Below are 60,948 nucleotides of genomic sequence, written 5' to 3'. Positions count from 1 at the left end.
TGCTATCCCTTACCAAAAATGCCACCCCCCCCCCCCCCCCCCCCTCCTCTCTTGCCTCCCTTTCTATCCTCCCTGTAGCATTTGTATCCTGGAACATTAAGCTGCCAGTCCTGCCCATCCCTGAGCCATGTTTCTGTAATTGCTTTGATATCCCAGTCCCATGTTCCTAACCATGCCCTGAGTTCATCTGCCTTCCCTGTTAGGCCCCTTGCATTGAAATAAATGCAGTTTAATTTATTAGTCCTGCCTTGTCCCTGCCTGCCCGGACTGTTTGACTCGCTTCTGTTCTCAACTGTACAAGTCTCAGATTGATCTCTTTCCTCATTATCTCCCTGGGTCCCAACCCCCCCCCCCCCCCATCTTACTAGTTTCAATCCTCCTGAGCAGCTATAGCAAATTTCCCTGCCAGTATATTAGTCCCCTTCCAATTTAGGTGCAATCCGTCTTTCTTGTACAGGTCACTTCTACCTCAAAAGAGATTCCAATGATCCAAAATGTGAATCCTTCTCCCGTACACCAGCTCCTCATCCATGCATTCATCTGCTCTATCCTCCTATTCCTGCCTTCACTCGCTCATTGCTGCGTGAGTAATCCAGATATTACTACTCTCGAGGACCTCCTTTTTAAATTTCTGCCTAGCTCTCTGTAATCTCCCTTCAGAATCTCAACCATTTCCCTTCCAATGTTGTTGATTTCAATGTGGACAATGACCTCTTGCTGGCCCCTCTCCCCCATGAGAACATTCTGCACCCTCTCTGAGACATCCTTGATCCTGACACCAGGGAAGCAAAACACCATTCTGCTTTTTTGCTGCTGGCCACAGAAACTTCTGTCTGTACCTCGGACTGGAGAGTCCCCTAACACAATTGATCTCTTGGAACCTGACAAGTCTCAATACCAGAAGGGGAGGTTAGTGTGAAGGCCCTTGATATGAAATCCATATTTGACCGAACGTGACAAAGTGCTAGCAAAACTGGAAATGAATGGGATTCAGGGGAAAACTCTCCATTTGCTGGAGTATTATCTGGCACATAGGAAGATGGTTGTGGTTGTTGAAGGTCAATCATCTCAGTGCCAGGACATCTGTGCAGGAGTTGCACGGGGAGTGTCATACACCGAACCATCTTCCATCTATCATAAGGTCAGAAGTACGAATGTTCATTGATGATTGCACAGTGTTCAGAACCATTCATGACTCCTCAGATACTGAAGCAGTTCATTTGAAATGCAACAAGAAAAGAATATCAATGATTGATCTGAAAAGTAGCAAGTTAACATTCATGCCACACAAATACCAAGCAAAGACTATTACCAATAAGAGACAATGAGGGATGCGCAATAAATGCTGAATGGCCAGCCTCACCCACACACACACACCCCAAGAATTAACTTTAAAAATTGACCAATCAAGAGCATTGCCTTCACTGAATTCCAACCTTACCCTTTCCAAACAGCTCAGGAAACACTGTATAAATAAAGTAGTTATAACATCAAACCAGAAACTAGGATTAATACAGTGAGTAATTCACCTCCTGACTCCTCAAACCTTGTCCACCATCTACAAACCACAAGTTACCAATGTGATGCGGAGTACTCTCAACTGCCTGAATGAGAGTAGCCAGCCAGGACACAGCAGTTAATTTTATTGGCACCACATCCACTCCCTCCACCACAGACACTCAGTAGCAGCAGTGTGTGCTATCTATAAGATGCACTGCAGAAATTCGCCAAAGAGCATTACACAGCACCTTCCAAACACATGACCAATTCCAATGGGAAGGATAATGGCAGCAGGTGCATGGCAACAGCAATACCGGCAAGTTTTCTTACAAACCAATCACAATCCTGACTTGGAAATACCTTGCTGTTCCTTCAGAGTCAGTGGGTAAAAATCCTGGAACTCCCTCCCTAAAGGCATTGTCAGTACGCGAGACTCTGTCAAGGCGGCAGCTCACCACCATCTTTTCTTTTATAGAATAGAATCCGTACAGTTTGGAAACAGGCTCGTCAACCCAACAAGTCCACACCGACCCTCCGAAGAGTAACCCACCTAGACCATTTCCCTACCCTACATTTACCCCTGACTAATGCACCTAACCTAGGCATTCCTGAACACTGTGGGCAATTTAGCATGGCCAATCCACCTAAACTGCACATCTTTTCAACTACAATTAGGAGCTGGCAATAAACGCTAGTCCAGCCAGCAACACCTATGTTCCACGAGGGAATAAAAGAAAGGGAAAACAGTTTCAAGCCTATCAGCAAAGGAACAGTCAGCTAACTAAACTTGGAACACTTGAAATCAATGAGGTAACAAATTTTCACAAATCACAAGACTTTTAGGAAAGAGCCCCTTCAGCTTTTCGTAATTGGACATGGGACCTCCAGCTTCAGGCTATGGGGTAGCTATCAGATAAGGAAAAACATGGCAGACACTTTTGTAAAGAACATTGCATCAATTACTAAATTTCAATCCAAGATCAAGATCTGGGAAGCAGTAAGAGGGCATAGTAAAATGTGAAAGAAACAAATTAGCCGTGACTTGATTAATCTCAAAGATGTATTTCGGGTGATGGTTTTTTGTGGGTCATTGATTTTGAAGCTTTTGCTCCTGTGTTTCCTTTTGCCAGTACTGTGACATCGAGAAAATCAATCATTTCCACGTGTACCCTGGCTTCATGTTTAATTGGAGTCAAGAACTGTCAGGTACATCAAAATTGCCGTCACTAAGATGAAAATCAGGTGTCATGAGATAAGTTGGATAGACTGTAGCCTGCATAACATGGCTTTGCAATATAATCAACAGGCATCAGGCTTATCTACTAACTAGAAGTTCTCGGACCCTCCCACCGCCACCAGGCAGTATGTGTTGGTGAGTTTGATGAAGCAGCTGACCTCATCGTTGTTCTCGAAAGATGCTCTGACCGCCATCACCCGAGGTCAAGGGTCACACTAAAAAACACATTATTTTGAAAGATGCATTCATATACTATTCTGTATAACAACACTGATGTGATTAACAGTTGAACTTTGAAACTTAGAGCTCTTCATCAAAACTGGATGTAGGGTTGTTAAATGCTTTGCAGAAACAGGTTTTAAATGTCTCTGATAGATCATTTAATACTAACAATCCTGTCTCTGGGTGATTTGACCTCTCCTGACCACTAGGCCTGTTCTGAACTGAATGAAAAAAAAAGTATTAATGAGGTTACCATAATGCATGTAGCAATTCCACAAACATAAACAGGGAGGCAAAGGCTGAATGGTATTATTGCTGAATTGTTAATCTAGAAACTCAGGTGATATTCTGGGTTCAAATCCAATACAGCAGATAATGAAATTTGATTTTTTTTTAAATTCTGAAATTAGGAGTCCAATGACTACCATGAATAAGTTGTTGATTGTCTGATAAATCTATGTGGTTCACTAATGCCCTTTACAGAATGAAACTGCCACCCTTACCCTAGTGTGGCCTACATATGCCTCCAGACCCACAGCAATGTGGTTGACTCTTAACTGTTCTCTGGGCAATTAGAGATGGGCAATAAATGCTGATCTAGCTAGAGTTGCCCTCATTCTGTGAATGAATATAAAAAAATTAAGAAGTTCAAAATAATTAGGTTATTAGAAATTGAAACAATAAAATTATTTGATGGGTTTAAAACACATGACTTTGTCAGGACAGTAAAATCAATAGATTAAAACAAGGTGATAAAAAGGCAGAGAATGGATCACAAATCAGTGAGCAACAAAAGACACTTTTCTACTAATTCCATTGATCCATTTACTTTTATTGCAAATGATTTAATGTATAAATTGATCCATTTATTTCAGTCTAATAAAACAAGGCATGACTTGAAGGTTACAGACATAATATAACATGCACCAGCATAAAGGCAGGAGCTGAATTGATTCTGCTACCTCAGTTTGCATTTGTATATTCCTTTCATCTCTTAATGATCTCCTGTGTTGAATGTCAGTAGTTTGAATACATAGAGCTCAAAATGCCCGGTGTAAAGTTTGGTCAGGGAGGTTGATGTGAATGCATTGCTGCAACAGTCTATTTCAGCAACACATAGTCTTGCTCCCATATAGAGTTGCGTTTTTAAAAGGCAGTCACATTCGACCTTGTAAAGCCAAGTGACAGGAAACCCCAGAAGAATCACTAATGATGGAAGAGACATAAGTGGAGTAGAATGAAGGGCAACATTTGGAATATCAGTCCTGAGAGGGAAATTGAATCTTAAGTAAAATCTGAATACAAATCAATCCGTGACTGCAGACATAAAAGGGATGCATGATGTTTATACAAGATGAACATCGAATTATTTAAGGAATTTATATATGGAGTCTGCTCTTAATAATTCAGCGTTGCTTTATATACTAAAGCATTTTTTTTCCAATAATTTTAAGTAAGTAGTGCAAATAAAGAACTAAAACAGTTATTGGAATTTTAATTAAGACCAGACTTCATTTGTCTAAGTTCTGGATGAAGTTTATCACCTGCTTTGAGTTGCATTCAGAAGCAACCCAACTCTAAGACACCGAGCTGAATAAGATGCAAGTCACAGGTCTCAGGTACATGCAGTAAGCAATTATAATCATCTCAGTGTGACAACTGATTTCTTTATATCACAACATTAGCTACTTTTACTGAAAATTAGTTATTTTCATAGCACCCTGGGGTTTTACATATCTATTTATATAAAGTATGCTGGAGATCTTCTATCAAACACATTAAAGCAGTTGATTAAATCCAAATTATGTACATATCTATTTCAAGCCAATTTAGGCTATTATAATATTTTCTCAAATGGTAGGAGGGTGGGTCTGGGTGAGATACTCCTCAGAAGGTCGATGTGGTCTGGATGGGCTGAATGGTAGAGATTCTATGATCTGGGATCTTCTAAAGCTGGTTAGATATTATATTTGAATATCTTCATGCCCAGATATTTAGTCTCGGCGGAGGGGGAGGGGGGGTTGAAGGTATAAACTATGTGCAACTAAAAGAAGAAGACATGATTGTCTATTGATAGGTGTGTTATCAATGAAATATCACTGGTGTTTATAAGTAAAGGAAAATGATATATACCTTTAGAACATGCTTATGCTAAGTGAGATTCATCTTCCTTCAACTGTAGAGGTGGGTCTAATTGATTCCAGATCAAAAATTCACCCACAACCCACCTGGTGGCTCAAGAAATATTAATCTTCACTTCATTTTGCCTGCAAGAGGTGAGAGGCTTTGGAAGGGTTAATGAACAGGTAAAGACATTTGTCAGCAAAGAAAGTTCTTATAGGATAGGGAAATGAGGCGGGGACAGCCTTCCTACATGCCCAGGGTCAGTTTGTCTTAATCAAATAAGCCACTTTGTTGCATGAAAGCCTGAAAATAAAACAATATCATTTACGCACAAGCTGGGGAGAAGGTCATCCACAGCTGGAGCATGCCAGGAGGATTTTTTAAATGAATGTATTAATACCTCATTGTACATATTTAATATTTACATAGTTCTTTAGGTAATCAAAATTGATTATAATGATTAATTGCATTAAATTATAAATCTACTGTCATTATTAGAAAGAAATGTATTTAAAACATAAGGGTGCACATATTAAAGGACTGGAATATCTGCATTAATGCTTCTCATCCAACAGCACGTGCCAGATCATAAGAGCTTGCAGTGTGAAGGGCGTATTAAAATGGGAAGATGTTGTTTAACATATTCCAACAGTCATTCACAACAGAAATTGCATCCTGCCACCTGCACTGAACTTTGGGATGTTCTGCATTCGCCAAGTAGTTAATGGCAGAAGAAAACCATCCCTTAACTTTTTGCAAAATATTTTGTTTGGTTTTATTATCAAAGACGAAATGAACAATTTCACCTAATTTATATCTAGTTTCAGCTAAATAAAAATGATTTTTAAAAATTTCCTTCAATAAACTTGTATCACAGAAAGTAACAACTGCAAGTTATGATGTGCATCAATACTTCAGAATATTATCACAGCACAGTCAGTCATCTGCAAACTTGTGCAATTCTCTCTCCACGTATGTTAAATACACCCCTTTGCAAGTAAGGCATAAATCTATAAAAATCGAATGTTCAGGAACACTTCATAATTTATAACGGTTTGTTGTATTTGGCCTATTTCATTTAAAATAATGAAAGACCTAACCAAAATAATATAGAATTTTAGTGCAACATAATGCTTAAAGTGAAAAGTACTGATCACATCAGTCAGGTAAATGAATCGCACTCGTTGATGATTTTCAAATGTTATTACAGTAGAATTACTAAGTGCTGAAAATGACTGGATTGGAGCCTAAAATGAGCTATTTTGACAAATGTGCAGCAGCTGATTCTGGAACTGAAATTAGTTCAGTGATGACAGGATCCTGAAGCCACTTCAGAGCTGGCATAAGGCAGTAAAGTGATAAACTTCCAACAGCTGAGGGCTCTGGAGCTGAATCACAGATTTCCCACTGCCAGTTATATCATGTTCTTCCCCAAAAGGAATTTGAGTATTGGGGAAATTCCGCAGCTCAGCATCTCTCAGAAACGTTTCCATCATCCCTTTCAGCCTGAGCTGTGTCCACCTAGTGAATGCTGAGGGTGAAGTGGAGAGAAAATAAGTCAAGTTCCTTGCAATAAATATCTACACAGCTGAAAACATGGATGAATAACCAATGATCTAATCAGTCAAAAGTGCATGGGTGATATTTGTACTTAAATTTGGATATAAAAGCAAAGAGTAAGACAATTTTAGCTGTCATAGGAACGTTTGCTAAATACATACTGATGAGATTACAATTTAATTATAAGTAATAGCAACATAGTAGAAAGCAAAATATTGTAAGGGATGGAAACCTGAAATAAATGCAGAAATACTCAGTAGATTAGGCAGCATTTGTGGGGTTAACATTTCAGGTCTATGACCTTTCATAAGAACTGAAGAAAAAGAATTACAACAGACATCAGTAAATAGTGAAATACAATAGACATGGGGGTGATATTGTGGGAAGAGAGTTGCATTCAAGAAGAACAAGGATCAAACCAAAATGGACAGGAAGCAGCTGTTTTTGAGAAAATCTACATCAGAACAGTAGTCGTTGTTAAAAGGAAATAATGAAAGTGCAGGGCCAACACGTTCTTGTAAATGGCGAGGAGTGGGAGCTAACATGCTACAGAATCCTGGATATTAAGGATTGTAAAGGATTGGATAAGGAAATTTAAAAAAGCTTAAAAGGCTTAAAACAGTAGATGCCGTAGAAGAGTATTGAACATGCAACGGGTTATTAAAAGAAGTTAGGAAATTGAAGAAGGAGCATTACAAAACACTGGCAACAAAATCCAAATGCATTTTATGAGTATATTAGGGTAAGAATATAACCAGGCAAAGAGTGGGACCCATTTGGAACTTCAGTGGTAAACTGTGGGAGGAGCCAGAATTTATAGGTGATGTTTTAAATGAGTACTTTACTGTATTCACGATAAAGGAGAAGGGTGTAGATACAAAGGAAGAGGACAGTGATGAGCAAATTACAATTAGGAGGGGAAGTATCAGTGGCCTTTAATTTGAAAAGTCCTCAAGCCTGGATGAGATAAATTTCAGGCTGCTGTGGGAGGCAAGGAAGTAAATTGCTAGGGTCCTGACATTACTTTTCAAATCCTCTCAGGACAGAAAAGGGTCCCAGAGGACTGGAAGACAACTAATATGGTCCAATATTCATGGATCTATAGGCCAGTGAGTCCAAACCTCAGTGGTAGGGAAATTATTGGTAAAAAACTCTAAGCGACAGAATTAATCTCCACTTGAAAGTCAAGGATTGTCAGCATGGCTTTGTGAGGAGAAGATCACTGCTAGTACGCTTGATTAACCTTTGAGAGGAGTGACTAAAGGTATGGATGAGAAATATGCCTGGATATTTTACACATGGATTTTGGTAAGGCTGCTGACAAGATCTTGCATGGGAGACTGTAAAGAAAGTAAAAGCCCATGAGATCCACAGCAACTTGGCAAACTGGATCCAAAACTGGATTAATGATTGAAGGTAGGGGATAGTTGAAGGTCATTTTTGTGACAGGGAGATTGTGTAGAGTGGTGCAGCGCAGAGTTTGGTGCTAGGTCCCTTGCTGTTGGTAGTGTATATTAATGATCCAGAATCTAGAAGCAGTGGTTAGCACTGCTGCCTCACAGCGCCAGAGACCCGGGTTCAATTCCCACCTCAGGCGACTGACTGTCTGGAGTTTGCACATTCTCCCCGTGTCTGTGTGGGTTTCCTCTGGGTGCTCCGGTTTCCTCCCACAGTCCAAAAATGTGCAGGTGAGGTGAATTGGCCATGCTAAATTGCCCGTGTTAGGTGCAGGGGTAAATGTAGGGGAATGGGTCTGGGTGGGTTGTGCTTCGGCGGGTCGGTGTGGACTTGTTGGGCCAAAGGGCCTGTTTCCACACTGTAAAGTAATCTAAAGTTCGCAGGTGGCACAAAAGTTGACGGTGTGATAAATAGTGAGGAGGAAAGCCTGAGACTTCAGCACGATATAGACGGGCTAGTCAAATAGACAGAAGAACAGCAAATCGAAATTAATCCTGAAAAATGCATTTTGGGAGGATTAAAGACAATGGAGTACATGATAAATAGAAGAACCCTTAGAAACAACTACTGGTATTTCTAATGAATATCAAAGTTTAAAAATTACTTTGTTCTGATATAAAGTAAATTGGTGCGAGTTGCAATGTTAAATATTCAAAGGGGAAATCACCCCATGTCTCAGGTGATAGCTGAAAAGTAGTCCATGTGGTCCTGTTCATGGTTCTGCCTCAGAAACGTTCCTCAATAAATAAAAGCAACCACTTACTAAACTTATCAGTCCACCAGCATTGCTGTCTGGATTTGGGATCATTTAAAATTAATGAAATGGACTCATTCTGAATAAATCTAGTTTGTTTTGTAAACAGATAAATCATAATTTAGCTGAATGGCAGAAAAGGCATAAGTAGTTGAGGGACTTGCTGTTCCTAAGGTACAAAGCTCTCCAAATAACAAAAGGATTTAACTTATCACAGTTTTTTAGATTAGATTAGATTACTTAGTGTGGAAACAGGCCCTTCGGCCCAACAAGTCCACACCGACCCGCCGAAGCGTAACCCACCCATACCCCTACATTTACCCCTTTACCTAACACTACGGGCAATTTAGCATGGTCAATTCACCTGACTTGCACATATTTGGACTGTGGGAGGAAACCGGAGCCCCCGGAGGAAACCCACGCAGACACGGGGAGAACATGCAAACTCCACACAGTCAGTCGCCTGAGTCGGGAATTGAACCCGGGTCTCTGGCGCTGCGAGGCAGCAGTGCTAACCACTGTGCCACCGTGCCGCCCACGGTGACACGGTGGCACAACGTAAAACACAGGCTACACATTTGCTTAAAATTAAGAATGTATGAAATTTTGTTTGGTTTTCATTTGAACCTAAAGCATAAGATTACTACATAAAAGTATTTCCAGCCAGTTGTGGACCACAACAAATAAAGGCAGTTTGCACAACGTGATTATAGGGTTGCCTTTCTGTCAGGGATTCATGCCAGGAGCTTTTATGATAGATTAAACTGGTTATAACAGTTTAACCACCAGGTGTGAAACTGTCACACGGAAATTCATTATTTTTTTTATCAAGAACTATGCCATTGCAACACAATTACTGTGTTTAGATGTAGTTCTGAAGTTTCAAGGGATTAAACAATTATAATGGTGTTCAGCAGCTGGCCACTTTGGACAGATGAATCCAGCATCATGGGTAGCTTCTCCAAAAGAAAAGAGAGAATATAATAAAACTAACAGATCTCTTTTGGATGTTTACCTGGTTTTTTTCCTTTAGTTTTATGTGGCTTCCCTCTTAAGTTATTAATGCGCTCTTTATAGCACAGATGGGAGGCAATGGCCTAGTTGTGTTACTGCCGGATTGTTAATCCAGAAACAGGTAATGTTCTGGGGATGCACAGCAGATAGTGGAATTTGAATTCAATCACTATCTGGAATTAAAGTCTAATAACCACGAAATAATTGTTGGGGAAAAACCCATCTGGTTCACTAATGCCCTTTAGGGAAGGAAACTATCATCCTTACCTGATGTGTCTTATATGTGACTCCAGACCCACAGCAATGTGGTTGACTCCTAATTGCCCTCAGAGATGGGCAATAAATGCTGGCCCAGCCAGGAATGCCCTCATCCCATGAACTAATTAATAAAAAGATATATTTCACTCCTTGTGATGTATGTTAGCCCACTTATCCCAATGTTTGAAATTCATTTTTAGGCCCTGCACATTAAAATTTATATGCCTTTGCTAAATCTTGTTTAATTCCAGCATTTATATAAATTACTTAACAGCTACTACTAGTGGCCCGACGCACAACACCTACTACAGTTATCAATTTAAATTTTTCGTTTGTGCTATAAAATTTTCACCGTCTGCCTCTTGGTACATCCTCCCTTGTTGGAAATGATTTAATCCATAATTGTTAAAACTTTTCCTTCTTCCTGCTTTTCCTATAGATTTTGTAACCTGATATATATAGTTTGAGTTGTGACATGGTTTTGAAACATATTCACACATGGGTCATGGCTATCACTGGCATTTTCTTGTGGATTCCTATGCACTTGAGAAGGTGGTGGTGATATCACCTTAAACTAGTACTGTCAATATGTTGTATATGTATCAACAGCTATGCTCCCTCTAAATTGCATGGCTATACTTAGGCTCAGAGGTTCTGTGCAATACATTGTTGTGGAATTCTTTGGTTTCTGAGGCAATGGACCTTATAGATCTGTACAGCAGAAAAAAAATAATTGGGGGAAAACGTTGATCCACAATGCTGATAGGAAGGGAGTTCTAGGATTTTGACTCAGCAAAGGTGAAGGCAGAGACATGGTTCCAAGTCAGGATGCTGCAAGGTTTGGAGAGGAACACGTTCCATTACGTCTGTTTATTTTGTATCTCTAGCTGGAAGAGGATGCAGTCTTAGTAGGTGCTATTAAAATTGTGATTACAGCAAGTTATTACAGTGCACCTTGTAGATGATACATACTTCTGCCACAGCATCAGTGGTGGAGGGAACAAACATTTAAGGTGATGGATGGGTTGACAATTGAGTAAGTTGCTTTTTCCTGGATGGCATTGGCAATTAGGAGAGAACTTCATCACAGCCCTAAACTTGTGCCTTGTAGATGGTGATTAAATTTTGGGGAGTCGGGGGTGAGCTACTTCACTTCTCGGTTGATGCGCTGGGCAACTCCCAAATGGACTTGGCAGAAGTTTAGATTGAATCCGCAGGTTCTGGGATCACTTACTCCTCTCTGTTGCATGTTGCTTCCACTGTCTGGCATGCAAGTAGTGCTGCATTGTAACACCAACAGATTGACACCTCATTATTAATTGTGTTCTCAGCATGCCCACTTGCACTCTTCAATGAACCAGATTAATCCTCAGGATGCCCTGTCAGTCTGGAGGTTTATCAAAAACAAACTTATTCATGTCCCATGGGCTTTGTTGGCTCAGCCAGCAATTATTGCATCATTAGCTGAATGGGAGATGGCGTTGGTAGTGAATGGTCTTCTCTAACCGTTGAAATCCATTTGGTATAGGTAAACCCACAATGCTGTTAGGAAGGGAATTCCAGAGTTTTGATTTAGTGACATCGAAGGAACATCGATATATTTCCAAATCAAGATTGAGTGTGGCTTGGAGAGGTATGAAAACACACAAGTTCTACAAATTCATCTGCTACCCTTGGCCTTTGCTTTGGTAGTAGTCATAGGTCTCGAAGGTGCTGTCCAAGAAGCCATGGTGAATTTCCACAGTGCATCTTGTAAATGATACACACTACTACCACTGTGCATCATTGGTGGAGGGAGAAAATATTTGTAGATACAGTACCATTCAAGCAGTTAATCTGACAGCATTCAATTAGATTCCTGACTTGTGCCCTACAGGTGATGTACAGATTTTGGAAGGCAAGTTACTCACTGCAGGGTTCCTAGCATCTGTCCTTCTCTTGTAGCCATAGGATCTACATAGCTAGTCAAATTTGGATCTTGGTCAACGGTAACCCCAGGATAATGACAGTGGAGGATTCAGTGATGGTAAAGCCATTGAATATCATTAGCAATAGTTAGCGTTTTTCTTCTTGAGATGCTAATTGCCTGGTGTGGAGATGCAAATGTTATTCACCACTTATCAGTCCAAGCTTGGTTATTGTCCAGGTCTTGCTGCATGTGGACAAGGACTGCTTCAGTACCTTTGTTGTCACAAACAGTGCTGAAAATTATGCAATTATCATGAGCATCAGACTCAGACCCTATGATGGCAGGAAGGTGATTAATAAAGTAGCTGAAGATGGTTGTGCATAGCACATTATCAAGAGAAACACCTGTAGTAATGCCCTGGAGCTGACAATGATTGGCCTTCAACAACCACATCCATCACCCTTTGTACTGAGCATGACTCCAATCAACTGAATGGTGTCATCAGTCACTGATGATGGGGATATTTGTGGTGCTTCCTCCTCCAAATTGTTTAATTGCTCACTATTATCTATAGAGTCATAGAGATCTGCAACATGGAAAAAGGCCCTTTGGCCTACTGTGTTCATGCCAGTCAAAAACCACCATCTAACTATTCTAATTTCATTTTCCAACACTTTGCCCATAGCTTTGCATACCTTGGCATCATAAATGTAATGACTGGAGATGGCAGGACTGCAAAGCTTAAATCTGAAATGTTGCTGATTGAATCACTTCACCTTGTTCATTACTTGTTTGGCCCTTGAATAGTGTGTGCCTGTATGTTCCAGTTTGCCCAGGCTGACACTTTACTTTAGGCATGTACGGTCTTGTGCTTGGCATGCCCCATCAGTATTTTTCTTTGTATCAAGGTTGATCTATTGGTTTATCAGCAATAGTACACTGGGGTAAATACTAGGCAGAGTGTGTTGCAGTACAACTCTGCTGCTGCTACTAATGGCCCAAAACGTCTCCTGGATATTCAGACTGAGTTGCTAGATCTGTTTGAAATCTACACTATTTAGCATAGTGCAGGTGTCACATGTGACAGAATACTGTCCTCAAATAGGAAGATGGGACTTCGTTTCCACAAAGACTGAGTGACAGCTTCTCTGACCAATACCATCACAGAAAGTTACATCTGTGGCAGGCAGATTGAGGTGAGTGAGAGGAGGTATGTTCTTCCAACTTGTTGGTTCCTTCACCACCTACCACAGACCCAATCCTTTACAACTCAACCAGCTCACTGCTGCTGAACCACTCTTGGCTATGGGCATCAAAAGCATCCACCCAGACCACATTCTGTGCCCTTACCAGCCTCAGTGCTTCCTTCAAGCAGAGTTCAACATGGAAACATGGTAATTGATAGGAGGCAGGAGTTTCCTTGCTCAAGCTTGACTGAGTACCATGATACTTCAAGGAAGGATCTACAGTCAATGTTAAGGACTGTCAGAGCAACTCTGTCCTGACTATATCACTGTGTCGCCACCTTTGGTGCATCTGTCTGACGGAACATACCCAGGGATTATGGTGGTCATGGCTGGTAAGAAGTTATAATTCATACTTTGCAATTCAGGTTGTTGCTTGACTAGTATGTAGGGCAGCTCTCCCAATTTTGGCACAAGTCGCCAGCTGTTAGAAAGGAGACCTTCGCAGAACTCAGTGGTTTGCTAGCCTACCTCAAAAGGCATTTAAGATTTGACCATATTGCTGTGTGTCTGGAGTCAAATGTAGAGAGAAAGCAACAGCAGATTTATTTTTGTAAAGAACTTTTGTGAACCAGATAGAATTTTACAATAATTGGCAATGCTTTCATGGTCATTATGCAATCAATTTGTAATTCCAGATTTATTGTATGAATTTAAACTCTATTAGCTACTTTAGTTAAATCTGAACCACGTACAGCTTATGCTCAAAACGTCGATTCTTCCACTTGTTGGATGCTGCCTGACCTGCTGTGCTTTTCCAGTACCACACTCTCGACCCCCATGTACTAGGTGAATCAATTCTGAATTACTGGTCCACTTACATTGCCTCTACCATCTCCCCCATGTCTTGCAGTCATATCTATAATAGCCACCATGTTAGACTCTTCAAATTAAACTTGGGCCTGGATTTCACTTAAGGGGTTTACTATATTCTACAACGATTTATAAACCTGTTGGACTACACAGCCTAGCTGCCCTTCTGGTTTCAGTTCTGTTTTTCTCTTCTGGTTTAATTACCTTACATTTTATTTCCTCATTTACCTGTGGTATCTAAAGTAAAACTTTTGATTGTTTCTTTACTCTCTTCATCTTTGTCTATTTATCTCTACTAATGTTTCCATTCAGCCCCTTCTCTTCATTTACTGCCTTAAGTTCATCATCTGCTAGGTTCCAGCCTGGTTCAGGTGGAGTCCATCCCAATGGTACAGGTTGATTCTGGAATATCCATCTGCACTTACTCAATGAGCAATGACGCTGGTTATCTGGAACCCCTTGGGTTGTGTTTCTAAGTATAACACTTTTTAGAGGACAGGGAGAATGCTGTATGTTACTAAGATCAGTGGAGACCAAACAGAGCATGCACGTGCCAGGAAAGAGATCGAATTGAAGCGCAATTATCAATAGCCTCTATTTTTTTGAAAAGACACAAAGTGCACGAATCTTTATTCAAATTCCACCACCAGGAAGATAGGAAAACACCCGGGTGGCCAGTGACAAACACTGCCCTACACATCAAAGGGCAGTGATGTGTGATCAAAACAGTGAAGGGGAGGGTAGGGACTAAATCAAAATAGAGTTGGAGGGAGAAATGATGCACTCCACTCCCTGCGGCACCCACCTCTCCCTGAACAACTCCAGGGTGTTGGTGGACACCGTGTGCTCCTTCTCCAAGGACACCCAGGCCCTAACGTATCAATAGCCTCTATCTTTTTGCCTAACTGAAACCATGCAGCTGTTAGTATTTTCACTCAAAAGTCTGGACTTGATTAGTGCAAACAGGAATCAACAGCTCTGCCATTTTCCACACCTGTTAATGTTTTGGATTCTCAGCATCATCTTCTTCATCAGAATCTACAAATTAAACAGAAGCAATAAAGGTCAACCTCTGTGCTTCAGAGACAATGGAAGTGAATTATGCCAACAAGCAGGCAGATACATGTTCAGCCAATGCTACTCACTGTGTTTTCTAGTCTGAAAATGATTAATGAATACAACACATCATTGTAACACAGAAATGGGTGATTCTGTCTAACCTGTTCTGTAGGTGTTACATTTAAATCCCATGTTTGCCTTGCTATTTTCCTTCAAACACTTCTTAACCGATTTTAATAAGTTGGTATGTTCTGTTTCAGTCAGAAGTGATTTCACAGTCTTACAATTTCTCAAGGGATTTCTCCTCCTTCCAAATCTCTTAATTTAATCTTTTATCAATGGACTATATCATGTTGCGGCTGTGTAGGACATTGGTTAGACCACTTTTGGAATATCGTGTGCAATTTTGGTCTCCTTCTTATCGGAAAGATGTTGTGAAACTTGAAAGGGTTCAGAAAAGATATACAAGGATGTTGCCAGGATTGGAGGGTTTGTGCTATGAGGAGAGGTTGAATAGGCTGGTGCTGTTTTCTTGAGAGTATCAGAAGCTGAGGGATGACCTCAGATGTTTATAAAATCATGATGGGCATGGATAGAGTTAATAGACAAGGTCTTTTCCCTGGGGTAGGGTAGTCCAGAACTAGAGGGCAAAGGTTTAGGGTGAGAGGGGAAAGATTTAAAAAGGGACCTAAGGGGAAGCTTTTTCACACAAAAGATGGTGTGTGTCTGGAATGAGCTGGCTGAGGGAGTGGAGAAGGCTGGTACAACTACAACATTTAAAAGACATCTGGAAGAGTATATGAATAGGAAGGGTTTAGAGGGATATGGGCCAAATGCTGGTAAATGGGACTAGATTAATTTAGGATATCTGGTCAGCATAGACAAGGTGGACCAAAGGATCTGTTTCCCTGCTTTACATCTCTATGACCCTATGAACCTTGATCACAGCCTTCACAACTGGAAACACATTCTGCTTCTATCAATCTTGCCTCTCTTCTCATAATCTGTTTCTCTCCCTGATGCTGCCTAACTTGCAGAGTATTTCTAGCATTTTTTCATTGCTATTTCAGATTTCCAGCATCTTCAGAATTTTCCTTGTGTGTTAAACAGACACTCTCCCATTAAAGGGAGTGGAATGGCACTGAAAGCTAGAGCTCCCTTGGTAGCTAATGAAATACAACTTTAATAAAATTAAATAAACATGAAAAAACAAATCAATGGATGTCAGTTCATAATTTAATAGGGAACCAAGGTGAATATGGGAAGTTCAGAGGAAACTGAAAAGAAACGGACAAAGAAAATACGTGAATAGTTTTGCAGATAATGCAACAGAATTAAAAACATTGATTTTAACACAAATTTAAAAAGTACAACCAAAACAGATGTGACTTATTTGGGACCAAACAGATAGCTTGGATGGGGGTGGGTTGGGGGGGTGGTTTGGGAGTTATATTATTGAACTGCTGAGTACATTGGCCACAGCCTGTATCCTAGTGATGATGGCTGTGGTGTAGCAGCAAGGGAGACATGAGGCGCAATACTGGATTGGGTAACATAAAGAGGTAGTTAAAAGGTTTGACAGCAATTAACTGGCACATATAGGTGTAAATCCTAGGTCACCAAAAATGTAAATTGTGGAGGAACTAAGCACAATCTCCCAAATATCCTTAAATAGGGGAGCTCTGAAAGGACACAGAAGGTTTTTTAAAAAAAACCCTCAACTCAAAAGAAAGACGACAGATAAACTGTTATACCTCCAGGATAGCCAACTCAACATTAATGGTGCAAAAATCTTAAAGGCCCAAGATAAAATGAATCGCCATTTGTAAAACATGAGTTAATATGAAACTAATGAAAAAAAAAACACCCAAAAGAACTACAGATGCAAGAAATATGAAACAGAAATGAAATGAAATCAATTTGCTAAATATATTAATTTCATCAAGATGTTTGAACTGGACAGGTTTGATGAAGATGGTGCAGTTTATATTGAGTATATGGATTTTCAGAAAGTCACTAGATAGATGACAATATAATAGAGTTGTTAGAAAAAAAGCTATAGGGAGAGGTTGAATAGGCTAGGGTTGTTTTCCCTGGAGCATCACAGACTGAGGAGTGACCTGATTGAGGTTTATAAAATCATGAGGGGCATGGATAGAGAGAATAACCATGGCCTTTTCCCCAGGGTAGGGAGTCAAAAACTAGACAGCGTAGGTTTAAAGGAGAGAGGGGAAAGAGGCAGAGGGTGGTGTGTGTATGGATTGAGCTTCCAGAGGAACTGGTGGAGACGGGTACAATTACAACATTTAAAAGGCATCTGGATGGGTACATGAATACAAAGGGTTTATATTGGTCAAATGCTGGCAAGTGGGACTAGACTAATTTAGGATATCTGGTCGGCAAAGATGAGTTGGACCGAAGGGTCTGTTTCCATGCTGTATGACTCTAATCGAAGTGCATGGGCTTCAACTCAGTGACACCATCGATACAAAGTTGGCTAAGAGACAAAAAAAAAATCAAGCAGCGTTGAATAGTGGTTTTTCGGTTGCAAGGAAACATATATGCATCCCCCCAGGGACTAGTAATTGTTTTTTAAAAAAGTATACTAGGATGGCCTGGACGCAGGTATATACGGTAAAACTTCAAATTTTGCTGATGATATGAAACGTGGAAATGTAATAAACAATGAGGAAGTTGGAAACAAATTTCATGTCTCAGATTGGTGAAATAGGTAGGTGTATAACAGGTACAATTCAGTGTGCAGTGATGTATCTAGGTATGAAGAATAAGAAATGATATAAACTAAGTTATATAATTTTAGAGAACATACAAAACAGAGACCTGAGGTATTTACATAAATAAGCCTTTGATAAGGCAGGACAAATTGAAATGGCACTGAGTGTCCTACGTATTTTGAGAAATTCTAGGGACCACACTTTAGGAAGGCTGTCAAGCCTTAGAAAGGATGCAGAAGAAATTGACCAGAATGGTACTAGTATGGGAGATGGGCATAGGTAGAGAAACCAAAGATGCAGCTGCTCTCCCTAGAACTGAAGAAGAGATGCTTCCAAATGATAGTGGAGATAGGACACAGACTTGAAATGACATGAGGAATTTTTAAAATTTAAAACACATCAAGTTGCTGTGATCCAGATGAACTGCCTGAAAGATGTAGACACAGATGTAACAGTAATATTCAAAAAAAGAGATTGGAAAGACATTTGAAAAGAAATATTTTTAGACGCTATATGGAAAGAGTAAAGGAGAACTATTTTGATTGCTCTATCGAAGAGCTGGCACAGGCTGAATTAGCCAAATAGCCTCTTTTTGTGCTGCATCATATGCTGCCAGCTACATCAATCTTGGTTCAACACAAACAATTCTAATTTAGATCTTTTTCACATTTCTAACTTCCTGCAGGCAGTGGTCCAGTGTATCTGTCCTGCACATATCCATTGTCTCAACATCTTTCCTATAAATGTAAATGTATATTTATTATAATTGCAAAGGTTACCCCAACTGTTGTTTTACTGTCCCCTGGCAAGGCTTTTTAAGAGATTAACTTATTTTGTTGCGCAGCACAACAAACATTAAAACATTCAAATATTTACTCAGCAGAATATTTAAATGCTACATGGACAATCCTTTCAGTTACAGCTAGCCCGTGCAATTATATCTTTTGGTTCCTCTTAAAGATAAACATTTTTGGAATTTTTTTTTTATTTATAGCAGATTCTGAAGGAGAGAGCCCAAGATAAGTGAAGTGGTGGTTGTCCTGTGGTTAAAAACAGTTAAACGCCCACAACTCACACCTGCAACAACTTAACCCAAACAAAACAGCTGCAATTAACACAATGCAGGAAATACTCACTGCGGTTTAAGGTCATGAGTTGGCTCTAAAGATTTGGGAAACAGGCCCCTGCAGCAGAGAATCAATCCCTCAAAAGAAAAGTTTCAATCCAACTCTATGAAAATAACTGAACAGGGGAGCATGTGGTGGAGAGATGGTGCTCCTACTGTATTGCACATTGTTCAAAGAATTGGCAACTGAAATGGCACAGCCCACAGAAAGGGGGTCTTCTATTGAACATTGGGCTCATTAACCTACAATAAGTTATGCATCCTAGTTTATGGAGAAAATTGAATTATTTCCAAAGCAAAAATAAAAAAAAAATCAGCACTCATGATAGCTTCAATGCAAAATGATCACATTAACCCTGATCAGCCAACCTACAAATAGCAATCAGCATGGTTACACTGCAGGGTAGTCATTGGTTAACACCTGCTTTATGCTTCAGAAAAAGTACTTCTGAGAATCAGCGTCACTTCAACTTCTTCTGTTCTGGTTAGAACTGCATTTACACTTCAAAAGACTGTCCAGAAAACAGAAGACCATGTTTGAAAAATGCTCAGCAATTGCTCATAACACAATACAATTCAAAAATCAAGTTTTGTCCTATGGTGCAGGAAAGCATATTCAAAGAGGAATAACAATAACTATTCAGTAAGCATTTTACTCAGGAATATGAATAGGTTGTAGCTTATTTGAAACATGCAAAAAAACAACAAATGTAAAAGCAAACTGGAAAAACTGCAGTGTTTGTAAAAATGTTACAAAACCTTTGCCAACATTCTGGGTCACAAGCTTATTAGTGAACATGTGAACCAATACAATTCTTATGAGAGCATGTTAACACTTGGATTTTCTGCATGTGCTTCCAGCCAGCATGGCTCTTGGTTCACGGTCAAAGATAAATTGATGACACCTACATCAGTGAAGGGCAAGTATCTTGTAGTACCTCCAATGCTTAACTGTTTAGAACTTGCTTACAGAAGGACTGGTCCCGTTCCGTGCAAGAATGCTCAAATTTCAGAAGCACTTAGGAATATGATATATAATAATGCAGATTATTGTTTTCCTAATTTGTATCTTTATCTGCATTATTATATATCATATTCCTAAGTGCTTCTGAAATTTGAGCATTCTTGCACGGAACGGGACCAGTCCTTCTGATTGCTATTTGTAGGTTGGCTGATCAGGGTTAATGTGATCATTTTGCATTGAAGCTATCATGAGTGCTGATTTTTTTTTTATTTTTGCTGGTTACACAGACACATGATTAGACAAAACACAAAAATAAATATTTGATGAGTGGTCATAATACTTCGTGAAAGAGATGGGTTTAGGAGGAGAAGTGGAAAGTGGAAAGCAGAAGTACAGATGGAAAAAAGTTCAGAAATTATGACCAAGATTATCATTTCCTGGAGGCCAGGGATCAAAGGTTTTATTGATGGTGCAGGTAAGACAGAACTTCATTGGAAGAGGAACTTTCTTCTACCAATGTGGATGCAGCAAGTGGAAGATGGTTGGGACACTTCGGATCTGGAGGGGTGAAATTGCTCCCATTGTATTCCCCCAATGACAGCTGAGTTAGTTAGTGGTGGAAGACTATGGGAGGAATTTGGTTCTAGAAGATGGTGGGTTTCAGTGGCTTGCACCAAGTGTTAAGGATTAAATTGTCTATGATAACAGGTGCTAAGAAAGGGAATCCAGTGCCAGTAAGCACTAGATTCAGAACCATTCACATTTTTTCCACAGACTACAGCGTGCATTACAGCATGCATAATCAGTTTATGGGTGGACATAAATTGTGCAGGGAAGAGGATAAGTTGGAAGTCCAAATTCTCAAGAATGATGTACGTCACAGAGAGAGAAAAAAAGAGACTACTGCTATTATGAGAAGAGTAGATGGAACCAGAGAATAACACGCCCACTCAGTTTCTGAAGTGTCCTGGACAACTGCCATTTCCTGAACATCTCATGGGTGTCCCTTGAGCAGAAATTTCTATGAACGGTCAATTAATGCAGATTTGCAGTCAGGATAGCAATCAGATATTTAAGTGGAAATTAATCAGACCATCCATATTCTTAATATGATTGTACATTTCACACAATGAACACAAATCTGTTACAAATTAACAGCCTATCATTCCATTAATGATTATTGGCAGTTATGAGCCTGTACAGGTTGAAACTTCCCCACAATTTCCATTGCACATCTATGATACTCACCAGCAACAGATTCAGGAGGAGAATAAAACTGTCCATCAGATAGGGGGCCAGGAAGAATAAGAGGTGCATGCTCTGATACATCAGACACTACAAAGACTCCTAGAATAAAAATAATGATACTTGTATTACAGATGCTGGGAAAAAAAAAGTATACAATTTATTAGAGTTTATAAGCCTAAAGCAACAAGTTAGAAGTTATAATTTAATTTACAGACCTGACATGCATTATACTATCCAGTATATAAATAAACCTATTATTGATTTAAATGATCTGACACGAGTAGAATGCTGTTGATTCATGAAGGAGAAAATCAGGACTGAAATTTACCAGAATTCTTTGAGGATGTAACAGCAGGATAGATATAGGAAATACAGTGGAGGTAATTTGATTGGATTTTCAGAATGCATTGATACGGCAACACGTTAGGCTGCTTAATAAGGTAAGAGCAAAAGGCAAGGCTGGTAGGGGTAGGGGAAGCTGAATGATGAGAAAAATTGATGTTTTGGTTAAGAAAGAAAAAGGAAGCATATGCTAGGTATAGACAGCAGAGATTAAGTTAATTCTTAAAAAGAATATAAAGGCAGTAGGAGTATAATTAAGAAGGAAATCAGCAAAAAGGGCAGATGAGATAGCGTTGGCAAATAGGACAGAGGTGGTGGTGCATAAATCCCCAGGACATAATCAAGCGTACAATAGAACTTTGTGGAAATCTAGGAAAGTCATTGCTGGGATCCTTGCTGAGATATTTGTATCATCAATAGTCACAGGTTAGCTGCTGAACACTGGAGGTTGGCCAACGTGGTGCCACTATTTAAGAAAGGTGGTAAGGAAAAGGCAGGGAATTATAGACAGGTAAGCCTGATATTGGTGGTGGGCAAGTTGTTGGAGGGAATTCCGAGGAACAGGATTTACACGCATTTGGAATGGCAAGGACTGATAAGGGATAGACAGCATGGCTTTGTGCGAGGGAAATCATGTCTCACAAACATGGTTGAGTTTTCTGAAGAAGTGGTGAAGAGGTTTGATGAGGACGAAGCAGTGGACATGATCTATATAGACTTTAAGGCATTTAGAGTCATAGAGATGTACAGCATGGAAACAGACCTTTTGGTCCAACCCATCCATGCCGACCAGATATCCCAACCTAATCTAGTCCCACCTGCCAGCACCTGGCCCATATCCCTCCAACCCTTCTTATTCATATACCCATCCAAATGCCTCTTAAATGTTGCAATTGTACCAGCCTCCACCACTTCCTCTGGCAGCTCATTCCATACACGTACCACCCTCTGAGTGAAAAGGTTGCCCCTTCGGTCTCTTTTATATCTTTCCCCTCTCACCCCAAACTTATCTCCTCTAGTTCTGGACTCCCGACCCTAGGGAAAATACTTTGTCTATTTACCATATCCATGCCCCTCATAATTTTGTAAACCTCTATTAGGTCATCTCTCAGCCTCCGACACTCCAGGGAAAACAGCCCCAGCCTGTTCAGCCTGTCCCTATAGCTCAAATCCTCCAACCCTGGCAACATCCTTGTAAATCTTTTCTGAACCCTTTCAAGTTTCACAACATCTTTCCGATAGGAAGAAGGAGACCAGAATTGCACGCAATATTCCAACAGTGGCCGAACCAATGTCCTGTACAGCCGCAACATGACCTTCCAACTCCTGTACTCAATACTCTGACCAATAAAAGAAAGCATACCAAATGCCTTCTTCACTATTGTATCTACCTGCAACTCCACTTTCAAGGAGCTATGAACCTGCACTATAGGTCTCTTTGTTTAGCAACACTCCCGAGGACCTCACCATTAAGTGTATAAGTCCTGCTAAGATTTGCTTTCCCAAAATGCAGCACCTCGCATTTATCTAAATTAAACTCCATCTGCCACTTCTCAGCCCATTGGCCCATCTGGTCAAGATCCTGTTGTAATCTGAGGTAACCCTCTTCGCTGTCCACTACACCTCCAATTTTGGTGTCATTTGACAAGGTCCCTCATGGAAGACTAGTTAGCAAGGTTAGATCTCATGGAATACAAGTTGAACTAGCTATTTGGATACAGAACTGGCACAAAGGAGAAGAGAGGGCAGTGGTGAAGGGTTGTTTTTCAGACTGGAGGCCTGTGACCAGTGGTGTGCCACAAGGATCGATGCTGGGTCCACTGCTTTTTGTCATTTATATAAATGATTTCGATGTGCACGTAAGAGGTATAGTTAGTAAGTTTGCAGATGACACCAAAATTGGAGGTGTAGCAGACAGCAAAGAAGGATACCTCAGTGTACAATGGGTTCTTGATCAGATGGACCAATTGGCATATGGAGTTTAATTTAGATAAATGTGAGGTGCTGCACTTTGGAAAGGCAAATCAGGACAGGACTTATACACTTAATATTAAGGTTCGAGGGAATGTTGCTCAATAAAGAGACTGTGGAGAACAGGTTAATAATTCCTTGAAAGTCGAGTCGCATGTAGATAGGATAGTGAAGAAGGTGTTTGACATGCTTTCCTTTATTGGTCAGAGTATTGAGTACAGGAGTTGGGAGGTCATGCTGTGACTGTACAGGACATTGGTCAGGCCACTGTTGGAATATTATGTGCAATTATTATCTCCCTGTTATCGGAAAGATGTTGTGAAACTTGAAAGGGTTCAGGAAAGATTCACAACAATGTTGCCAGGATTGGAAGATTTGAGCTACACAGAGAGGCTGAATAGGGCTGAGGCATTTTCCCTGGAGTGCTGGAGACTAAGGGATGATCTTATAAGAGGTTTAAAAAATCATGGAGGGGCAAGGATAAGGTAGACAGACCTTATCCTTCCCTGGGGTGGGAGAGCCAGAACTAGAGGGCATAGGTTTTGGGCAAGAGTGAGAAATTTAAAAGGTACCAAAGGGACAACGTTTTCACGCAGAGGTTAGTGCGTGCATGGAATGAGTTGCCAGAGGAAGTGGTGGAGGCTGATACAATTACAACATTTAAAGGGAATCTGGATGGGTATATGAATAGGAAGGGTTCAGAGGAGTAATGGGCCAAATGCTGGCAAATGGGACTAGATTAGGTTTGAATATCTGGCCAGCAGGGATGAGTTGGACTGAAGGGTCTGTTTCCGTGCTGTACATCTCAAGGACTCTATGACTCCTGGTGTTCTAGGTAGTATATTAGCATGAATAGGTGATTGGCTAACTAATAAAAGAGAGTGAGTTGGAGTAAGGAGGCCATTTTCAGGACAGTAATCTGTAATTACTGGTGTGCTACAGAGATCAGTGGTGGGGCCACAATTATTTACGATATATATAGATTACATGGATGAAGATAGTACATTAACTATCTGCAGATGACACAAAAATAGTTGGGAAGGCTAATGGTGAGGGTGTCTGTAGAAGGATATAGACAGATTAACTGAGTAGACAAAACTTGGCACATAGAATATGGTAAAATGTGAGGCAAGGCATTTTGACAGGAAGAAAAGAGTTGATTATTTAAATGAAGAAAGACTGCAGAAAGCTATGGAATAAAGGGATTGGGATCTTTTGTCTATGAATCACAAAAAGTTAGCACCATGTTCAGCAAGTAATAGGAAAGACAAACGGAGTGTCGGCTTTTATTTAGAAGATAACAGTGTGTAAAAAGAGGGAGATTTTGCTAAAACTATACAAGGTACTGGTTAAATCACAGCTGGAATACTTTGAACAGCTTTGGCTCCCTCATGTAAGGAAAGATATTCTGGCATTACAGGCAATGCAAAAAAGGTTCACAAAGCTGACACCATGTACGGAGGGACTGTCTTAAGATGTGACATTGAGTAGGTTAGGTTTCTACTCAATGGAATTTAGAAGGAGAGACAACTTTATTGAACATGTAGCACTTTTAGGGGTTTTGGCAGGGTAGACACGGAAAGATTGTTTCCCCTTATCTAGAACAAGATGGCATAATCTCAGAATAAGGATTCGCACATGAAGACAAAGATGAGGAGGAACTTCTTCTCTCAAATGATAGCAAATCTGTTGGAATTCTTTACCAAAGAACGTTGTTGAAGCTGGGTTGTTAACCATGTTCAAGACTGAGACAGAATTTTAAATAGAAAAGAAATCAAGGGTTATGGGGAAAAGGCAGGAAAGTGGAGTGGAGGATTATCAGATCAGTCATGATCTCATTGAATAGCCTACATCTGCTGTATGTCTTGTGGATAAAATGATGACTTGAACTGGCTTCATGGCAAAATTTGGTGTTACAAATCAAATTATTGTGTACCATCTGCATCACATGCCTATAATTATCTGAGAACAGCCTGTGGGGAATAGATAACACAAAGAAGCAGTAGGTGTACTTACTGTTTTCATCCTTTGCCTCTTGTGGCAACACCTTAAAATCCAGGAACCAAGTCTCAATCCAGGCTAGTATGAAGGAGATGATTGGCAGTAAATAAGCAAAGGCAGTACCTTGGACCAAGAGCTAAATTAAAATGAAAACCATTGACAAATTAAAGATAGTGATGGAAGAAAACTTCAGTTTTTTAATGAATTTATTCTTTCACAAGATATGGATGCTGCTGGCTAAACTCAATTTATTGCCATGCCTAACTGCCCTTGAGAAAGTGATTATGAGCCGCATTCTTGAACTGCTACAATCCTTGGGGTATACCCAGTACAAGAAGGAAGTGAATTCTAGGATTCTGAGCCAGTGACAGTGAATGAACAGCAATATTGTCCCAAATCAGGACAGTGGGTGGTTTGTAGAGGAGCCTCCAGATGGTGGTGTTCGAAGGACCCTTACAATATTCCAGAAACAATGCTTCAGAATGTGTCACACTGTTACAGTATGATTACAATACTGGCATCCACTCAGCAGATATGTCCAGAACTTAATTATTGCCCCATCAGTTCACACTCACTTCTCTGTAAAATGATGGAAGGGATCTTTCACAATGCCATTAATCAGCAGTTACTTGGCAATAACTTACTCACTGACACTTAATCTAAAGTTCTGCTTAGGTTGCTTAGTCCCTGACTTTATTATGGCTTTGACTCAAACATGGACAAAAAGAGCTGAACTCCAGAGTGAAGTGAGAGTTACAGGCTCTTGACATTATGGCTGTATTTGACAGTGTACCATCAAGGAGCTTTTGCAAAACTAGTCAATGGGAACTGTGGCAAAACTCTGTGCTGATTGGAGTCATACTTCGCACCAAAAGATAGATGGTTGCAGTTGTTAAGAGTTTAGACATTTTGGTTTCAGGACATAAGTGCAGACATTTCTCAGAATAGTATCCAAGAGCCAACCATCTTCATTGATGATCTTCTTTCCATCATAAGGGGTCAGAAATGGGAACACTGGCTAATGATTGGACAATATTCAGTAGCATTTATGACTCCTCAGATACTGATGCAGTCTATATCTAAATGCAGCAAGACCTGGACAAGATCCAGGCTTGGACTGACAAGTGACAAATAACATTTACTCTACAAAAGTGGCAAGCAATGACCATATCCTTCAAGTCAGAATCTATCCATTGCCCCATGACATTTGAAGGTATTACCCCTGCTGAATCCTCCACTGTTGACATCCTGGTGGTTACTATTAACCAGAAACTAGCCATATAAATACTGTAGCTACAAAAGCAGGACAGAGGCTAGAAATCCTGCAAAACGTCACTTACCCCACACAGTCTGCCCATCATTTACAAGGCACAAATTAAGAATGTGATGTAATACTTCCTAATTGTCTGAATGCGTGCAGTTGCAACAATGCCCACCAAAACTTGACAACATCCATGACAAAGCAACACAAATATTCAATCTCTCCATCACGAACACACGCTAGCAGTAGTGTGTACCATCTACAAAATGTATTACAGAAATTCACTAAAGTTCCTTAGACAGCACCTTCCAAACCTACTACCACTACAATCTAAGGGGCAGCACGATGGCTCAGTGGTTAGCACTGCTGCACCAGGGTCTCAAGTTCAATTCCAGCCTCGGGCGACTGTCTGCGTGGGTTTCCTCTGGGTGCACCGGTTTCCTCCCACAGTCCAAAGATGTGCAGGTCAGGTGAATTGGCCATGGTAAATTGCCCACAGCGTTAGGTGCATTAGTCAGAGGGAAATGGGTCTGGGCTGGTTACTCTTCGGAGGGTCAGTGTGGATTGGTTGGGCTGAAGGGCCTGTTTCCACACTGTACGGAATCTAATCTAAAAGGACATGGCATCAGATGCACGGGAATATCGACACTTCCAAGTTCCTCTCCTAACTTGGACTACCTCACCTTTCTTACACTGTCATTGGGTCAAAATCCTGGAACTCCCTCCCTAACATACTGTGGATGTACCTGCACACAATGGTTCATGAAAACAGCTCATCACCTCCAAGGGCAAGTAAGGATAGGCAATAAATGCTGGCCCACATCTCCTGATGATTAACAAAAAGAAAACCCAGGGCTCCGTTCCTTCTAGGTGCTAGAGGGCACGTGTTTGGAAGGCGCTATCAAAGAAATCTTGGTGAATTAATGTTGTAGATGGTTCTCACTGCTGGCATTGTGCATTGGTGATGTTGAGTTAGGGGAATGTTGGAGGTTGCACCCATCCAAGAAACTGGAGAACAGTCCACTGCACTCTTGAATTCTTCCTCCTAAATAGTGGGAGACTTTGGGAGTCAGGTGGTGAGGTGCTCACTGTAGAATTCCTAGCCTCTAACCTGTTGTTGCAACTGTAATGGATGGTCAAGTTCAGTTTCTGGTCAATGGTTAGCCAGTTTGTTGATTGTGAGAAATTCATGATGGTAACACCAGTTAAATCAAGGGGAGACACAGATTCTTTCAAGTTTGAGATTGCTGTTATCTGAGTGATTAGTAACATTTATGTGTACATCAGCTCTGAATGTTACCTAGTCCTTGTTGAATAGACAGTCTGCTTCAGTATCTGAGGTCTGGTGTTGAATATCGTACAATCATTAACAAACATGCCCATTTCTGACTGCAGAGTAGATCTTTGAGATAGCTGAAGATGGGTGGTTTAGGACACTATCTTGATAAACATTGCCAGTGGTGGCCTAGGAGTAAGATGACTGACTGCTAACAATCACAACCATCTTCTTTTGGAATATGTACTAGTTCAAAACGTGAAGAGTTTTTCCACCCGATTCCAACACAGCTGACTTCGTGTTTGCTATTTTTCTCTGATGTCATACTCGGTCAAATGCTGCTTTGACTTCCAAGGGCAGTCAGTCTCACCTTAGTGAATATTTTATTCAGCATTTTGATGTAAAGTCAGTACATACCTTGGAAACAATTACTTTTACAATTAGAAAGGCACTGGTGACAGCTGTTGTAATCTGTGAAAGAGAAGAACGGTGAAGACAAGCAGCATTTACAGTAACAGGAGGAGAAATGATAGATTCTGTAATTCACTGCTCAGTACTGATGAAAGATTAATCTAACCTTCTTAAAAGTTGGAGCGGTGGTCGCACTCCTGAAAATGATAATACTTTATCCAAAATTATTCATTCGATCAGACACACACAATAGCAATTAAGTCATCACTACCCAACACCTTATCTGCACTGTCCAGCCCTTACAGGGGTCACCGTTTCTGTATTGTTCAAGAGTATGTGGGACAGTGAAACAACATTTGAAGTAAATTTTTTTTGTGTGCACCAGATCAGCTACTTAAATTAAAGGTTGACAGATCACTCAATGTAAATCGCCAAGTCACTGGATTGAGAAGAGGTCCCTTTTGAAGACTTTGGTTACAGCAAACTGCTGGCCAATTTACAAGAATTTGATTCTACACATTTCTCAAATGGATATGATAATGGCTTCTTTTCACTGCATCGATTGCCCAAGATTCAAGAAAAGGGCAGTTTCGGTCTGACGTTTAGAAGATTTTCAATGTCTTAAGAAAGGGAGCAAGAACAATATTGTCACAGCACTCACCGCAATCATCCACCAGTGGTTTAACCTACACAGAGCGTACGCAATAACCAGCATAAGGAATCGGAATACTGCCAGTAACTGGGAAGGTCAAAGAGGATTAGATTAAAAACTGCAAAGTATTTAAAGCCACATTAAGTAAGAATTTCAAGAGAAAATCTACTCACAAAGATATCAAAGTAAGATTTATGGAAGTCATAGTGAATGACTTCACTTTCTAAACTCTGAATTATGCCACCATCTACCTAGAAAACAAAAAGACACAAATGGAATTATTTTGCTAGCAATGGTTATTGAAACTGGGAGTTAAATAATCAAATATCTAGATATATATTGGCAGTTATTCAGATGTTAAAGATGGATCAGATATACTAAACACTAAGAAATGCCCTCATTATCACCATCAATTAGAGTTGGGCACCAAATGCTGACTTTACATTCCATAAGAAAATAAAATAAAAGCTATCCTAAAAGAATCAATACAGTTTGTAATATTCCAATACATTGCAGTTATTAATCACGTTTCCCATGGGATCACTGCCAGTGTAAGTGTGGTGGTCCATTCCGAAACTCTTCAAAATACTGATTTACCGTGAAAATCTAGAACTAATAACTCATAATGAACATCCAAAAGAAATGGCTTTTTGTTACTCTGGGTGTATTTGTATGGAGTCAGCGAATATCATGAAAAATAAATAAGAGGGCGTAGTCAGGGTGCGGAACTCTATCAGAGAGAGTTGGACATGTTAGGCCAAATGGACTCTTACCACATTGGAAAGTTCTAGGAGTCTATATTATCATTTCATATATTCAAAACAGATCTGAATGATTTACAGACCTCAAACCTGTGTGATCAGCTTAAGTGCGAATGAATGCCAAAAACCCATTAAGTTGACCTTAAGTTAAACTAAACCAAAATAATCAGTTTCAGTTCTGCAAATCCAAGAGCCTCAGAAAAAAATAGGAAAACATGAGACAGAGTGTCTCTCTTTGGAATGTTGTGACATTTTCACCCACTAGTCCAACACATGGTCCCCTTGAAACCCACTCCCTTAATACACATGTCCAAAAAGTACATAGTGTGAAGAGGAAATGGTAATGGGCCAAATATATTCGGACAATGCTTTCTGGGGTAAACTCAAACGTGACAATTGCAAACTGGGTGCGTGGAAGAAATGAAAGATTAGTAGTGTCTATTTTGGCAAAAATCAACACTGTGGTCAATCATTCTGGAAACTAGTTCTTAGCTGGTTGTGCAAGGAATGGGAAACTTAAACTTCTAGGGGCTTGTAATATGGCAGCTGCTGAGTTCAGTTTAGGCAGGCCTTCGGGAATTACTAAAGGATTATATTTTGGTTAAAGCTGAGTGTACAGCAATACTGGAAGCTTAAATGAGGTTCACACAAGGAAAGCTATCAGAAGTCTTTTAAAAAACATAATATGCAGATCTCTGGCAAGATCAAAGTTTTGTGACCCTCCTGAATTTCCCAAGTTAGCGGTAGCGAGAGGCCTTCTCGAACAGAGCAAATTGCTCTGCTATTTCAGAAGGTAGTTTAGAGTCAACCACATTGTTGGGGATCTGAAGTCATGTATGCCACACCAGGCATTCTCCCTTTCCTAAAGGGCATTAGTGAACGAGATGATTGGTCTTTACAACAATCAATGATAGTTTCATGGTCACCACTACTGAGGCTAACTATTAATTCCAGAATTTTATTAAATTAACTATTTAAATTGAAACTAATGAAGGTTTTAAAAATACACGCTGGAATGTCCTCTGACTATTGAAAGAAGGTATGATCAGATCTCTTCAAGACAGCACTGTATGTAGTCTGGTCATCCAATCAATGGAACATTGTTAATGCTATCTAAGGAACAGATGTGAAAATTTAGAGTGGCAAACAGAACTTAAAATATGAGAAAAGCTGGACTAAAGGAGCAAGAAAGAAACTTTGAGGAACAAATCAGCAATTCTCTGCTCAAAAGGAGCAGTTTCCTCGTACTTGTAATTCCGCATCCCCGAAACCATTTTAATAAATCTGTGTCCCCTCAAAAGTGTTCATGCCCGTCCTAAATTAGATTTGGATTCAACGCAACTATTGGCGTCAAATTAGTATTTGATATGAACTAGGTTCATTTTCCTGAATTTTGTACTCAGTCCTTTATTTGGCTTTATAAAGTGCATTATTCAAAATGCTGTATTAACTGCTTTGTTAAACAGTCATGCTTCCATCAAAGATTTGTGCACAAATAACCTCGACTCTGCCTTCTTGCATAGACCAATCGAGTCAAATGGTAACTTTTGTGCCTTACATTGATCGAGAGTGTGCGTAAAGTGAGGTGACACTTTGCCCAAGTGCGGCTAAGTTGTTAAACTTGTGATTAGCAAGGGAGATACCAGCCAAATTTACACTTAGTGATTTAAGAAGAGAGACTCTCACACTGGCAATAAAATAAAACTATTTTAAAATACAAAAAATTATATTTGGTCCTTTGATCTCCAAAAAAGTAGTTAGTCTCATTGACGGATGGTTATAATTATTAACCACATGCTATCCATATTTTATCAAAGCCTCTATCCTCTCTCCATCCATTCCCAGCATGGTTAACTCACCACTTCATCTCAATTCTCTATCTGAGCCTCTCATCTCACTTCTTCTATTTCAAACAATTTGACCAACTTAACCCAGTCTGCACGTGTTGTCAAAGGGTACCAGACGCAACAAGTCATTTGCAGAATATACACAGGGATATATAGAAAGCTATTAACTTGATTGCAGAAGCCTACATTAAAAAGAAGTTTAATACTTACATTTAATTCTATTATCCACAGCAAACCAACAAATAAAAGGTCAAAAGTAACAAATAAGCAGAAAGTCCTCCTGACATCAGAAATAGGTTTCCTGTCACTGTAAGACTCTAATCTAGCTGCAAGTTGAGATGTATGAATGGAATGTGTGGTACTAAGAGAAGCACTGGAATTGAAATGATCAGCTCGAGCTTCGTCCTGGACATTCGGCAATTTGCTCATCCTGCACGGCTCTGCCGCAACTTCAGCATCACCAGAAGCAGCTGCATAAGAACAGAAATATGAGAGCTCAGCAAAGAAATACAGCAGGAGAATGTAAAAATAGAAAGCACATGGTTTGCTTTCCTTGGGTAAGGCCCAGGAAACTTGTATTAATACAACAATCATTCCCAATCTAACTACAATTGCTACTATCAAATCCCACTGTGTTAAGCCCCAGCTACCAGAATGTCTGATGCCCAGAAGCAGGGTTACTCAGTTCAAGGAGAGTGGCTCCCGTGAGCTCCCAATGTGTCAACTGGTAGGTGCATACTATGGTATGAAACACTGAATTAACTTCCTTCTGTGCATTGTGATTTTGACTATCGAGACTGCATTGGCTCTTTGAAGGAACAAACCAGTTAACCCTACTTTTTCAATGCAAATTGCTTTTCCAAACATTTATCCAGTTTCCATTTGAAGTCTCCGTTTCTACCACCCTTTCTAAATTCTAACTGCTCACTGCACAATAAGTTTGTTCTTTCTAATGGTCTTTTACCAATCTTTTCAAATTTCTCTCCTTAGGATTTTCACTTTTCAGCCATTACAAAGTTTCTGTATTTAGAATATTTAAAACAAAGACTTTTGAATATTGTTATCAAATCGAGCACTTGCTGTTAATTGTCATCTTTCTCTCCACAGATGCTGCCAGATGTCCAGCACTCTGCTTTTATATCAGATTTCTAGCATCCGCAATATGCCTTCTCTACTCAAGGGAGGAGGTGGTGAGTTTCTTCAGTCTTTCCACATACGTGTAATTCCTCGTCAGAGTCCATTGTACCAGATTTCTTTCTATCCCCTCCAAAGCATTCATGCCCCTCGTAAATTGGATTTGTACTGAATATATCTACTGGAATCAAACTAATGTTCTACCTGTATATAGATTCAGTACAATTCCTTGACATTTGTACTCAGTCCTTTAATGGACTTTATGAAGCCCATTACCCGGAATACTGTAATAACTACTTTGTTAAAAAGGCATGCTTTCAACACATATTTGTGCGCAAACAATCCCTCGTCTTTTTGCATCTCCTTTAAAATTGTATCACCTAGTTTGTATTGCCACTCCTCATTCTTCCTATCAAAAATAGTGAGGTAAACAGTATGTTGCAGATGCATTTAAGAGAAAACTAGATATATTCACGAAAAAAACATGTTATTGAGTTGAGATTAAGTCAGGCAAACAGATTCTCATTTCAGACTTTAAAACAATTGCACAGAACATGGAGTCAAATTTTTGTGCCTTACATTGGCTGAAAGTAAAGTGAGGTGACTCTTTGCCTAAAGTCTTAGCTGGAGAAGGTAACCTCAGTTCATTCGCTGCCCTGTGCTTCGAGGCTCCTCACACATTTGATTAGGGATCAAGATGGACAAATAAGTTGCATTGAGACAGTGAAACAAGAACATAAAGCAGCAAAGTGCCTGATTAGATTCAGCTCATCTGCAGATAAAGTGTGAACATAGTAACAAAAAACCAGCTCAGCTCTTCTTCATGTTGATCAAATCAATAATGCTGTTTGCAAACCTCTGGTATAGGCTCTGTTCCTGTGCAACACAAAACTAAATTACAAAACATTATTTTCATTTTGTCTGTGCCATCAATTACTAAACCTGCTTCAATATGAATCGGGGCACCCTGAGGAAAATTAGCTTAAGTTATCTGAACTTGTCAAAACAAGTAGACTGGTGACAAGTTCAAGCAAGACACTAGAGCAACAAAATCAATTTATAAACTTATCACAGTGTTTAAACAACTGCTCAGATACTGTCAGAATACCAAAGGTAGAGGAGCATCTGAACACCTAAGGGGCAAACTTTTTCACACAGAGGGTGGTACGTGTATGGAATGAGCTGCCAGAGGAAGTGGTGGAGGCTGATACAATTGAAACATTTAAAAGGCATTTAGATAGGTATATGTATACGAAGGGTTTGGAGGGATATGGGCCAAGTGCTGGCAGTTGGGACTGGATTGGGTTGGGATATCTGGTCGGCATGGACGTGTTGGACTGAAAGGTCTGTTTCCGTGCTGTGACTATGACTATTCCATGGTTAACTGTAAACAAGGGGTAATTTCAGTGAGTGCAAATGAAGTTACTACTCCAGAGGGTTCTGAGTTTGTGTCACTCCACCAGCAGGCCTGTCAGGATGATTGTGGCCAAATGTATCTGAGATGTAAATTCCAAATATAACTCGGGGAGGAAGAATTAGACTTTTACTGGGGGGGGGGGGGGGGAAGAGTGGGGGGGGGCGTGGTTTGGGGAGTTGGGACGTGAACCTGGGGAGCCCAAAGGGCTTGGGGCCTCTCCAGGGGGAGGAGGGGTCTCCCGGGCGGAGTCACTCAGACCCGCTTCAGATCGGGATGACATTTCACTCAGCTTCCACCTCCCGGAGCCGCCACAGAGACTCGGAACGGGAACAGCCCTGAAATCAGGCCCAGTAGCCCCAGCCCCAGTAGCCCCAGCCCCGACTCTCCCACAGACACAGCCACCGACAGACAGCCCGGCCGCCGCCCGAATTTACCTGAGAATCCGCCGCCCAGTACCGGAACCACCACCCGGGACCCTCAGCTCCGGGGGCAAGTTAGAGAGGAACACACACGTGACCCGATGAAGTCCGGCCTCCCGAGCGGAAGGGGCGGGGCTACAAATCAAGGAGGGGTGTGGCGTCGCGTCGCCTCCAGCGTGTAGTTCCACGGTGCACCTTTGTGTGTCTCCCTCTCTCCCCCTTCATTTTCGAACTTCCACCTCAGTCCCACAGATTGTGCAAACAAAAGGTAACAAGTCAACACACAGTCACCTTTCGTTCTTTTCCAACCTCATTTCGACTGAATTTGTTTCAGGCTTTTTGGAGTGTTTAGTGGTTTTTCACATTTTATAGTCTGCATAAAATGTCCACAAAGATTTTGAATCATGTTGAGACAGATGATGTCTCGAAATTTATTAACACTTTTTACACAACGACGGTATCATAGACCCATGCGTAATCTGGGTTCTGTGCTTATTGGGGTACATTATGCAGCTATATAAAATCAAAATACTGAAGGTGCTGGAAACTTGAAACAGAATGATGGAGAAACTCAGCAGGTCAGGCAGCATCTGTGGAGAAAGAAACAAAGTTAACATTCAGAGTCAAGTATGACTTCTTCAGATCTATTTGTTACCTAGATAGAGGTGACTGAATATGCTACACTTACTCCATGACACAACAGTGACTGAATGTGAGGTGGGACCTTTATACTGAAATGTCACATGTGATGTCATTCAACTGTCTTAAAGGTACAGCACTATCTGGTCCAAAATCTATGCCATATTCACATATTTAACTTGGGTAAAAACAATGACTGCAAATGCTGGAAACCAGAGTCTAGATTAGAGTGGTGCTGGAAAAGCACAGCAGTTCAGGCAGCATCCGAGGAGCAGTAAAATCGACGTTTCGGGCAAAAGCCCTTCATCAGGAATACAGGAAGGCTTTTGCCCAAAACGTCGATTTTCCTGCTCCTTGGATGCTGCCTGAACTGCTGTGCTTTTCCAGCACCACTCTAATCTAGACCCCACATATTTAACTTATCCTACTTCTGAAGAAATGTCCTCAACCCGAAATGTTAACTTTGATTCTCTCTCCAGGAGTGCTGCTTTATGTGCTCAGCATTTCCAACATCTTTGCTTTTCCAATGCCACACTTTTCGACTCATATTAACCTAAACCTGGTCAATCCAATAAAACCTGACTAAGGAGCTGAAATCTCAGATTAAAGATTAAAGAACAATCTGAATATCTTTTGTATGTAGTAAAATGTTAAACATTCCCAATGGGCTGGAGTTTGCAGACAGTGAAACTGTCAGTGTTCACCATTAGTACTCCTTGAAGTTGACCAGCAACTTCAGGAATCTACATATCTCCAGTTAAATGAATAAATCCAGAAATGGGTGTCAGTATTTCTCCACTCCTTCCAGAAGCTGCAATGTTGAGATTCTAGTAAACTGCAACCTCCAAGCAATTATGAATTCATTTTAATCAAAGCAGAGTTGCTCTGGAATATTGAATGAACTTTAATTGAGCTATTACATTTGGAATATTTTCTTACATAAAACCATTGATAATAGGAGCAGGAATAGGCCATTCAATATGATCAGTACCTTGTCCCTGCTTTCTTCCTACTCCCTTTAATCCCTTCAATCCTAAGAGCAATATCCAACAGCTTTTAAATGTTTTGGCCTCAACTGCTTTCTTTAGCAGAGAATTCCACTTACCATTTTCTGAGAAAGAAATGTCTCTTCATCTCAGTCCAAAATTATCTACCCTCATATCCCTATCTACCCTAGTTCTGCACTCTTTGACCATCAGGAAAATCTTTTCTGCATTTACCATGTCTAGTCCTGTTAGAATTTAATAGGCTTCTATGAGAAATTTATTGAATATTGAGAGGCCTGGATAGAAAGGATGTGGAGATGTGTCCATTAGTAGGACAGACAAGGATAGTGGGCATATCCTCAATGTGAAGGGATGACCCTTTAGAACTGAGATGAAGCAGAATTTCTTCAGGCAGAGAGTGGTTAATCTGTAATTATTGCTGCAGAAGGCTGTGTAGGCTAGGTCATTCAGCATTATTAACTTAGAGAAAACTAGATTCTTGATTAGTAAAGAAATCAAGGGTTACAGGGAGAAGGCAGGAGAATGAAATTAAGAAATGTATCAGCTATGATCGAATGGTGGAACAGACTCAATGGGCTGAATGGACTGATTATGCATCATATTTTATGGAAATACCCTCTCATTCTTCTTAACTCCAGTCCGAAGTGTTTTATTTTCTTTTCATACGTTAGTCCCACCCTCCCAGGAATCAGTCTGGTAAACCTTTATTGCAATCACTCCATATCCTTCTGCAGATAAGGAGAACAAAACTGCACACAATATTCCAGGTGTGATCTTACCAAGGCCTTGTAAAACTGCAGCAAGACATTCCTGCTCCTGTACTCAAACCCTCTCACTATGAAGGCCAACATTCTTAACTTCTAACAAACAACCTTATCCATCCTGATTTTTATTTTATATTGTGGAATGTCAATTTTCTTATTTATAACAAAAGTTCCTCTTGACTCGGTACCTGATGCAGACTGATATCGCCAATAGACCGATGTAGGCAACTCTCTATGAGTGGGGGTAGCAAAATAAATGTTGGAAAGACTCTGAAGTTTTCTTTGAAGTACGGTGACAGTGACATCAATAATTGTGAGGAGCTTGCTACCAATCTTTCAAAATGATGACAACTTGTCCATCGATCTGCATGATGCTTTGAGTCCTGAATAATAAGGCAGAGTGATGACGGAGAAGCAAAGTAAAGAAAGCAAATGCTGCATTCTGGATCTCACTGCCACACATAATGTCCTTCCCTATATACCCAAAGAGAATCAGCCTGTTCAGTGATGTGAATACACTTGCCAGAAACCCACAATGCTGAGTAGATAGCATGTTCAAATTGATGGACAGCTAATGAGAACTAATTCTCTGTAAATATTAACAGTTTAAGTTTCATACTTCTTCAAGCATATTGTGCTTTGCTATTCTTATGATCAAAGTGAATGACCTCATGCTTATCCATAATATACTCTATCTGATAATTTCTTGTGCATGCACTTAACTTTTTAAAATCTCTGCGGACTCTGTGCCCTCCTCACAGCTTACATTCCCATCTAGCTTTGCATCATCACCAAATGTCTGTTAAACAATCCTCTGCCATTGCTAATATATTACCTACAATACATGAGCACATATTTTGTGTATGAACCTAATGTGTGACATCTTGTTGAATTATTTTTGATACTCCAAGCATACTACATCTACTGGATCCTCTTTATCGACAGTACTAGTTCGATCCTCACATAAACCCCTGATCATAGTGAAGAGAACTTTGCACAGTCATCTGGGCAAATGTACTTTTGTAATTTCCAGTATCTAAATCAATGTTAGTTGGTGGGTTCAGTTTTATTTCTTCTTCCCGGCAGTGGTTTGTTACAACTAAATGGCTTATTAGGCTATTTCAGAATCAAGATTAAAGTGGTGCTGGAAAAGCACAGCATGTCAGGCAGCATCCGAGGAGCAGGAAAATTGATGTCTCGGGCAGGAATCCTTCATCAGGAATGAGGCTGGAAGCCTTAGTGGTGGAGAGATAAATGGGAGGGGGTGGGGCTGGGGAGAAGGTAGTTGAGAGTGTAATAGGTGGATGGAGGAAGGGGTAAAGGTGGTAGGTCAGAGAGGAGGATGGAGCGGATAGTTGGGAAGAAAGATTGACAGGTGGGACAGGTTATGAGGATGGTGCTGAGCTGAAAGTTTGGAACTGGGGTAAGGTGGGGGGAGGGGGAATGAGGAAACTGGTGAAGTCTACATTGATACCCTGGAATTGAAGGATTCCGAGTTGGAAGATGAGGCATTCTTCCTCCAGTGGTGAGGGAGTGGCGGTGGAGGAGGCCCAGGACCTGCATGTGCTCAGCAGAGTGGGAGGGGGAGTCGAAATGTTCCCTGAAGCACTCTGTGAGAAGACTTCCAGTTTGCCCAATGTAAAAGAGACTGCATCAGGAGCAATGGATGGTTCTGTGGTGGAACTGGTCCTCCTAGGAGCAGATACAGTCGAGGCAGAGGAATTGGGAATACTGGATCGCATTTTTGCAGGAGGTAGGGTGGGAGAAGGTGTAATCCAGGTAGCTGTGGGAGTCGGTAGATTTGTAAAAAATGTTGGTGTTGAGTCGGTTGTCATTGATGGAGATGGAGAGGTCCATGGAGGAAAGGGAGGTGTCAGAGATGGTCCATGTGAATTTAAGATCGGGGTGGAATGTGTTGGTGAAATTGATGAACTGCTCAACCTCCTCATGGGAGCACAAGGTGGTGCCGCAGTCATCAATTTAGCGGAAGAAGAGGTGGGGAGTGGTGCTGGTGTAACTACGGAAGATGGACTGTTCTATGTAGCCGACAAAGAGACAGGTGTGGCTGGTGCCCATGTGGGTGCCAATGCCCTTTTGTCTGGAAGAATTGGGAGGATTCGAAAGAGAAATTGTTGAGGGTGAAGACCAGTTCAGCCTATTTCAGAATCGACCAATACCCGTGCGGGTACCCATAGCCACACTTTTGATTGGAAGAAAGATAAAGGAGAAGTTATTCAAAGTGAGAATGAGCTCTGCCAGGTGAAGGAAGATGGTGGTGGATGGGAACAGTTCAGGACTTCTTTCTTTCCTGGAAGAAGAACGATCTGTAAGACCATCCTGGTGCAGAATGGACATGTAAAGGCTTTGCACGTGCAGAGTAGGTGAAGAGGAGGCAGCTGGAGCCTGGGAACTGGAAATTCTGAAACTGACATAAAGCATCAGAAGGATTTTGGATATAAATGGGGAGGGACTGGACAAGGGGAGAAAAAGTAGAGTTGCAGTGGGGTGGGAAGAAATACATTTTATGGGGCAGGAGCAAGCAGAAACAATGGGTCTGCCCAGGCAGTCCAGTTTGTGGATTTTGGGGAGAAGGTAGATGCAGGCTGCATGAGGTTGAAGAACTATGAGCTTGGAGGCAATGGTGGGGAGATCACTAGATGAAATTAGATCAGTGACTGTTATAGATACAATGCCCTGATGTTCTATAGTTGGGTCAGATAGGAGGAGGTGTTCAAGAACTGGCTCTTGCAAGATAGAGGTCAATATGTAGACAACAACAGCACCACCCTTGTTGACAGACGTAATTACAAAGTCAGGGTTGGATCTCTGAGAGCACAGAGTGCAGTCAGTTCAGAGGGAGATAGATTTGAATGCGTAAGGGGGGAAGCAGAGAACTTAAGACAACCAATGTCACATCAACCGTTCTCAATTAACAGGTAAAGTATACAGGTAAAAGGCCGGAGGGAGGAATCCAGGTGGAGGGAGAGTGTTGGAGATGGATGAAGGGATTTGTGGGGCAGGAAGAGGGCTCGCTCTTGTCCAAAGAAATGGGCACAGACAAGAAGGCAACAGAACAAGATTTCAACGTCAATTTTGTGCCTGAAATTCATTAAGGTGGGGGCACAGAGAGATAAAACTACGACCTTTGCTGAGTACAGAACATTCAGCATCAGACAGCAGAAAGTCAGAAAGGATAATAAATATATGACAAGGAGGTTGGGTTTGGTAGAGGGGATGGAGTCAGAGGGACGGGGAGAGGAGAAATATTCCAGTGGGTATCTCTAGGATGTTCCATCTTGCAGTCCTTATTGCCTGAAAGAAAGCGAAAGGTTTTTTCTCCCCCAACTTGGCTTCAGTATAAAAACCACCTTTTCCTAGCTGTTAACAATAATGCAACAGCTTCCCAATCCCCCAACAACTTACATCCTGCTTTTCTACCACCTTTCCAAAATCCACAAGTAGAGTGGCCCAGGCAGACCCATTGCTTCTGCTTGCTCATGCCCCACAGAACTTACTTTTCCTACATCGCCTACTTTGAGTTGATATTTTCTCCCCTTATCCAGTCCCTTCCCACTTACATCCGTCATTCTTTGAACTTTACATCAGTTTCAGAATTTCCAGTTTGCGGGCTCCAGCTGCTTCCTCTTCATTATGAATGTGCAATCCTTTGGCACATCTGCCCCACCCCCCCATATCAGGATAGTTACAGGGCTGTCCATTTCTTCTTTGAAAAAAGAGACCTGAACCATCCCCATCCACCACTATCCTCCTCTGCCTGGCCAAGCTCATCCTCACCCTGAACAACTTCTGTTTTAGCACCTCTCACTTTCTTCCACATAGTCCCCAGTTATGTCTGTCTGTTTGTGGGGTTCCTGGAACTTTCCTTGTTACAGTTCTACTCTGGACCCTGCACGCAACTCTTTCTCTGGTACATTGATGACATCATTGGTGCTGCTTCCTTCTCTCGCCCTGATTAGAAACATTTATCCATTTCACTTCCAATTTCCATCCTGCTCTCACCTTCACCTGGTCCATCTCTGTCTAATGACTTTCCTTCCTCAAAATCTCTGGTGAAAGCCTGGCCACCGATATCCACTACAAACCCACCGACTCCCACAGTTACTTTGACTATACTTGATTATACATCCTCACATCCTGCTTCCTGTAAGGACTCCAATGCATTCTCCCAATTTCTCCCTTGTTTCTGATCTGATTATGCCAACTTCTGCAGGGAGGCCTCAGAAATGTCCACTATTTTCCTCAACCAAGGATTCCCCGCTTATATTCTCAACAGGACCCTTAGCCGTGTTCGATCTATCTCCCATACTCCTGTCCTCATCCCTTCCCTTCCATACCTCAAAAATGATCGGGTTTCCCGGTGTTCAATTACCAGCCCACCAGCCTCCACATTCCAAAGCTGCCATTTCCGTACCTCCAACAGGATGCCACGACCAGGCACATTTTCCCCTCCCCTCCCATGTCAGCATTCCACAGGGACAGTTTCCTCCAAGACACTCTGGCCCACTCTTCCTCAATTCTCAACACCTCTCCCTGCATCCATGGCACCTTCCCATGCAATTGCTGAAGGTGGAACACCCGTCCATTTACCTCCTCCCTCCTCACAATCCAAGGTATACCTTCAAGGTAAAGCAGTGGTTTACCTGTAATTCATTCAATCTTGCCTACTGTACTCATCATTCTCAAAGCGGTCTCCTCTACATTGGTGAGATAAAACATAGACACAGGTGACTGCTTTGTAAAGTACTTACATCTTATCAATGTTCTAGCAAACCTCAGCGCAAGCTTGAAGAACAACATCTCATTTCCCACTTGGGGATCCTGCAGCTTCCAGGGCTCAATATCGAGTTTAGTAACTTTAGCGCCTGATTCCATCCTTCAATTTTTTTACCCATACTAAACCTGGTCGTGTTATGGGTTGCTTTCAGTACAGCTCATCCGATGTCTCCAGCTCTTAGCTCTCACTATCACTTTTTCAGTCTTTCTTCTGTCCTGGCCTGCTATCAATCATGTCCTTGTTTACTTGCCCTTTTCACACTTCTCTCTCTCTCTCTCTCTCTCTGGGCTCCATCTCCACCTACCTATTCACTTCTCCCACTGCCCCCCCAACTTCAGCTTCAGTATAAATACCACATTTTCCCAGCTGCTGAAAGTTCTGATGTCACGAGACATCAATCACCAGACTTGGAACGTTAACTCTGCTTTCTTCCCACAGATAGATAGATTCTTGACTAGTAGGGGAAATCAAGGATTACAAGGAAAGTGCAGGAAAGTGGATATGAGGAATATCATGACCCTATTGAATGATGGAGCAGGCTCAAAGGGCCACATGGCCTACTTTTGTTCCTGCTTCTTTTGATCCAATTGCTTTATAGCATTAATCTGCACCCCTGCATTACTACTACAGTAACATTATACTATCATCCCCTCAGGAGGCAAGATAACCATAATTTTTCTCAGCATTTGTGCCTAGACCTGTCATTCATGTTAGTTCTGGAAGTTGTATACTTACCTCAAAGATTAATAACATTTTATTTGATACCTATTTGGTTCTTTCATTTTAGACAAAAACAAAATACTGTGTTTGTCAGAAATCTGAAATAAAAACAGCACTGCCTCTAGTCCCACATTTGCACCTTGAAGCAGAGGTGATAGGTACCTGTCAGGGTGAAGAAGAGAAAGAGAGAAACAGAATCACCATGAAAGAAAGATAGGCTGGGTGTGAAGATAAGAGAAAGATAATAAAGAGGAGAGGCAGAGGTATGAAAGAGGTGTAGGCAGTGCGAGAGGTGGAGAGAAGATGAGAATGTGGGTGAAATGGAAATGAAAGGGAGGCAGGGAGGTGAAAGAGAGGTAGACAATGAGAAATATGTTGGAAAGATTGAGGGAGTGTTGGAGATAATGGGTCCAAATGTGTAAGAGAAAAAAAAATTGACAGGGACTGTGAGAGGAAATCAAACAAGTTGCAGCTGGTGACAGAAAGTGTGAGAATGTGTTTGATGAAGACTGGCTAGTGTTGATGAACCAGAAGCTGTGTAAAGGAATACAGTCATAGAGATGTACAGCATGAAAACAGATCCTTTGGTCCAGCTCGCCCATGCCGACCAGATATCCTAAATTAATCTAGTCCCATTTGCCAGCATTTGGCCCATAACCCTTTAAATCCTTCCCATTCATAAACCCATCCAGATGTCTTTTAAATTTTGTGATCGTACCGGCCTCCTCCACTTCCTCTGGTAGCTAATACCATACACACTACCCTCTGCATGAAAAAGTTGCCTCTTAGGTCACTTTTAAATACCTCTCATGAGTTTTTAAACTTTTGTAAGGTCACCCCTCAGCCCCCAAAGCTCCAGAGAAAATGCCTATTCAGGCTCTCCCTGTAGCTCAAAGTCTCCAAACTTGACAACATCCTTGTAAATCTTTTCTGAACCCTTTTGAGTTTCACAACATCTTTTCCATTGTAGGGAGACCAGAATTGAATACAGTATTCCAAAAGTGGCCGAACCAATGTCCTGCATTATGATCTCACAACTTCTACTCTCAATGCATTGACTGATGAAGACAAGCATACCAAATGCTTTCTTCATTACCCTGTCTACCTGCGACTCCAAGTTCAAGGAATTATGAACCTGCATCCCTAGGTCCCTTTGTTTGGCAATACTCCTCTGACCTTACCATATAGAATTGAGGAGAATAGAAGAGAACAGAATAGCAGTTTATTGTCACTTGTATTAATGAAAATACAGTGAGATGTGTATAGGTTGCCACAATTCGGCACCATGTTAATTACAGAAATTATATTTTTAAAAAATGGAGACAAAGTTTGGCCCACATGGGGGCTCAGTGGTTAGCACTGCTGCCTCACAGAGCCAGGAACCTGGGTTTGATTCCACCCTCGGGTGACTGTCTGTGTGGAGTTTGCACATTCTCCCCACTTGAAAGAGTTTCCTCTGCATGATCTTGTTTTCTCTCACAGTCCAAAGATGTGCCGGTTGGGTGGATTGGCCATACTGAATTTCCCATAGTGTCCAGCGATGTGCAAGGCTAGGTGGATTAGCCATGGAAAATGCAGGGTTTTAAGGATAGGGTAGGGGAGTGGGTCTGTGTGAGATGTTCTTCAGCAGTTTATGTGAACTTGGTAGGCAGACTCTCCTGCTCCAACTCTGGAGGGATTCTAAGTTAGGTCATCTTCTGTTCCCTGTCAAAACGTGTGGTGCTGGAAAAGCATGGCCGGTCAGGCAGCATCCGAGGAGCAAGAGAGTCGATGTTTCGAGCACAAGCTCTTCATCTTCTGCTGCTCCTTGGATGCTGCCTGACCAGCTGTGCTTTTCTAGCACCACACGTTTTGACTCTGATGTCCAGCATCTGCAGTCCTCACTTTTTCCCATCTTCTGTTCCCTCCATGGCAATCTGGGTTTATGGAGTGGCTATGTGATGCCTTCTCCGACACCCCGCCTGAGGCCACCAAAGCACTGATTTCCGGACAGGACCTGCCACTGCCAAAGCTGACACTGAAGCCACTGCAACACTGCCATAGGAAGGAAGGACAGACTGGACGCCAATGCAGAAGCTGTCGCAATTTTGGTCACATCTGAAGCCGCCTTATTGTCACCATAGCCTCAAGGAATGAGTCAGAGCCACCATATTGCTGCAGGACAAACAGACCAGAGCCACCGACCATGGCCATGATGAACTGACATCCGGATCCATCACACAGCTGCCACTGCTGCAGGCCCTTGTAACCACCTTCCTCCACCACAGTCACAGAAAAGAATAAAAGGTGAACTTTGATACAAAAGAGAAATGAAGAACTAAAACAAAATAAAAAGCAAAGAAGAATGCGGCCAGCCAAGCAAGCGGGAGCGTACGGGCACAGAGCCTGAATACTTGAGGGCTCTGGGTCTATACTCGATGGAGTTTAGAAGGATAAGTGGGGACCTAATTGAAACTTACAGAATACTGAATGGCCTGGACAGAGTAGATGTTGGGAAGATGTTTCCATTGGTAGGAGAGACTAGGACCCGAGGGCACAGCCTTAGAGTAAAGGGAAGACCTTTTAGAATGGAGATAAGGAGAAACTCCTTCGGCCGGAGAGTGGTGAATCTTTGTAATTCACTGCCACAGAAGGCTGTGGAGGCCAGGTCATTGAGTATATTTAAGACAGAGATAGATAGGCTCTTGATTGTCAAGGGGATCAAGGGTTACGGGGAGAAGGCGAGAGAATGGAGTTGAGAAACCTATCAGCCATGATTGAATGGCAACGCAGACTCGATGGGTGGAATGGCCTAATTTCTTCACCTGTGTCTATGGTCTTCTGGTTTTACTTCTTACCCACCACCATCTTGTAATGATATCATGGAAGGCAAGTATGTAGAAAGATGCAAAGATGAGAGTAAGAGAGCTAAAGCAGTAATGGCGAAGTCATGGAATCATTAGGACCTATAGCACAGAAATAGGCTCTTCGGCCCATCACGTCAACACTATTCTACCTACCTAGTTTAATTCCAATTTCCAGCACTTATACATACTGAAATGATAGGAGGATTTCTGCCTATATCATCCGAACACAAATTCCCACCAGCTTCTGAGGAAATTAGTTTTTCTTCAAATATTGTCTAAATCTCCTTTAAATTTATGCCCCATTTGTTGATCCTTCCATTAAAGAGAAAAGTATCTTCCTATCTACTCTGTCTATGCGCCTTAATAATTTTAAACATCTCAATTATGTCCACATTCATTGTCCTGTGCTCCAAGAAAACAACACCAGTTTGTCCATCTCTCTTCATAACAGAAACTTTCCAATCTGTGCCCCCTCACCACTGCTATCACATCTGTCCTATAATGTAGATTCCAGAATTGCAGACAATACACCAGTTGTGACATAACCAACTTTTTATATAGCTCCAGAATAATGGTTCTGCTCTTACATTCTATGCCCTGACTATCAAAGGCAAATATACCATATGCCTTCTTAACCACTTTGTCCACTTGTCCTGGTACCTTAAGGGACATGCACACCAAGGTCCTTCTGATCCTTGGTGCTTCCTAGGGTCCTCCCGCTCATCACCTTGTTTGTCCTGCCTGGACTGAATTCCATTTGCTACTGATGAGACCTTCTGACCAGCATGTCTATATCCTCTTGTTATCCAAAGCCATCCTCCTCAATATTTACCACACCAATGTTTGTATCATCTGCAAACTTACTGGTCAACATTCAAACATTCAAAACTAAATCATTAATATAAAACACAAACAGCAAGGATCCAACACTGACCCCTGTGGGACCCTACTAGTCATAGATGTCCATTTGGAAAAACACATTTCAAATATCACTCTCTGTTTTCTGCCACTCAGCCAATTGTGAATCCAATTTATCAAATTTCCTTGGATCCTATGACTCCTATCTTTGCTATCAGTCTCCCATGTGGGATATTATTGAAAGCCTTGCTGAAGTCTAAATAGACTACGTCAAAAACATTGCCTTTGTTATGAAGATGTGGGTATACTGTACGTTTAAGAAAGTTAAAAGGTAGCAGAACTACCTGACAGCACCAAGTGTTCTTAACAAGATACAATGTAACCTTTTGGTCCAGCAGCTAGAGTAGCTGGTTGCTTGGAGACAAAAACAAATTTGAATTAGGTCAATCAGTTTAAATTATACCCCAAAAAACTCCAAACACCAATCAAGTTTGAACTGAGTATATTGACAATATTAAAAGCCAATGACACAATCCAATGCTTTGGGGGTATAAGACCGGGAAAAATTGAACAGCTGGGGGAGAACTGCCAAAAGACCAACAGATATTGGCTGCTAGTAAAACTCTCTGAGAGGTAACTGTCTGGAGAATGAGTTTGCACAGAGCAAAAACATCAGCACCAACCTGGAGAGCATATTTACAGAGGAAGATATAAAAGAGAAGATTCGAAGCTGGCTGGTTTTGAAACTTGAATTTTTCGGTAAATCTTAATTGGGGTTTTATCAGACTAGTCTTATAGAGGGAATGTAAAAGATAGGTTAGAGGAAGGAGTTGTAAATAGTTGTTAGTTAAGTATTCTCTGTTATACTTTAAGAAATAAAGTTATTAATTTTTATTTTAAATAGTTCTTGGCCTTTTGAATTTTCACAGATTACTGCACGGGATAAATCTTTTCCGTGTTGCTGGTTTAAAATTAGCGGTGGGGGGGGGGCGGGGTTTACTCCATGTCATAACCGTTTGGGGGCTTTTGTCCGAGATTTGAACTGGTTTACACAGATATGAATAGATTTGGGTCAAAAAATCCCAGTATATTTAAATACTTGTAGGTTAGTGTCTTAGATCTTTAAATAAATCATAGATGAGGTAATTTGTTTAATTTCAGTGACTTGTGGTTGATTGAACTAGAAGTGAGAGAACTGGCTCTTAAAATTGCTAAAGAGGTTCTGGGATTTGAAGATTCTGAAATTTGCCAAGAAAATTAGATGGAAAGTAAAAAGGTCATACTTTTGGAATTAGCAAATAAATTAGATTTGGGTTTAACCAAGGACAAAAGTAAAGCTGAAATTGTAAGGGAGTTACTCAAACACTTAGGTGTATCAGAGAAACAGATAAGTGTAGTAGAGGTAGAAAAATGTCAATTACAATTGAGGAAAATGGAGTTAGAAGATAAACAAGGGGAGAGAGAAAAAGAGAAGAGAGAGTGAAGGTGCTTAGGCTGAGCAAAGAGAGAGATGAAAGGGAGAAAGAAACAGAGAGAGAAGAAAGGGAGAGAGGAACAGACAGAGAGGAAAAAGAAGGAGAGAGAAGGTTCTTAGCTGAGCAAAAAGAGAGAGAATTTGAACTTGAGAAGTTGCAACTTGGTCAGCCAAGTCAAGTTAACAGAATGGAGATTAAAAGAGAAGGTAGTGATATATACAAATATGTCAAAACTCTGCCACATTTTGATGAGAAAGATATTGAAGCCTTCTTTATTTCATTTGAAAAATTGGCTAGGCAGCTGGAGTGGTCCGAGGATTTATGGCTAATGCTAGTTCAGACTAAACTGGTAGGCAGAGCTAAAGAGGTATTTGCCATATTGTCAGATGATGGGTCAAGAGATTATGAAGAGGTTAAACAGGCTAGTTTAAGTGCTTATGAATTGGTACCAGAAGCATACAGATAGCAGTTCAGAAACACAAAGAAGGGACTAGGTCAGACTTATGTTGAGTTTGAAAGAATTAAACACAGTCATTTTGATCGATGGGTGCATGCTTTGAAAATAGATAGCATCTTTGAGGCTCTATGAAAGATTATTCTGTTGGAGGAGTTTAAAAACTCACATCCAGAGATGGTAAGAATTCATGTGGAGGAACAGAAAGTTCAGGAAGTGAGAAGGGCAGCAGAATTAGCAGATGAATACATGTTGGTGCATAAGACAAACTTCCTGCCAGATTTTCGTCCTGTGAGGGATAGAAGTTGGAGAAGGGGAGATCCTACATTATGAATCCAAGAGTAGAGAACAGTGTAAAGAGTTTACCACAGGTAAAAGAAGCCCAAGAGGATGGAAAGGAGGTGTTTTCACTGCAAATGAGTGGGACATAAAATTACAGTTCCGGTGGTTTCAGAAGGGCTCTGGGAAAAGGTGTTTTCACTGCCAGAAAGTGGGACACATAAAGTCACAGTGCTGGTCATTAAAGAAAGGCACTAGGGGAAAAGATGTGGTAAAAGAAGCTAAGCCAGTGGCATTAGTGAAGGAGACCCCAAGAAGAGCCGAGGAGCTGCAGGAGAGTGCACAGCCTGGGCAGGGGCTGGGTATGGAGTTACCTGGTCTCTACAAAGAATTTTCCTCTGTGGGTAAAGTTTACTCAGAAAGAACAGGGGGAGAAGGATAAGACGTTATAATTTGAGAGATACAGGATCTAACCAGTCGCTAATAGTAAGGGATGAGCAAATATGCATTCTTTCTGATCTGTTACCCGAGAGTGTGGTAATTTGTGGGATAGATGGACAGAAATTTAGTGTTCCCCTATGTAAGATCAGGTTGGAGTGCCAACTCAAGACTGGGGAAGTGACAGTGGGAGTGATTGACCGAGTGTCACTTCCACGAATTCAGTTTGTTCTTGGGAATGATTTGGCAGGATCCAAGGTGGGAGTGACACCTCTTGTTGTGGAGAAGTCCAAAGAAGACAAAGAAACTGAGGAGTTAAAACAAAAATATCTTGTTATTTTCACAGAGTGTGTGGTAACCAGATCCCACTATCATAACTCACAGCACAAAGTGAAAAGTAAATAGAAAGATGAAGGTTCATTTAGGAGATATCCTGTTTGACATAACATTGCAGGAAAAATCTGAACAGGCACAGGGTCAGACAGAAGTGTTTAGTCCTGAAAGGACTTGCAATAGCAAGATGATAAAAGATATATATGTGGATGCTTACTCCAAAAAGGAGGCAGACAATATTCTGGAGGGTTATTATCTGAAAGATAGAATCCTAAGATGGAAATAGAGACCACAGCTGGTTAGTGCAGAGGAGAAATGGGCCGAAGTGCACCAGATTGTGTTGCTGGTAGCATACAGACAGGAAGTGTTATGGGTAGCACATGAAGTACCTGTAGGAGGTCACCTAGGGGTATGAAAGACTCAGGCTAAAGTATAAAACATTTTTATTGGACTGGATTGCACAAGGATGTGGTTAACTTTCGCCATAGTGTCATACATGCCAAATGGTATGTAAGCCACAGGTAATAAAGCCAGCACCTTAGTTGCCAATTCCCACATTTGAAGAACCTTTCACGCGGGTTATAATTGATTGTGTAGGTCCCCTCCTGAGAACTAAAAGTGGGAACCAGGAATTGTTAACCATAATGGATGTGTCTACCAGATTTCCAGAGGCAATTCCATTCAGAGTATCAAGGCAATAAAGGTGGTAGAAGAGTTAGAAGCTTTCTTCACACGGTATGGGCTACCCAGAAAGACTCAGTCAGACCAATGGTCAAATTTGACTGCTAAGCTGTTTAAGGAGGTTATGGATAGCTAAGGTATACAGCACTTTAAATCCAGTGTGTATCATCCTGAATCCCAGGGAGCTTTAGAAAGGTGGCATCAGAACTTGAAGACCATGTTGAGAGCATATTGTCAATATTATCCAAATGATTGGGATAAAGGTTTCCCATTTGTAATGTTTTCCATTAGAGACACCTCAAACAAATCTACTCAATTCACTCCCTTTGAGTTAATATTCGGGCATGAAGTGAGAGGTCCTTTGAAATTAATTAAAGAAAAATTGACAGGATCAAAGTTGGAGATCTCACATTTAGAATATGTATCAGAGATGAGGGAGAAATTAAAACGAATAGGTGAGTTAGCTAAACAGCACCTAAAGAGAGCACAGTGTAGAATGAAGCAGGTGGCTGAAAAAAGCTCTGAGACTCGGACATTTTCCCGAGGGGATGACATGTTAGTACTGTCACCAGTGATAGGAGATCCCTTCAAAACCAGGTTTAATGGTCTCTATCAAATTGAGAAAAAGTTGAGTCAGGTGAACTATCTAGAAAAGATGCCAGACAGAAAAAAAAGGTATTGGGTATGTCATGTGAACATGTTGAAACCGTATTATACTAGAGAGAAAGAACTGGAGAAACAAGTATTAGTTACTACCCCTTAGAGTGAGGAATCAAATCCAGATGGTGTGGATTTTGATGTGCCTCAAAATAGATTAAAAATGAAGAAGTCCTTGAGGAGTGGGATGGGTTCGTAAGCTATCTGTCTCATGAGCATAAAAAGCAGTTGAAAGATTTGTTACTGCAGTATAAGGACATATGCAAGAATCAGATGGGAGGACTAATGCTATTGTACATGAAGTAGACAAAGGGAATACTGCTTCGATAAAACAACACCCCTATCAGCTTAATGGTTTGAAAGCCAGACAGGTCCAGATGGAGATGGAGGCCACGCTCGACGAGGACATCATCGAACCAAACCAGAGTGAGTCGAGTTCGCTGATTGTCTTAGTTCCCAAACCGGACAGGACTCAACGATTCTGTGTGGATTATCGGAAGGTCAACGCTGTTACAAAATCGGACTCATATCCAATTCCTAGATTGGAGGACTGTATTGAGAAAGTTGGAGCAGCCAGTTACATCACCAAGTTGGACTTAATGCGTGGTTACTGGCAGATACTTTTATCAGAGACGGCGAAAGAAATGTCTGCGTTTGTAACCCCAATTGGGCTATATCATTTTAAAGTGATCCCCTTTGGAATGAAAAATGCACCCGCCACATTCCAAAGACTCATGAACAGTATTGTGGCTAGGTTAACAAACTGTGCAGTCTATTTGGATGATGTAGTGATCTTTAGTAAGTCCAGGAAAGATCACATGATACAGTTGGCAGAGCTGTTTGAATGACTATGAGAAGCAAAACAGGTGATAAATTTAAACAAAACTGAATTCGCGAAACAGCGGTGACATTCTTGGGATGTAACATCGGTCATGGAAGGTTGACCCCACGGAACACAAAGACGCAGGCCATCGAGGAATTTCCATGATCAACCTTGACGAAAGAGATGCTTCAATTCTTAGGACTCAGTGGATTCTAACAGAAGTTTGGTCCAAACTTCAGCTGTTTCGTGGCACCGTTAACTGATTTGCTGAAGAAGAACACAAAGCTTCAGTGGACAGAACAATGCCAGGAGGCATTCAACCATTTGAAATCAATATTAACCACCAAGCCAGCTTTAGCTACATCAAACTTATCAAAACCTTTTAAAGTCACCATCAATGCTAGTGACATAGGAGTTGGAGCTGTATTCCTACTGGAAGATGAGGATGGGATTGAACTGACAGTTGGTTACTTTTCAAAGAAGATCACCATCCACCAAAGGAAATTCTCCATGATCAAAAAAGAACTATTGCATTTGGTACTGGCCTTACAATACTTTAATGTGTATGTCATGAACAATATGTTGGAAATGATGGTGTACACGGATCACAATCCTCTTACATTCTTAGAACACTTTAAAGACAAGAATATGAGATTATTTCGTTGGAGTCTTATGATACAGACTTTTAATTTAAAAATTGTACACGTTCCAGGTCGTAGGAATGTAATTGCAGATGTGTTATCGTGGATTTAACTGATAAAGTTTAGATGAGATTTGTATTTATTTAAAGTTTTATATATATCTATGGGAAGATGTTTAGGTGAACTTAGATTAAGGTTATCGGTATGTTAGGGTAATGTGTTTAAAGAACAGAAAAACCTGAAGCCATCTTTTCATTATCATGGTTCATTTTTTCTTAAGGTGGGAGGTGTTATGAAGTTGTTGGTGTACTGTACCTTTAAGAAAGTTAAAAGCTAGCACCAAGTGTTCTGAGCAAGACAGAATGTAACCTTTTGTTCCAGCAGCTAGTGTAGCAGGTTGCTCGGAGAAAAAAACAAATTTGAAGTAGGCCAATCAGTTTAAATTATACCCACCAAAAAATACCAAATTTCAATCAAGTTTGTATTTAGTACATTGACAATATTAAAAGTCAATGACACAATCCGATGCTTTGGGATATAAGACCGAAAAAAATTGAACAGTTGGGGGAGAATTGCCAAAAGACCAACAGATGTAGGCTGCTAGTAAGAACTCGCTGAGAGGTAACTGTCTAGAGAATGAGTTTGCACAGAGCAAAAACATCAACACCAACCTGGAGAGCAAATCTACAGAGGAAGATATAAAAGAAGATACGACCGCTGGCTGGTTTGAAATCTGAATTTTTCAATAAATTGTAATCGGGGGTTTTATCAGAGTAGTGTTATAGAAGGTAAAGTAAAGGATAGGTTAGAGGAAGGAGTTGTAAATAATTGTTAGTTAATTAATTTCTGTTATATTTTAAGAAATAAAGTTGTTAATTTTTACTTTAAATAGTTCTTGGCTTCTCGAATTTTCACAGATGACTGCACGGGATAAGTCTTTTCTGTGTTACAGGTTTAAGTTTAGCGGGGGCAGGAGATGGTTTACCCTGTGTCATAACACCTTCATCTATGTACCTGGTCTCCAGTTCATAAAATTTAATCAAGTTGGTCAAACGTGACCTTCCCTTAACAAAATCATTTGACCGTTATTCATTAATCCCTGCCTCTCCAAATGTAAATTAATTCGGTGCTTCAGAATTGCTTCCAATAGTTTCCCCACTTTCAAGTTTAGACTGACTGGTACTTTCCTGGTTTATCCCTTGCTCCTTTCTTGAATAATGGAGTGTATTGATTTTGGTGGAGAAAAAATCTTTAATGCCAAGTTGTAAGAAAGTGTACTGAATTGACAGAGACAAATCTATAACACTGCTTGAATCAGTGTATTTGTGGACCCAATCTATTGGACAAAATATCTTGATCTCTGTTTTATCAAATACCATTCAAAGATAATAATGTCATTTTTCTCTGAACCATCCTGATAAACCACCAGAGGGCAGCACAGACTGATGTCCTATATTAGGAGAGTCTCCCCCACCCAACTGCTTTCTACTATTCATGTGTAATTAATTTAATCAAGCACATTACTTATGCATTCAAATGTAGGTATCTCCTGCAGTTCACTTTCCTGCAGTAATAAGTCAGTAAACCTGTGAAGAATTCTCAGATTGGTGATAAGAACGGATTTCACCTAGTGAATCATAAATTTGCATCTCTCGATGGAGTTTTACCCATGCAAAATATTTCAGAAGATTTTAGATTAGGACTGTGTTGCAAATCCCAGAGCATTCTGGCTCATGTCAGATATTCTGAGACATTGTAAATATGCTCCTTAACACTGGGAAATTGCTGCCACGTGATTTGCATTAACTACTAATATAAAAGGAGTATCTCCGCACTGCCAAAGGAAGTCAGCACTCATAACATTGATAGGATATGTATTTAGAGCAGTAACCAGTGCCAACCCCAGCTGTATGTGCTTGTGTAGTGTCACTGGTGCACAAGGAACCCTTGTTACCCTCAATCCACTTGCTTGGTGTCCCACTCTCCTGCTTCACTTGGTGTATCTCATCACCCCGCTCTCCTGCTGCCACTCTGCTTAGCTTCCCCCACTCCCCTCACTTCACTTGGCATTCATTTTTGTTATGCTAGGATAGCATAAGACCCTTATTACACACAGTGCTGCCAATGCATGTTAATGATGGAGAGAGTGAATATTTAAGGTGGTGGATAGGATTGCATTGCAATGTCTGCTTTGTAGTGGGCATGGTGTTAACCCTCTTGAGTGTTGTTAGAACTGCTCATATCCAGGTATGTAGAGAGTATTTCATTGCACTCCTGCCTTGTGCCTTGAAGGTGCTGGACAGGAGGTCAATTACTTATCTCAGGATTCATGCTTACTGACCAAAGGAGCCACAGCACTTATATTTTAAGAAGTTAGCTGCTAAGGTGAGTTAAGTGAGAAAGCTGTAATTTTGGTTATACTTTGACATAAATCTTAAATATTTTTAAAGATTGTAATTGTGCTTTTTTGTGTAATTGGTAAGCTTCTTAGCCTGAAATACTATTTTTTTTCTTTCTCTACAAATGCTGTCAGACATCTTAAGCATTTCCAGCATTTTAGGGTTTTGTCTTAACTGCCCAGAATTCCAAAATTTATTTATGTTTTATGGCTAAATCATGAAGAAACTACAATTTGAAGACCCACTGTAATAAACTAGTTACATCTGTCATATCAGAAAGAAAATAATCTGTTGTTATCCATTCTGGCATTTGCTTCACCTAAATTCACTTTTCCAGTGAGACTGGAACAGTTAAACATTACACATCAGCAATAATCACTGCTCTGTGCAGTTGCAGAATAAATCACAGCCAATGATGTCAGACCTACTGTCAATAATCCTTCAGGAACTACTGAGATTTCAAAATATGACACCATCAGAATGATTTAAGTGCAGGGTATTGGGACCTCAACCACATTGATGTTGAGGATAGGAGATTGAGTTGTTATTTTTCAAAGAGTCAGACCTTTTTGGAAATTATATGCTCCCCCAGCTTTAGGTAAGAAAAACACTAGAAATAACTTCAAATGTTTTTTTTTCAATATCAAGTAACTTTGCACCTACCTCTACTGAGGCATATATACTTTGTTCTCACCCTAGTAGCAAAGCAGAAAGCTGCTCGACCAGTTTTTTAAAGGAGAAATTTTAACTATCTTTAACCATTTATCATTTGTCAGTGAATATATAAATATTGTGCGTACAAAAAGACAGAAGTTGGGAGTAATTTTCACCCTTCCCCTTGCTGGTACTCAAGGACCAAAGCACATTGCTTATCTGATGAAATGATTAGGCATTAAAAATCGCCTGGGCTGTGGAATGAACGGGTTTCACTCTACTCTTTGCAGTGGGAATACAACAAACTTGAAAATCATATCCCAACACTTTCATCTAGGTCATTTAATGTAAACTGCAAGGAGCAAAAGCCCTAACCACTGCTCACCAGTCTTCAGGCACTTCCATGGGATTGATAATGTTTTTCAGCCTCCATCAGTTTACATGATTATACCTTGTGGAAAGCTCTAGGATAAAGGGCCTTAGCCAGGCTTTCTAAATATCCAGGCAAACAATGTCTTTGGTGTAACTTCCATCCAGTAACACAATAGCCTTCTAAAACAAATTCAGTCATGTTAGTAAGACATGACATGTGGATGTTAGTTTGCTGCCTGATTTACATTGTACTTTATTCCAAAAAGCTTTTGTTAATTACATTTCCCCCCAGCTTTAGGGTCAGAAAAACACTCTTTATAAAAGGTTAGTATTGGAGTCAATCTTTACATGTTTTTATAAGTGTATATTTATGGAGGTATCCTTTGCACCTCCTAACCAAGCCCACACAATATCAGTCTGTTCCAATTCATAGAGAGACCAGATCGTTCCCACCATTGCATATCATTAAAAACAATTAATGAACAATTAATCTTTAACGGCTCCAACAATTCTTTTTACAAATCTTACATATTACTGAGGTAAAACTGATTGTTGATTTCTATTATCTTGCTTCCATTTTCAAAGATTGGAACTAGAGGACCATTCTTTCTATAAATATGAATAGTTTTGCACCATTATCAATATAGCTTTCTGTCTGGTGGTAAAGATTAATGCAATAACTTCACATTTCTGCTAACCCTTAGAAGTCCCTTTCTATCAGTCGTGAGAATTTATTAGTGGCTCAATGTTGTCTTGATAGACTTGGCTCCAGTGCAACTCCACAAACTTTCCGCATTGTAACTGGTGCATTGTTCAGTGATGATTTGGGGATTGTAACAATTGCCTTATTTCCTTTAATATGCACAATGTATATCTTTGATTGCCTTAGAACTATGTTCTTTTAATCAATTAAAACATTTATGTTTAAAATGTAAATGAATAGTAACGTTTGAATCTTGTTTGCCCATATTCTGTATTGCTACATTACAGTTGGCAGGTCAGAAAAGGACACAAGTTAGTAATAGATGGCTTTCACCCAGTATGCACACACTTGTGAACTGCAACATATTGGTGACAGCTAAGATTAAAATGTGTAATTGGGAACACTTTGTTCTGACCACAAGTGTCTAAGTATGCAATAAAATTACAGTCAATTTGAGATTCACTGAGGCTTTCAAAATGCTATCTTAGCTACTAAAGTTGGAATTCTGCTGATGTGCATTTGATCCCAGCATTAATTCTTTTGTTAAATCTAAAACTGAATAGGACAAAGGACAGGATTGAGCAATAGTACTGTTACTCAGAACTTAGAGTGAAGCTTGTTAAAATAGACTTTTTATAAGGGGTGAGAAAATGTCAACTTCCAAATTACATATTAAATTTTGGGTGTTAAAATTAGTTCCTGATTTTAGTGAGCATTGTATTGGTTATTATTTGTGTTTATTTGTGACTTAAAGAAAATTAGTGGAAAGTAAACAGCAAATTTCTTTCAGGTAAGATGTTAACCTAAGGAATTGAGCATGTGTTGCTAGAAAAGCACAGCAGGTCAGACAGCATCCAAGGAGCAGGAAAATCAACTTTTCAGGCCAGAGCCCTTCATCAAGAATTAACCTAAAGACCCAATTGTGCCATCAGATGCTGTTAATGATATTATTAAAAGAAGAAAGGGGGGGAGGGTTGGAATTCTCATGATGTCCTGGCCAATATTTGTTGCTCCTTACAAACCTCAGTTTCATTATGAAATTGTAGAGACTGATGTATAGAATGGATCCTCCTTGGTGTAATTTTATAGCTCTGATCTTCAGATTGGGCTTGTTAGTCTCAGAGCTACAGAAAATAAAAATAAGTGCTGAGGTATCAAGGGGTACACTAGAGTAATGTCATCAGGAACATTGGTTACACAACTGAGAGCTGTAGCAAGTGATTTACCAGCTCATTAACTATAATGTATGATCAGAAAATTTATTTATCAACATCTCGCATGAGAAAATACACTTGTAGTGCACTTAACAGATAATCTGTATTAAAACTTTTCACATTTGTAAAATTTTGCTTTTGTTGGATGCCAAATAAATATGAAATTATTTTTCTTACTCTATATTGTGTTAAAAGCAGGAAGTTGTGGATAGTTGTTGCAGTGAATGGGTGGGTGGAGTTTTGGATTGGGATCTCAGAGGTGAGGTGTAGAGTCTTGGAGGTGAGGTTTGGGTTTTCTGAGATTAGATCTGTGTTTCAGAAGTTTGGACCATGATCTCAGAGATTATACAATGCACAGTCCCTTGGCTGCCTGAGTTCAGGTTGGGTAAATAGGTGCTTGCCAGATGCCATTGGGCCATTTGAAAAGTTGAGTGAGTGGGTAAGTGCATGGTAGATGAAGAGTAATATGGACAAATGTGGTAGCTTTGGTAGGTAAAACAAGAAGGAAAATTATTATCTGAATTTTGGTGGATTGGGAACAGGAAAGACCTGATGTCCTTGTAGAGTAGTCTGCTGAAAGAGTTATGCAAGTGCAGCAGTCAGTGAAGATGTTGGCATTCAGAGTGAAAGAATTCAAGTACAGGGGCGGCACAGTGGCTCAGTGGTTAATACTGCTGTCTCACAGTGCCAGGGACCTGGGTACAATTCCAACCTCGGGCGACTGTCTGTATGAAGTTTGCAGATTCTCCCCATGTCTGTGTGGGTTACCTCTGGGTGCTCCAGTTTCCTCCCACAATCCAAAGATGTGCAGGTTAGATGAATTGGCTATGCTAAATTGCCAGTAGTGTGAGTTAGGTGCATTAGTCAGGAATAAATGCAGAGTGATAGAGTAGGGGAATGGGTCTGGGTGGGTTACTCTTCGGAGGGTTGGTGTGGACTTGTTAGGCCAAAAGGCCTGTTTCCACACTATAGGGATTCTATTCTATGATTTTACAGGAGCAGGGATATTTTGCTGCAATTGTACAGGGCCTTCGTGAGATCAAACTTTCAGTATTGTGTGCAGGTATGTTCTCAATATCTGAGAGGATGTTCTGACAATTGAGGGAGAGCAACAAATGTTTACCAGACTGATTCTTGGGACGGTGTGACTGATTTGTGAAGCGAAACTGGATTTGTTGGGATTATATTGACTGGAGTTTAGAAGAATGAGGATGGATCTCATAGAAACTGATGAAATTACAGCAGAATTAGACAGGGTAAATGCAAAAAGAATGTTCTCAATGACTGGGGAGTCCAGAACTAATGGTTACAGTCTAGGGAAAAAGAGTGGGTCATTTAAGGCTGAAATGAAAAGAAATTTCACCAGAAAGCGGAGACCGTGGAATTCTGTGCCATAGAATGCAGTTACCAATACATTGAATGTTTTCAAAAAGGAGTTAGTTAATGTTCTCAGAGCTGAAGGGATCAAAGGGTAGGGGGAGAAAGCAGGAACAGGGTAGTGAGTTGGATGATCATTTATAATCATATTGAATAGTGGAACAGACTCAAAGGACTGGAGGCCTACTACTATTCCTGGATTCAAGGTTGCTATGACTTTTTTCTACTGCAAATGAAAGGTATAATTTCATATCTTAATATGCCCGCCATCTTGACAATATGACTCATAATGAGACTTCTCAGTTCCACTAAGTTGTTTGTAAGCAGAGTTAAAGCAGGTGTCCTCATTAAATTAAATTTTATGGTATGAAATCATTGACTTAAAAACACGCTCAATCACCATTTGGTTTGTAATCATCAACAAAATAGGTTGCAGTACTTTTACTGTCCAACTTCTGCCTTTTTTTATATCCTAAGCAGCCTTTTATATTGACATTACAACATGTAGGAACTGTACAAGCATCATATGATAGATTTATAGCATTTGACAAATAATTGGTGTGCAGTATCCATGGTGAAACAGGTTTAGGCCCGTCGTGTATGGTAGTGAGGGGCCAAACACACTTATGAGGTCTTTGATGGCACTTAGTAAAACTAATTCAAATGTTGTTGTCTAGTTAGTGAGCTTAAAGAAACTACCCCATCTCTTCTGATCACATGTAGCCCTTTAACAGCCATCAAAATATAACCCACTTTTTGTCCCCTTTCCTTTTGATTGCTTCTTCCAACTATTTGTCCCTCCGCCACAGCTACAACTTGTTTTCGTAGAGTCTTTTAAAACAAAATATGGGCTTTGCTTAAATGATGAAGATGCAGCACATTCTAAAATGAGATCCTGTCTCCAATTATGCCACAAGAATAATTCAGAATAACTGTAAAATCTATTACAGCTCATCAACACAAAATGAATCAGTAACTCTTAGTGTCAGGGATTCATTTTGTTATATATAATCTGTCCAGACAGACTAATTACAGCTTTGTGGTACTGCCTGAGGATTCTAAGCACTCATGTTTTTCTCCCAATGGTCCAGTAGATTTGGTCAATTGTGAATCCGATTCTATAGAAGAACAGTATCCAGCACTAACTGATTTCTATTGAGGAATCCCTGTATCCTTGATGGTGAGTTGTTATTTGTTGCACATAATTCTGTCTGCACATTGAATGATTATCACTAATTGCAAAACTAGATATAAATCCAGTGCTGTCCAGTTGTGTCTATGGAGTGAGTGATATATTCATCACCACAGGCCTCCAGTAATCAACCTCACCCCAAAAAAGGGAAAATCAATTTTCTCCGAGGTACTGTCACCATAACTCACACAGTTTTATATTTTTCAATCATGCTTGGTAATTGCTATTCAGGAAATGCATTGGATGAAGGCTGCTGCCAATTTGGGATCAATGCAATATGTTTGCAGAAGACTCTAATCAATTAGAGAAGTTCAATGACATGCTGGGATATCATGGATTTTGTTACTGATTTGCTAATTTTTGTATTACTTGGTCTGAAACTAAAACAAGTTGCAGCTTCACTTCTACAAAGTTGAATGAAGTATAAAAATACAATTTAAAATAATAATTATAGAATTTTAGAATATGACAGCATAAATGGAGTCATGCGGTTCATGACCATAAAAAGCTGTCCACTTTGTCTTATTCCTCTCCCCTTTCATAATCTTTTCCACTATCTCCCTACAACTTTACAATATTTTATTTTTAACGTATTCATCCACTTCCTATAATCTTTTAGATTACTCGCAAAGTCCATAACTCACATCTTACAACCAAACAGGGGTTTGGACAGAAATAAAACCATTATGTTCAGCAAATCTGAGAAATGTATCTCCTGTCCTCAATACCTGGACCAAATACCTACCAAATTGCTATTGTGTGCTGTGACACTTTTGTTTAATCTTGTGCTGCCTGTAAGTGAGAGGTTAGAATGTGCTTGTGGGCTGTCAGATACAACCTTTGGCCAGTGGTAGCCATCTTCTCTGGACACTGATGGCTTCAAAGAGCCAACTGTAAGTAAAACAGTGTG

General features: G+C 40.5%; 1 protein-coding gene across 4 annotated transcripts; it reads right to left on the bottom strand.

The window, feature by feature from the left end:
* Window positions 1-442: 442 nt before the first annotated feature.
* Window positions 443-34,831, bottom strand: stard3nl (STARD3 N-terminal like). 4 transcript variants are annotated; one of them, XM_043688791.2, is made up of 9 exons: window positions 34,733-34,831; window positions 31,958-32,217; window positions 29,313-29,390; window positions 29,149-29,226; window positions 28,494-28,547; window positions 25,555-25,675; window positions 21,226-21,324; window positions 15,088-15,131; window positions 443-1,206 (listed from the first exon to the last, which is right to left on the bottom strand). In XM_043688791.2, the coding sequence occupies exons 2-8, from the start codon at window positions 32,174-32,176 to the stop codon at window positions 15,091-15,093; spliced, it is 690 nt and encodes a 229-aa protein (XP_043544726.1). In that variant the 5' UTR covers window positions 32,177-32,217; window positions 34,733-34,831; the 3' UTR covers window positions 443-1,206; window positions 15,088-15,090. The 4 variants fall into 4 exon arrangements, with proteins under 4 accessions (XP_043544726.1, XP_043544724.1, XP_043544725.1 ...); XM_043688789.2 differs by lacking the exon at window positions 443-1,206 and adding an exon at window positions 3,771-6,614; XM_043688790.2 differs by lacking the exons at window positions 443-1,206; window positions 34,733-34,831 and adding exons at window positions 3,771-6,614; window positions 33,461-34,285.
* Window positions 34,832-60,948: the final 26,117 nt, after the last annotated feature.

Source organism: Chiloscyllium plagiosum, unplaced genomic scaffold (assembly GCF_037043375.1).
Source record: "Chiloscyllium plagiosum isolate Xiang-an unplaced genomic scaffold, Cpla_swu_hap1 HiC_scaffold_4, whole genome shotgun sequence".
Taxonomy (NCBI): Eukaryota; Metazoa; Chordata; class Chondrichthyes; order Orectolobiformes; family Hemiscylliidae; genus Chiloscyllium; species Chiloscyllium plagiosum.
The sequence above is the reverse complement of the archived record's forward strand: the minus strand, read 5'-3'. Positions and strand labels throughout refer to the sequence as shown.

What these genes read in the sequence shown, in the direction of transcription:
- stard3nl (XM_043688791.2), bottom strand. Translation starts at nt 32,176, where the DNA reads ATGAGCAAATTGCCGAATGTCCAGGACGAAGCTCGAGCTGATCATTTC. An exon ending in AATCTTACTTTGATATCTTT is followed by an intron (nt 29,227 to 29,312) that starts GTGAGTAGATTT and finishes TGACCTTCCCAG; the next exon opens with TTACTGGCAGTATTCCGATT. An exon ending in TAAAAGTAATTGTTTCCAAG is followed by an intron (nt 25,676 to 28,493) that starts GTATGTACTGAC and finishes ATTTTAATTTAG; the next exon opens with CTCTTGGTCCAAGGTACTGC.